The 72,089-nt window shown below is 49.6% G+C and overlaps 2 protein-coding genes and 2 long non-coding RNA genes across 8 annotated transcripts in view; 1 reads left to right on the top strand and 3 right to left on the bottom strand.

Moving 5' to 3' along the window:
* LOC133356904 (uncharacterized) overlaps positions 1-4,046 on the bottom strand; it is a 22,456-nt gene extending 18,410 nt beyond the window's left edge. For all 4 annotated transcript variants that reach the window (XM_061574583.1, XM_061574584.1, XM_061574585.1 and 1 more), the window contains exons 1-3: positions 3,955-4,046; positions 2,577-2,870; positions 450-731 (exon numbers count right to left, since the gene is read on the bottom strand). In XM_061574583.1, coding sequence (XP_061430567.1) covers positions 450-731; positions 2,577-2,870; positions 3,955-4,021 — 643 coding nt within the window. In that variant the 5' untranslated portion in view covers positions 4,022-4,046. The remainder of the gene's footprint in view (positions 1-449; positions 732-2,576; positions 2,871-3,954) is intronic.
* Positions 4,047-10,133: 6,087 nt separating this feature from the next.
* Positions 10,134-12,167, bottom strand: LOC133357127 (uncharacterized). The gene is made up of 3 exons (XR_009756930.1): positions 12,041-12,167; positions 11,158-11,296; positions 10,134-10,234 (listed from the first exon to the last, which is right to left on the bottom strand). It is a non-coding gene; the product is annotated as an uncharacterized LOC133357127 (long non-coding RNA).
* Positions 12,168-27,830: 15,663 nt separating this feature from the next.
* Positions 27,831-62,412, top strand: LOC133356935 (guanylate-binding protein 1-like). The gene is made up of 11 exons (XM_061574639.1): positions 27,831-28,534; positions 34,850-34,977; positions 38,016-38,134; positions 45,416-45,668; positions 48,138-48,315; positions 48,637-48,797; positions 48,983-49,102; positions 49,856-50,068; positions 51,878-51,980; positions 58,799-58,902; positions 59,554-62,412. Exons 1-11 carry the CDS (start codon positions 28,339-28,341, stop codon positions 59,725-59,727), a joined length of 1,749 nt encoding a protein of 582 aa, XP_061430623.1. The 5' UTR covers positions 27,831-28,338; the 3' UTR covers positions 59,728-62,412.
* LOC133356936 (uncharacterized) lies at positions 52,076-64,716 on the bottom strand. 2 transcript variants are annotated; one of them, XR_009756916.1, is made up of 3 exons: positions 64,625-64,716; positions 55,374-55,588; positions 52,076-52,292 (listed from the first exon to the last, which is right to left on the bottom strand). It is a non-coding gene; the product is annotated as an uncharacterized LOC133356936 (long non-coding RNA). The 2 variants fall into 2 exon arrangements; XR_009756915.1 differs by having other exon boundaries at positions 64,590-64,696.
* Positions 64,717-72,089: the final 7,373 nt, after the last annotated feature.

The raw sequence follows: 72,089 nt of genomic DNA, 5'->3' as shown, positions 1-72,089 counted from the left end.
TTATTTTACAAAAAAATGTTCCACGAAGCAGAATGATAAATTAATAGCTTGTTTACAATTGCAATTGCAGACAATTGAGACAAAATAACCACGACGTAACAATATTTTTGCAAGCAATATAATTATTGTGTATCTCCTACTGTATGATGGATCGTAGTATATCCATATGGTGGAAACCATGACCGTAAGAATGCACTCACAATTGTGTCAGCTGGGGCATTTGCTTGACGTTTGACATTTTTGAGTCTTGGTTCCACCAAAGGCGACTGGCTAGCACGTTTGTGTTTCACTTGTGAAGGAGTGTAACAGGGAACTTGTGGATTTACGCCTCCGCTATGTTTTTTTATATTAGTGTTGAAGTCTTAAACGTGGAGAAAAACGTTTCAGAATCATTCGTAACCTAAAGCTGTGTCCAGGTGTCGTAATGTAGCTTCATTTTCGTGCATTACCTCGGATTATGTTGACTTTCGTCTCGTAGAATTTCTGGAGATTGTTCAGCTCACACAGGTAAAGTCCTGCATCTTTCTTTTGGAGTTTGTGAATGAGAAGTGAATTGTTATAATCGATGGAGTGTTTTTTTCCACTGGTGGTGTTGACGGGGTAGAATGGTTGTCCTGGTAGAGCAAAGTGCCATTCAACGCTTCCAGTGATTCTGCTTTCAGAATTGCCTTGGCAGGGAATCGAGATTTTTGTTCCAACTTTAGCCTCAAGAATGTTGTTCGTCTTAACACCTGCAGACATACATAAGCACATATCACCAACATTGCTTTAATAATCAAACTCCGTGTGCCCCTTTGTCTCAGGCGCCCAAATGTCTGCAAAGCTCAACTCAGACACTTGGTGGGCCGGCAGCCCCTCCATCAGCCCCGCCCACTTTTCAAGAGCCACGCCTACTCACCCACTAGCCCCGCCCACACAGTGACGCTTTCTGATCTTGGCCACACCCTCTACTCCACCTACACTCACTGCTCACGTAGCCCTGCCCACTACTCACGCCGTCCCGCCCACACTCCAAATAGCCCCACCCAGTGCTCAGGTGGCAAGATGTTAACTCCCTCGCCTAGTATACAGGAGTTCGTGAGTTCGGTCCCGACCTTGATACCTGCATATTTGGAGTGTGCATGCCTCTATCCTCGTAGTGGCATGAATTTTTCTCCGGGTCCTCCGGTTTTTCCCTCCACATTTAGAATCAGTAGGCTTTAAGGGTAGTTAGCTTCTATAAATATCCGCATGATAAGCCACTTTGTTGAGCTATCATTGGTGGCCAAGTCACGTCTGAAAAAACGCAGTATACTTAAGTGGGCATTACCTAGTAAAATATAAAAATATTTTAGATAAAATAGTTGATGTTGTGACGTGTCCTACGCAAAGTCCACTTCCTGTCCTTAACAGTTTGAACTTTGATAATTGTTTTTTTACCATTTTATCTGGCAACAAAACTGACACCGTTTTTACAAGGAGTCATGTTTGCATTGACCACAATACCTGCAGTCGGAATGCAAACAAAAAACACAACTCTGATAATGTATGCACTGTCCTTGAAATTGATTGGTCCACACCCGAGACAGCTTTCGTTAGAGCCTAGTCTCACATGGTGTTGGACCAGATGACGCTGAAAGGCGCACAACTCAAGGACAATGCACTATCAGAGTATGAGAGCTCGGGGTAAGCATTTACACCATTGGAACCTCATTTGCCAGTAGCAAAATATGATAATTGGTTTTTTACCCTTTTATCTGGCAATAAAACTGACACCTTTTTTACAAGGAGTCATGTTTGCATTAACCACAATACCTGCAGTCGGAATGTGGTCAATGCAAACATGACTCCTTGTAAAAAAGGTGTCAGTTTTGTTGCCAGATAAAAGGGTAAAAAAACAATTATCATATTTTGCTACTGGCAAATGAGGATCCAATGGAGTTTGAACAATATCACGAACCTGGGTATGTTCTCTAATATATGCGTTCCGCATTATGTCTTTTAAAGTAAACTAAAGTGTTTACATCTCTCCGTGCTTTTCTGTGCACTCTTCAGCTTCTGTTCCACTTGTTTTGTTCATGACCATCTTTACAACCCACATGTCACAGCAGGTCGTATGCACTGATTCAAATCTATCTTCTGGAGTGACAACTGCGTTATTTTTTTATACTAAATATGTAAAACTAAAATTAAATATGCCAGAGCCCTTCAGTGCACAGCACATGCACAAGACGTTTGGCAGGAAACTCCCTACAAGCTATGCTGCTGATGCCAAAGGACATCACAAGCTCAGCACATCACCTCCCGTCCAGCGGCACACGTGTGGACTGACTTGAAACTTTATCTTTTTCTCTCCCAACTTTTAGTGTTTTCTGATTAATTGAGTAGTCGAACGGATAATCGGGAGAGTAATTGGCTCCTTGAACAGTCGTATATCATAGCATTACTAAGTTGTAATGATTACATCTTCTGTGTCATTGAACCAGCATCAGTTTAACAGATTAATAAAGAAAACGCGTTGAGACTTTTGTTAAATGTTGTGCCTTTTCTGAGATTGTGTCAAGTGCGCGTGTTCAATTGCATAATCCATAACTTACCTTTTATTAGTCGAATCGATGTATCCGTATACTTGTCACGGGAGCGTTGTTCCTGACATGACCATTCACATCTATGCAATATAGTTGTTTCCCACTGAGGATCTTCAATGGTCATGGAAGCGTTTTTGTTGTCAATGTATTTGGTGTAGCCTATTTCTTTTTTACGAGAATTAATCTGTTCCCAAACATTATTATAGAGTGTATACCATAGAATGTCGCTACCAGTTCCTTGGCAGTCTGTCCGACAGGGCAGCAGGAAAGTTTGATTATGCTTCGCGAGGGCGTTACCATTGCCTGGAAGGCGTGACAAAAATAAAATAAAACACACCAACATTTAACATCACGTACATGCTGGTAAGAAACACGTACAATGTTACCTTAAAGATACATTTAAAACATATAAATGATTTACATAAATTACACGATCTTTGTTACCATATCCATTTTTGTTGCTATTATCAAACTAAGGTGACACTCGGGTGAGCTGGATAGCGCACGGGACTGCTGATCCAGAGGTTGTCAGTTCTATCCAATGTCACGACGATTAGAACAATGGGCACGATTGCTAACTTCCCCCCTGCCTCTGCTTACCCCGAACTTTGATCGTTTTATTCATACTTGAGGAATCCGATGAGCTATAAAGCTCTTTTTTTACAGAAGTTCAGTAGGGGGCTATGGGGTCAGAAATTTACAACAACAGCAACAAACAATGCGAAAACACGATAGGAGTTCAAAGTGTAGGAAGGTTCAGCACAATCATTTACTTAAAGCTGTCGCTGGCAGATCGGATTTCAGATATCAGTTGGTAGCGGGCATCGGGTAGCACCTCCACTGATGGATTATTGGGCAATACCTGGCTTTCCGATGGCGCAGCCTGCCCCCAAGGCACCTTGTGATGAGTGAATGAGAGAGTTGGTTTCGTTGCAAACTGGCGAGTGTCATTGGATAACTCCTCTCAAGATGCGTTCATCGGCACAAAACAAAGTTCCCACCACTGATCATTTTCGACCGTACTTGACATTTGCCCTTTTTCAATATACATTTAATACAATAAAACATATAATTGCTATCCCGTTTGCGCTATCGGTCTTGTGTCATGAGAAGTATCCATTCGAATGTCTCGCAAGGGAGTGCCAACTGCTCTCGTTAGAGTACGATCCACAGAAAGTGAGTTCACAGAGTTACCTCTAAGTGACCTGGTTCACGTAATTGACCCGTAGTACCTTCCCCCCCACTCCTTGTATGAGTAATTGTCCTCACCTGCCAGTAACACCTATGTTTTTTAATCCTCAGCGCTGGAATTAATGGAATTAAGTGCAGGCATGGGTGACCAAGTTGAGGCCATCATCTCACGGGCAGCAGCGTTGATGTAACGTACCACTCACGACAGCAGCCCACAGAGCGACGAGACAGGCGGCACTTGGTCCAGAGCACGACGCGGCCATGCCCAGGGAGACCGCTCTCGACGGACTCTTCTCCAACTGCTCAGCCCTCACTTCCTCGTGTGCCGTTTTATTCAAAACGTCGGCCCTTCAACTTCCCCATCGTGGCGTTGCGCGGAACGTTTTTCGCTTGGGTGCTCGTGTTTTGCGGTTCCCTCCTCGACGCGTTTTCCACGTGCGGTCTGAACCTGAAGCCTACGACCGCGAGGTGCTGTGCGCTAGGGCTGGCAGAACATAGAGCGCTCATTATCTCGTCGACAGGAGCGCAGATCGTCGCAAATCCGAGAGTCGCATTAACACTCACACAAATCAGTTTTGCTCGCTGGTTTGCTGGCTGGAGGGTCACATCCAAAGCAAAATGGCCGCCTGAGGCGTGCGCTCCCAGCGGCTGGTGGGGCCGCTTGTGGTGGGCAAGAGGCGCGAGCAGAGGGAGCCGACACTGAACTCACTCACACATCATACACTGACTCACTCACACATCATACACTCACTCACACTACCACTGACTCACTCACACGTCATACACTGACTCACTCATCATACACTCACTCACACTACCACTGACTCACTCACACATCATACACTCACTCACACTACCACTGACTCACTCACACATCATACACTCACTCACACTACCACTGACTCACTCACACGTCATACACTGACTCACTCATCATACACTCACTCACACTACCACTGACTCACTCACACGTCATACACTCACTCACACTACCACTGACTCACTCACACATCATACACTCACTCACTCATCATACACTGACTCACACTACCACTGACTCACACTACCACTGACTCACTCACACGTCATACACTGACTCACTCATCATACACTCACTCACACTACCACTGACTCACTCACACGTCATACACTGACTCACTCATCATACACTCACTCACACTACCACTGACTCACTCACACGTCATACACTGACTCACTCATCATACACTCACTCACACTACCACTGACTCACTCACACGTCATACACTGACTCACTCATCATACACTCACTCACACTACCACTGACTCACTCACACGTCATACACTGACTCACTCATCATACACTCACTCACACTACCACTGACTCACTCACACGTCATACACTCACTCACACTACCACTGACTCACTCACACGTCATACACTCACTCACACTACCACTGACTCACTCACACATCATACACTCACTCACACATTATACACTGACTCACTCATCATACACTCACTCACACTACCACTGACTCACTCACACGTCATACACTCACTCACACTACCACTGACTCACTCACACATCATACACTCACTCACACATTATACACTGACTCACTCATCATACACTCACTCACACTACCACTGACTCACTCACACGTCATACACTGACTCACTCATCATACACTCACTCACACTACCACTGACTCACTCACACATCATACACTCACTCACACTACCACTGACTCACTCACACATCATACACTCACTCACACTACCACTGACTCACTCACACATCATACACTCACTCACACTACCACTGACTCACTCACACGTCATACACTCACTCACACTACCACTGACTCACTCACACATCATACACTCACTCACACTACCACTGACTCACTCACACGTCATACACTCACTCACACTACCACTGACTCACTCACACATCATACACTCACTCACACTACCACTGACTCACTCACACATCATACACTGACTCACTCATCATACACTCACTCACACTACCACTGACTCACTCACACGTCATACACTCACTCACACTACCACTGACTCACTCACACATCATACACTCACTCACACTACCACTGACTCACTCACACATCATACACTCACTCACACATTATACACTGACTCACTCATCATACACTCACTCACACTACCACTGACTCACTCACACGTCATACACTGACTCACTCATCATACACTCACTCACACTACCACTGACTCACTCACACATCATACACTCACTCACACTACCACTGACTCACTCACACATCATACACTCACTCACACTACCACTGACTCACTCACACATCATACACTCACTCACACTACCACTGACTCACTCACACGTCATACACTCACTCACACTACCACTGACTCACTCACACATCATACACTCACTCACACTACCACTGACTCACTCACACGTCATACACTCACTCACACTACCACTGACTCACTCACACATCATACACTCACTCACACTACCACTGACTCACTCACACATCATACACTGACTCACTCATCATACACTCACTCACACTACCACTGACTCACTCACACGTCATACACTCACTCACACTACCACTGACTCACTCACACATCATACACTCACTCACACTACCACTGACTCACTCACACATCATACACTGACTCACTCATCATACACTCACTCACACATTATACACTGACTCACACATCATACACTCACTCACACTACCACTGACTCACTCACACATCATACACTCACTCACACTACCACTGACTCACTCACACATCATACACTCACTCACACATCATACACTCACTCACACTACCACTGACTCACTCACACGTCATACACTCACTCACACTACCACTGACTCACTCACACATCATACACTCACTCACACTACCACTGACTCACTCACACATCATACACTGGGAGTGTCATGCTGCCAGCTATGGCTGCAATTTTGGTCGTACGTGCTATGCATATCGTTTATTGTTAAATTTTGAATGACAGTTCCTATGATTACTGTTGTTACATAGTTTTTATAGCTTTATTTTGATCATTCGAAAACATATGGTTAATCTAAATTGTCTTATGGTTGTTATTGTTGACTTGCACCACATTGGGATTTTTACACACAGCATTTAATACGTTTTTTTAATATTTGCTGGTTTATCTTCTTGGTTCTGCGCCCAGCTTATATATATGCTCCAAGCTCGTGTGCTGTTTCATTCAGACTCTGTCGCCTCGACGGACCTGGTTTTCACCTGAGGACGGCTGCTTGCGTTGTGGCCGAAACGTCGTGAGAATTATTTTATTATGTTTTATTTTTATTATTTTATTACTTCCCTTCTACGTGACTTTACCGAAAGAACCAAGAAGATGAATCCCTGCAGTCACGAAAGCTTTAAATCGAAATTTGCTGGTTTATTCCAGGATGTTTCTGTTACGTGTCGTCGCTTTAAGACGTTCTGTGTTCATATTTTGTTTGTTGCGGTTGCACCCGACTTAAGAGCCGCATGGCTCACAGGGCTATACCTAATAAATGAACTTGAACCCTGACCAATTCACCACCCACACCCAGTGCAGTGTTTGTCCGTGGCTTACTGACCACTTTCTGTATATATCCATGAACCCAACCTTTTCACGTAAAGTCGTGTTTTCTTTAGCTCGTGTACGTGGGCAACGTCTGAGTAAAGTTTCTGTTCTTTTTTAATGGAAAGAACAAAAATGTATTAACTTAATTCTCTGTGAGTGGTAGCCACCATATTTCACCGTTTTCGAATTATGCAGATTTGAACGTCACAAAATGCATATTTTTTTGTTCAAAACCGCGTTAATCAGAAAGATCTCGAAAACAATATAATATAGGCAATGGTTCTCGCTTTAATTAAACTTTCTGTTTAACGCTCTATCAAACGAAAAAACACAATGTTATATTTGAACGATTTCTGAATGACATGCACAAACATTGTTATTGGGCACTTAAAATCGAGATTTGGGGGCCTTAAAATAAAAAATTATGGATTTTCTGATTTTTTTCTGCTGTGTCCTAAAAGCTACATGTGTACCAAATTTCAGCTTTCTACCATGTATCGAAGTACCCTAGAGGTCGTTTTAGGCTTACAGATGAAGGTCTTAATTTATACAGATACAGTATTTTATCACAGTTTTACATGCAAATGTACAACATTTCTTATGAATGAGTTTAACAATGCTTTCCTTTTGTGTTTAACCAAAACGCATTTCATAGCACTGACCGAATGGACATTTAAATCCGTTACGTTATTGTGTTGCAGCTTACGAAGCTGCCGACTTCCAAACGAGTCGGGGACTGCCCGTACTGCAGCCATCGCCCCCTCCTGGCGGAATCTAGGCCCAAGCTCTTGCACGTGAGATGACTTTCCTGGTGTCTTGAATTTGCACCTCGTTAAACAAAATACGCTTTATCTTAAAATGTAAATTTGAATCTGATTTATTTATTTTATTCAATAACCTATTCGTAAATTTCCCGACGGTAATATTTTTTAGATATGAAATTTCACTTAGCATATATGAAACAAACTTAAACTAAACTATTTTTTTGTTTCTACAAGGGAATGCTCACATAGTTCAACAGCTCTTTCTATGAAGCGACCATGTGGACTTTCATAGCTGCCAAATAACTAAACGCATGTTTCTAAATATGGAAGGAAAACAGGAGGACCCGGAGCAAAATCTGTGCCAAGTGGTATCCAGAAGGTCGTGGGTTCGATCTCGACCTTGATGCCGGTATATGTGTAGTTTGATCTTGATTTGAAGCTTTCGTGACTGCAGGAATCCATACTCTTTGGTTCTTTCGGTAAAGTCACGTAGGAATAAAAAATGGATCACGACGTTTCGATCGCAACACAAGCAATCGTCATCAGGTGAGACAACTTACAGCACGAAAACTGCTGAAATGGGCGAGAAAGCTGCCGTGACGACAAGTTATATAGGTCGGAGCTGGTAAGACAGGAGGGGGAAGTAGGCGGGGCTACAAGTTGGAGGCTGCTGTGAATTCGTGTGGGTGGAAGTGGGCGGGGCTAGAAGTGGGAGGTTCCGTTGTGACGACATGAGGGCGAAGTGGGTGGGGCTACAAGTGGGAGGTTCCGTTGTGACGACATGAGGGGGAAGTGGGCGGGGCTACAAGTGGGAGGTTCCGTTGTGACGACATGAGGGAGAAGTGGGCGGGGCTACAAGTGGGAGGTTCCGTTGTGACGACATGAGGGGGAAGTGGGCGGGGCTAGGAGTGGGAGGTTCCGTTGTGAAGACAGGAGGGGAAAGTGGGCGGGGCTAGGAGTGGGAGGTTCCGTGTGACGACATGAGGGGGCACTGGGCAGGGCTAGAAGTTGGTGGGGCTGTAGTTTGCATGTTCTCTCTTTCGCCATGGTCGTGTGGGTTTTTCTCCGGGTCCGCCAGTTTTGCCGCTCCACATTTATAATAAACTTGTGGCTGCTATAAATTTCCACGTGATAAGCCACTTAATTGAGCTATCGTTTGTGGCCAGGTCGCTTCTGAAAAAGAGCTACATAGCTGAGTGGGGCCTTACCTGGTAAAATAAAACATAGTTCTTAGTTTGTCGATTTTAGCGACTCTTGATGTCCATCTGCTTGCTTATTTACACTCTATCAACGTGGTAATAGCTGCACGCGTTTAACTGTTGTCATTTAACTGGATCGGTATCTCTCTGGCACCTGGCTTTTACTCTTCTTCATTACTCCACCCGCCACCACGACTGAGAGCTTGTGGTGAAGGCTGCTGAGACTGCACTTTGACTACCAAGGAACAAAAACTCAACACACTTGTCAATTTAAATAATAAGATGACGAGTTTTATTTTTTTATTCCGGAAATAATTCCCATTGCATATCCGATTAGAGGGAAATTGCATTCAAAACGATGACATTTGTCATTAATACTACCTGGCTATTGAAAAATATATGACGCGAATGTTTTAGGTGGCTCCAGACTGCAAAATAGGATCTACAAAATTGAAAATACTACAAATGTTACTTAAGTTTATTATCGGATGATGACAATGGACAATTGCTAAAAAAAATGCGCTTCTTACAGTATGATGTTTGCCCCCAATGTATTTATAAAGCAGTGTTAGTGATGAATATGTGCTTCATTTAAATAATCAATTACTTAAACTTAAAAAGCCATAATATGACGGTAAGCAGGTTATAGTAGAACTGCTCCAGAACGTTGACTGGCTCTAGAGTCCTCGACGCTCCAGTGACCCCAGCTCCAGTGACGTCAGCTCCAGTGACCCCAGCTCCAGTGACCCCAGCTCCAGTGACGTCACCTCCAGTGACTTCACCTCCAGTCACCTCAGTTGCACAGACCACGGCTCCAGTGACCCCATTACTCAGAGCCAGCTGCAGGTCACGGGAGCCAGAGTTCAACCAACCCGGATGGAGCCATTGATGACGCAACATTCACTCGCCTGTTGAGAAGAATAAAGCAAGAGGTTCATCAGCGGGGCACCTTAAAGGTGAAGCGTTGTTGTTTGTAATCTGCAACCGTTAACTTGTATCTCATTTTAAGTTAATGACATATATCACGTTGCCATCATAGTGTGGGTAATATTATGAAAAACATTTATTTTTGCCCATTTAATAACTTATTTTATTTTCCATTTTTTTCTCAGTAGTACAATACCCTCTTGGGTTCTATGAGAAAATTTCGGATAATATACGTAAATGTCCCAACCCTAAGCCTCCCGTTTCACCTAACATTCCCCTGATAGTAATGCACATGCCTTCTGGTAATGTGGCGAGCCTTAGTGGTAATATAGCGAGCTAATGAGTTAATGCAGAATCCTCCTAACAAGTCGTGTGGAGAAGCTCGGCGAGTATTCAAGAGTTGTACTCGTGTTGTAGAGACCAGTGCAGAGGAATGCATTGGTGTTTCTGAACCCTTCGCTAAAGTCTATGCTCTCGATCTTCACCATTTCACCATGTCCACACACAGCCGTGTGTTACGGTATAGCCCGGATAACCTCCACGATCTGTTAGCTTTGGTGAGACGTTCTCCATCAGTGAACTGACGTTAAAGACTGTACAGTCTATTATTCTATAACACGGTAGTTGCGTCCGTGAAAAACGCGTTATAATATTTAATATAGAGAAAACACAGCCTGCGATAACACGTGAGATGCGTACGCAGGCTGAACAAAGACTTGGGCGCGTGGTGGGTAGCATCTAGAAAGCATCCAGCAGTATCCCGCCTTGTTGTGCAATGATATGCCGAGGCAGCCGTACCACCGCGTATTCCTACTGGCGCTGGGACGTAGTTCCGTTCACTCCATCGCGTAATGTCCGATTGGCGTTGTGAAAAACACGCGTTACAGCACGCGTAGGGAGTTACCAATGAACGTGACTTCTGCGTATTCCTCTTCAGTTTCCGTTTCCGATGGATGGATGGTCTCGTAGAGAGCGGGTGAAATTGTCAGCGACGTGTAGGTGCGGTCCGCGTTGTCTGTGGCCGAGTCTGCCCTGTTGCTCCTCTGTTGGTTAAACACACGGAGAGTTATTAAACGCACACACACATTTTGGACCGATTTAAATATTGCCAAGATGACTAAAAGGCATCGGTCTTTGCCAATTTAGCCCACCTTTGTTAATCAGATGCCAATATGTTCTTGATGTTTTCATCTTTCAAATTATTGAGCAAATGTGCACTCTCACCAATATCTGTGTAAATCAATCTCTTGCTAATTAAGGAGGGGGGGGAGTGGGGGCATATTGGGGACACTTGGTGAGCTGGCAGCAACTCGACGTCAGCCCCACGTTGATTCTACAGCGATGCTCACAGGGGACGTGGCCCCACACACATTGCCGTCGCACGAATCCTGGTTTATATTTTAATTGATGTATAATTTTAATAAAAGCTTCAGAACACAGGTACAGTTTTTTGTCCTGAAAATTGAACTATGAAAAATAAGAACAGGTTTTACCCTTTGCGGCAATAAAACAGGAAGTGTTATGATGTCTGCCATTAATAAAGTCTGCATTAACCACACACAGTACTTGTTGTGAACTTGCAAACAAACATTATCTGAAATATACGTATTGTCTTTGAAACTGCGTGACCTACACTACAGAGAGCCTTTTTTATGGCCAGAGAATGCCAAAAGAATGTTCTGGTACAAGCTGGGATGATTGACAGCCTCTGCCGCTACCTCCGTGCCACCTGCAATGCATTGAGGTGTCTACGCGTGAGTAGGGGCTTTGCGAACGGTAACACTGACCCCGATCTTCCATTGCTTCCGGGCGTAGCAGGCAGCCCCGCACGCGATCGCTGTGCACACGACCACCGAGACAGCGATGTACACCGGGGTGAGGTCCACTCCAGATGGTCCTGCAGAGAGGGACAGATCCTAACTCGAGCTGTGTGTGTCTGTGCGACTGTGAATGTCAGCACCACGGCACTTGCAAGACTGCTACTGCTAAGGCACTCGCCAACACGTGTTGCACGTACTCTTAGTTCTTTCAGTAAAATCACGTAGGTTAAAAAATGAAATTAAAATTAATAAAATAAAATAAAAATCACGACGTTTCGGAGGCAACACAAGTCTCCGTCATCAGGTGGGACCGTCAGAGCCAGATTTGCTGCCTCAAGTGAGGCAGGGATTCAAGATGCAAGCTCTTAAATACAAGTTAAGAGGGGAGGAGGGGGGGAGGAGCTTATCTGAGTGTGGTAGCCAATGGATGGAACGTATCGGGAGGGGGGGCGGGGCTAAAAGAGGGCACGAGGTGCTCGTAGGCGTCGACGTGTAAGTGTTTGTGCGTAAGTCACTGTTGTTACACATGATAACGTATTGGAAGGGGGGGGGGGCTAAAAGAGAGCACGGGGTGTAAGTGTACGTGGACATGCCTGTGCACAAGCACCTACGGCGTTGTACGTTTTGTCCCGAATAGCTCACAATTATATATTTTAAAATGTGATATTCGCGCCATTCTGGCTCAGTAATCCAGTGCGCATCTATCTGGAACAACCATTGGTGTGAAAAGTAAGTGAATATTATTTATATATTTATAATGTCGCACTCATTACAAACAAAGTATTTGTCACAAATAAACCACGACACCTCGCTGATCTCGTAGAGGAGCATAAACCATCACGGCAACTCCGGTCATCCTTGCAGCAGCAGCGGCTTTTGGCTCAGCCATCGATCAAAGACGGTGGTCACCGGATCGCACGGCGCCTTCAGATGCAGTTTTGCGTCCATCTGGAACGCTCTTCTTTCCGATATTCAGAAGCCACTGGGAGCTATGCACTTTAAATCATAATCTAGATCGACAAACTTAATTCGTTAGAACTGATTTTTGTGTTTAATTTGTTGCACATTAGGATCCTGAGATGGAATGCGCATTATACATTTGAATTATTATTATCGGGAAAGTACCGAAAATTTGGGAACACATTCATCCAACAATGGATAAAGAACGGTTGATGATGATATTCCTGTGGGTATTTCCATTCAAACACCATCGCGAATACTATTATTAAAACTAAGGTAAGCGCCTCTTCTCGGATAATTTGTTAATATATGTCGACGTCGTAAATCCAGCTTATGACAATCTGACACTCATGAGTAGGTTTGCAGTTTCAACAAATTTCACGATATGACGATTATCATGATATATGTTTCTTGTAAGTTTGTAAATGTATTTCATTGCATTTTTCATGCTTTCTGTACTTCCGGCACGGATGAAGATTTACTTCATGACGTGAACGCTCCCTAACTGCAGTTCACTAAACACAAGCCAGCCACGAGTCTTATCATGCCAACTTTCCAATCTAAAATCTTTACGACCGACCTATTTTCTATTCCGCACAAAATTAATTACATTTATTCTGAACAATATAAATTATTTTACAAAAAAACGTTCCACGAAGCGGAATTATAAATTAATAGCTTATTTGCAATTGCAATTGCAGACAAAATAACCACGACGTAACGATATTTTTGCAAGCAATATAATTATTGTGGATCTCCTAATGTAAGATGGATCGTAGTATCTCCATATGGTGGAAACCATGACTGTAACCATGTGTAGTGACTGTAAACGGTCACTGTGTGGTGCCGGGACTTGCGAAGCCACGGCCGGAAATGTTGTCATTGCGGGCAGCCCGGGTTGCGGGCTGCAGTACCAACACTAGCTGTGGTTAGGTGAGCACTGGTTAGCGTGGAGGCCCCGCGAGCAGTGTGGGGTGCCGGCTCCCAGTGAGGGAGTGAGAGTGAGCAACAGCCAGCCAGGGTTACTCTGGGGCATGACACTCTGGCTGACCTGTTGTCACGTGACCGGACGATACTGGAGGGGGGCCACCGGTGGACGGGGGCTGAGGGGCGGTCACGTGGTCTAGGAGAGCTCTCGGGAACATTCGAGAAGGGGCCCGAGAAGCCTGGAAGGTGGGCGGGGCTAAGGGTGGAGCCAACCCCAGCCCGGGAGCATCATATAACCAGAGCTCCGTGAGGAGCTCGGGGTTCTTCAAAAGTTGGTGTTCGAAGATCCACGTCGGGGAGAAGATGCCTCTAGCCACGCGGTCCGGGACCTAGCTTGTGGTCCGGACCGGGATAGCGAACCGTGTCTAGTTCTGCCGTAGCGTGGTTAGATGGGCATTCGAGACCCGAGCGTAGGTTGTGTTGTGTTCGTGTTGTTGTGTTAATAGATAGTGTTGCTCCCAAGTTTACGTCTGTGACTCAGTTGGACTCACTACACATGCAGTCACAATTGTGTCATTTGGGGAATTTGCTTGACGTTTGACACATTTAAGTCTTGGTTCCACCAAAGGCGACTGGCTAGCACGTTTGTGTGTCACTTGTGAAGGAGTGTAACAGGAAACTTGTGGATTTACACTCCGCTATGTTTTTTATATTAGTGCTGAAGTCTTAAAAGTGTAGAAAAACGTTTCAGAATCATTCATAACCTAAAGCTGTGTCCACGTGTCGTAATGTAGCTTCATTTTCGTGCATTACCTTGGATTATGTTGACTTTCGTCTCATAAAATTCCTGGGGATTGTTCAGCTCGCACAGGTAAAATCCTGCATCTCCACTCTGGAGATCGTGAATGAGAAGTGATTTCTTATTATCGATGGAGAGTTTTCTGCCACTGACGGTGTTGACGGGGTAGTATGGTTGTCCTGGTAGAGCAAAGTACCATTTAACGCTTCCATAGATTCTGCTTTCAGAATTGCCTCGGCAGGGAATCGAGATCTTTTCACCAACTTTTGCTTGGATAATGTTGTTCGTTTTAAAATCTGCAGACATACATAAGCACATATCACCAACATTGATTTAATAGTCAAACTCCGTGTGCCCTTTTGTCTCAGGCGCCCAAATGTCTGCGAAGCTCAACTCAGACACTTGATGGGCCGGCAGCCCCTCCATCAGCCCCGCCCACTTTTCAAGAGCCACGCCTACTCACCCACTAGCCCCACCCACACAGTGACGCTTTCTGATCTTGGCCACACCCTCTGATCTTGGCCACATCCTCCACCTACACTCACTGCTCACGTAGCCCTGCCCACTACTCACGCCGTCCCGCCCATACCCCGAATAGCCCCACCCAGTCATCTGGTCTCAAGTTGTATACTCACTCGCCTAGTATACAGGAGGTCGTGGGTTCGATCACGACCTTGATGCCTGCATATTTAGAGTTTGATTCCCTCTTTCCTCGTGGTGGGGTAAATTTTCTCTGGGTCCTCCAGTTTTTCTCTCCACATTTCGAATCAGCAGGCATTTAGAGTAGTTAACTTCTATAACGGGCCGCGTGATAAGCCACTTTGTTGCACTATCATTTGTGGCCAAGTCACGTCTGAAATAGCGCTAATAAAAAATATTTTAGATAAAATAGTTTAGGTCGTCACGTGTCCTATCCAAGTCAACTTACTGTCCTTAACAGTTTGAACAACATCACTAACCTGTGTATGTTCTCGAATGTATGTGTTCCCCCTTCTGTCTTTAAAAGTAAATCCAAATCACAAGTGCCTTATTTTTGAACATTTGAAATAGTAAAAAAACCCATTAAATATGCCAAAGTCCTTCATTGCAGAGGACATTCACAAGACGTTTGGCAGGAAACTCCCTACAAGCTATGCTGGTGATGCCAAAAGGCATCACACGCTTCGCCCATCACCTCCCATCCAGCGGCACACGCGTGGACAGAGGTGAGACTTTTCTGTTCCAAACTTGTAGTATTTTCTGATTAGTCGAGTATTCGAACTGATCACACTGGTCAACACACTTTTTCTGGCATGAGGTTTTTCAACGGTTTTAAGGTAATTTTGGGGTGCTGATTCCAAATATGGCATCAGTTTTTGTCTATCACATCAGGTTTTTGAGAAATCAAATATTGAATTTTCAATAAAAACTGCAGAAGAAAAATATTAAATAAATGTGGATATCTACATAAAATTATATTATAAACACACTATCCTAAAAATACAGCACCATATTTTAACACTAAAGCAGTCACTGACTCGCAACAACTTGCAATCATAAGTGACAGAGTTAATTTCGGGTAAAATCAATGAAAATGGGGTATGCCGATAGCATAAAAATGAGATGTGATAGAGCAAATCTGAGATCAGATTTGGAATCAGCACCCTGACATTAGTCTAAAACAGATGCAAAAGTCCAGGCCAGAAAAAAATGTTTTTTTTTGTGTTGACCAGTGTTATCGGTGGAGTAATCGACTCCTACAACAATCGTATATCTTAGCTTACTGAGTTGTAATGATTACAGCTTCTGTTCATTGAATTTGCATCAGTTAAAATAGATTAATAAAGAAAACGCGTTGTGACTTTTGGTAATTTCTGTGCCTTTTAGTAGATTCTGCGTCAAATTCGTGTGTTCAATTGCGTACCTTTGACGAATAGAAAATATGTTGCAGTGTACATGTCACTAGAGTGTTGATTCTGACATGACCATTCACATCTGTGCCATCTCTCTTCTTCCCAGTCATGATTTTCGACGGTCATGGAAGCGTTTTTGTTGTCAATGTATTTGGTGTTGCCAATTATGTTTTCAAGAGAATCACCAATGTCTTTATATTCACCATTAATTAATATAGTCCATCGAATATCGCTAACAGTTCCTTGGCAGTCTGTACGACAGGGTAGCAAGATAGTTTGATGTTGCTTCACGATGGCGAACTCTAGGATTGCGTTGGCATTGCCTGCAGGGCGTGACAAAAATCGACAATGACAACATTTTACATCACGCACATGCTGGTAAGAAACACGTCCAATGTTACGTTAAAAATACATTTAATAAAATAATATTAACGTTATAAAAATTGCACAATCTTTGTGAGCATATCCATATTTGTTGCTATTCTCAAACTAAGGGGGGTGCCACTCTGGTGATGTGGATAGCGCACGGGACTGCTGATCCAGAGTTGTCAGTTCTATCCCCTGTGAGTGTGAGAACAATGGGCACGTTGCTCACTTCACCCCTGCCTCTGCCCACCGCGAGATTTGATCATTCTATTCATACTTGAGGAATCTGAAGAGCTATAAAGCTCGTCTTCAAAAAAGTCCAGTAGGGGCTACGGTGTCAGAAAGTTACAACAACAACAAACAATGCGAAAACGCGATAGGAGTGCAAAGTGACGACAGGTCAGCACAAACATTTACTTTAAGCTGTCGCTGGCAGATCGGATTTCAGATATCAGTTGGTAGCGGGCATCGGGTAGCACCTCCTCTGCTGGATTATTGCACAAAATTTGGCTGTCCGGTGGCTCAGCCTGCCCCTAGGCACCTTGCGATGAGTGAATGAGAGAGTTGGTGGCGTTGCAAACTGGCGAGCGTCACGGGATAACTCTTTTCAAGATGCGTTCATCGGCAAAAAAAAGTTCCCACCACTGATCATTTTCGCCCGTACTTGACATCTGCCCGTTTTTTCAATATACATTTAATACAATAAAACATATAATTCGTATGCAGATTGCACTAACGGTATTGTGTCATGAGAAGAATCCATTTGAATGTCTCGCAGGGGAGTGCCACCTCTTCTCGTTAGAGAACGATCCACAGAAAGGGAGTTCACAGAGCCACCTCTGGGAATCCTCAAAGTGAACTGGTTGACGTATTTGACCCGTACTACCTTCCCACCCACTCCTTGAGTAATTGTCCTCACCTGCCAGTAACACCTATCTTTTTTAATTCTCAGCGCTGGAATTAATGGAATTAAGTGCAGGCATGGGTAACCGAGTTGAGGCCATTAACTCACTGGCAGTAGCGTGGATTTAGAATCCCAGGATCTCTGGGTGCAGACCAAGCGCTCTGCGAGCTGTTAACCCGTGGTCCCCGCAGATCTGTTCGTGAAAAGAAAGTGCCCAGCCAGTGGGAGTTACTCACTCACGACGACAGCCGCCCACAAAGTGATGAGACAGGCGGCACGCAGCCAAGAACACGACGCTGCCATGCCCAGGGAGACAGCTCTCGACAGCCTCACTTCCTCGTGTGCCGTTTTATGCAACAATTCGGCCCTTAAACTTCCCGATCTTGGCGTTGAGCGGAAAGTTTTTCGCTTGGTTGCTTGTCTTTTGCGGTTCCCTCCTCGACGCGTTTTCCACGTGCGGTCTGAACCTGAAGCCTACGACCGCGAGGTGCTGTGCGCTAGGGCTGGCAGAAAATAGAGAGCTCATTATCTCGTCGACGGGAGCAGAGATAGTCGCAAATCCGAGTGTCACATTAACCCCCGGACCAATTCACCACCCACACCCAGTGCAGTGTTTGTCCGTGGCTTACTGACCACTTTCTGTATATACCCATGAACCCAACCTTTTCACGTAAAGTCGTCTTTTCTTTAGCTCGTGTACGTGGGCAACGTCTAAGTAAAATATCTGTTCTTTTTTTGTTAGAATGAACAAAAATGTATTAGCTTAATTCTCCGTGAGTGGAGGCTACTATATTTCACCGTTTTCGAATTATGCAGATTTTAACATCACAAAATGCATATGTTTCGTTCAAACCCGCGTTAATCAGAAATATCTCAAAAACAATAAAATATAGACAATGGTTCTCGCTTTAATTGTACTTTCTGTTTAACGCTCTATCAAACGAAAAAAACCACAATGTTATATTTGAACGATTTCTGAATGACATGTGTAGTGGCCTTATATGACGACGGAGAAGGTTGATGGAGGCAACAATTATTTATTACAGATGTAGTGCCTGAGATACGCATCACACGCTGAAGTCGGTGTGCGCGCACGCAGCGTACAGTGGGAGCAAATAAGGACACGGGGCGCTGATTGGCTGGTCGTTGTTGTCTCAAAGGAGGTGACGTGATGTCTGAGGATGGTAGCAGGTGGCAGGAAGTAATTAAGGACGCAGGGCGCTGATTGGCCGAGAGGATGTTGTTGTCGCAGAGTCTGTAAAAACATGCCACGTGGCAGCGGGGGCTGGGGGTGAGTGGCGTCGCGGGGGATGCCCCTGATTAATTGGGAATTAATTGGCTCGGGGATAAAGACGGGTTTTCGGAGAAGACGGGAGTTCGTACCTGGGAGGAGACAGAGGATGGAAGAGTCGGAGCAGCAGAGCTAATAACAGTATAGGATAGCAGTGGAGAAGCGTAGGGTAGCAGTGAGACGACGAAGCCAGTAGGAAGCAGCTGGAGTGGGGGAAGAGAAGCTGATGTAGTTACAACAGAGTGGGATGGCGGAGCTGATAAAGAGCAGCCGAACTGTGGCGGAGAGAGTGGAGAGGAGAGTCGACGAAAGAGTGAAGGGGAGCGAGTGAGGCCGGCGGAACACGGCGAGCGAGCGGAGAGCGTGGAGGAGAACTGTGGATCGGTGTGAGCGGGAGGAACATTGAGCGATGTTGGATTGAGAAGTGTTGAGCGAAATACGCGAAATAAAGTAACGAGGAAAGACAAGAAGCTGTCGTGTCGGTTCGAGCACTACACAGGTAACTTCAATTACAGCAGAGTAGCGACCCTGACACTCGAAGAGGTAACGGCCTCTTCACCCAATTCTATCGGGGGAAGTGTTCCCCAGCGAACGCCCCACGTTAACTCCCTACTTCCCCTACTCTAGACCTCCCTCCCGAGGAGGCTAGCGAACCTGGCCCAGCTTCGGCACATGTTCCGACTACCAGCCACACGAGTCCGGCCCTTAGAAGGACATCGGCCCTCGCGGCTCTGGGGTCGCACCACTGGCTTGCTCTGCCCGGCCCTCAAAAGGGCAGCGGGTCAGAGGAGGGCCAGGGTCTAGCTAGCTGGCCTTCAGTCTTCACTGGTTCTTCGTCTTGGCTGGGTCGAACTGCCTCTCTGCTCTCCGTGTCCCACCTTATATATGATTTCCCACCGAGGGGCGGGTTTCTGTGGGATCACACAGGCCTCCCAGCCCCCTCCCCTCAGAAGGCCCTGGGCGTATATCATCACACAACCGCCCAGAACAGGTTTGTACCGCTTCCCACAGAGGGGCGAAGGGCTGTGGGATCACACGCGTCCCACAGCCCCCTCCCGCTCAGGAACCCTTGCCAGAGATGACACGATCACCCGCACCGGTAAGTATTGTAAGTCGGCCGGTTTTGCGTGTGTGTGCATCAATACCACCACCACCACATCACCCCCCCCCCTCCCCCCGTACAGCCCACAGCCATCCCGGCTGAAACACAATTTTCACAATAAAGAAACCTTTAAAAGAACCGGAATTCCGCGTGCCTCAATGACAACAACAATAACAACAACAACAACAATCACAACCCACCTGTACAAATAATCACCATGAACATATATACACTGCCGAGGGAAAAAAAATAGACCCCCCCCACCCACGTCACCGGAGTCCACGACACAACACGCCCGACACGACGCACTCTTCGTGAGGAGAAGAGGGACGTACGGACAGTCAAGCGGCCGCCGCAACGTGTGGTAGGTGTGGTAGAACCAGCCATCCCTTATGAAAAGCGGTGCGACAGCACGAGTCCGAATGGCCAATCCGTCGTACGGGGCAGGGCATGGTTGTCTGACGGGTGAGGCAGGCAGCCCCTGAGGGCACGAAGTGGGCTGCCTGGTTCCGCATTTGTCTTCGGGATCCGGTGGCTGACGCTCTTTGGAAGCCGTCACTTCCGGTGCGTCTGGAAGTGTGACAGTCAGTGGCATGTGAGGATCAGGCGGTGGCATCACATTCCCTGAGTCGGCGGACACATCACATGCTCGGCCCTTCTGACATGTAGGGGAGGTATGAGGTGCAATGAATGGTTTCAGCCGTGAGGGGTGAACATACCAACAACACTTCCCCCACTTAATTTGAACACATTGTGGGCGCACGACCTGCACAACCTCGACCGGCCCCCTCCATGGCCTCAGCAGTTTTGGAGACGTTGCCAATGGCACCTGCGGGCAGTGTAGCCAGGCCTTGTCGCCCGGCTTCCACTCGTGCGTGTGTGTCTGGTGTGCGCACAACCGCTTGTTCGCCTTCTGGCGAGAGTTTGAGTTTTGTGCTGCAGCCTCCCGTGCCTCGGCCAATTTCGAAATGTTAAATTTGACGTGATTAGCCTACTTAAATTTAGCGCGGGGCTCGGGAATCCCCAACTGGGCATCCACGGGTGGATCAACGTCCCGCCCATACATTAGGAAGAAGGGGGAAAACCCAGTTGCCGCTTGGGGAGCCATCCTATAGGTGGCAACACCCAGAATTTGTAAGTCCCAATCCACTTGAGATTTACACACCTGATGGCACAACATGGACGTAAGCGTCCTGTGGAGTCACTCCACCATCCCATGAGTTTGTGGGTGGTACGGGGAGGTACGCACCTTTTTAGTACCTAGGAGGTCGCACACCTCATGCAGCAAGGAGCTCGAGAAATTATTTCCCTGATCGATCAGCAGCCGCTCCGGTGCAGCCTTGTCCAGGACATAGCCCTGGACAAAGGCCTCGGTAATGGCTGCTGCCAACTGGTTAGCGAGTGACCAGGCCATAGGCCATCGAGTGAAATATTCCACGCCAACCAGCAAGTACTTATTACCCCTTGGTGTTGCCGGGAAGGGCCCCAGAATGTCGAGCGCAATGAGCTCGTTGATGCGTGAGACCTGAATAGATTGCAGCTGCGGACTGGCCGCTTTTGAAGGCGGCTTTTTTTGGGCACACTGCACACACCCCTTGAGGGAAATGCGAATATATATGTAATGTGAGGATATATCCGGCTCACTGACGTATCACAACTCGTCACGATGATTGGCTCTGCCGGTCCTGGTTTATAGCCAATGGGGGGAAGCCTAGGGGCGTGGCCCTGACGTAATGGAAAGGTGACAGCTGTAAGTAGAGGATTGGTTCTGCTGGCTTTGGCCACAGCCAATGGGGAGATGAGTCAGGGGCGTGGTCCCGAGAGCCTACGAGGGAGCCTGGAATATTCCATGGAGGCTAACCAGGATTGGTGGAAACGTACCACGTGACCCGGGTATTAAATAGGGGTGGAGACGAACGACACGTGGTCAGAATGGGAACGAACGGAGGAAGGGGCCACGCGTGAGCGGGGCTCCGGGTTGCCACGTGGCAGTGCAACTCTCTATCTATCCCTCTCACGCTGCCTGTCAGCAGCGTGAAGGAAAGCTGTAATGCAAGTTGAATAAAAGACCGGATTCCAGAAGTCGCCTCAACGACCTTTATTACATATAGAAGGCGTCAGGGTCGGGATGGAACTCACGTCCACCTGTATACCAGGCGAGGTAGTTAACATCTCCTAGCCACCGTGATAATGATGATGGGAGAGAGACACGAAAACTCCAAATATACAGCAGGCGTCAGGGTCGGAATGAAACCCACTACCTCCTGTATACCAGGCGAGGTAGTTAACATCTCCTAGCCACCGTGATAATTATGATGGGAGAGAGACACGAAAACTCCAAATATACAGCAGGCGTCAGGGTCGGAATGGAACCCACGACCTCCTGTATACCAGGCGAGGTAGTTAACATCTTGCCACCCAACTTGCCCCGTGATGTACACAGCGGGTCTTTGGATGGTGAAATCAGAGGAAATCACGTGGGCTTCTGCCCCGGGCCTCCCAAAACCTCTGAGCGGCGCTGACCTTAACATTGGTGGAGGAAAGTGAGATGGGTAGAGGGGCCCAGGGGAAGGGGACGCCTGGGAGGCATCAGGCCTTGACCTCGGAATACTCAGAGGAAGGAGTTATCACTCAGCTACGCACTCAGCTGGGCGACCTAAGTTCCATCCCGCGGCTATGGTGAAAAACAGCGCCGAGTGATTTGCTGCCCTCCACCGTTCCCCTTCACCAAGCCACGCTGATGGCCGCGGTGAAGTAAGGTCAAACAACCCCCACTCCCCATGACTGACACGCCGGGTTGCCTTTATCGAGCAGTGGCATTGACAACTGAAAACGATGCGAAGTTATTTTTCAAAATATGTCTGGCCTTTTATTTTCAGATGAACCGAGTTTCTTTTTCGCGTCTACGCAAACGCTCGCTCAAGAAATTGCTGACGGAAGGGGGCCTCTAACAAGCGTGCTCTAGAAAGAGAGCACCTTTCTTATAGGGTACTTGTCCTACTCTTCAGCACCAGGAAAACGTCTAGAAAAGAGGCAGGAGCACCCACACTGTACCCCACCATCACACGCAACCTGCCAGTCGACTGTGGCGATAATGCCAGTAGTGCCGCAAGACGCCTCTGCAGTGGAAAATTGGCGACTGGAGATGATAGGGGATAGTGAGAGGGTCTCAGACAGATTAAGTCCCTATTTGGCCTCTGTCTAAAACGTGCAGAGCAAACTTTTCTATTTGTTATCACCTCCGGCCGGCATTTACAACTGCAGAGGCATCTTGTGATGCCAAGTACAACGAGAATGGAGGTGGGGGGTGGGGGCACAAACCCACATTGAATTCGGTTGCCTTCTCTGAGCGAGATATTTCTTGTAGAAAAAATAACTGGAACGAATTGGGGAGCACTACGTGCAAATACTTTCGTGTTGAAGTGGTGTATTATTATTATTATTGCCATCATCATTATTACGCAACTGACAATGTCCCAGCAAGTCGATCCTGGGAGAACCAGGATAAGGGTGGCAATCCTTACCTGTTGACATTCACGTGAAGGATCGGTCCACGTGGTGGCAGCAAAGCCCATGTCGTGAGCGAGCCACAGTGGTTCTTAACCTTCACTGCAGCATTGTACCCCTTTGGTTCTCAATCACAAAACAAAGTAGGATGTCAATACATACATAGGTTTGATGAAACAAAGTTAGTTGTACTTACGTGCCCCGTGCTTACTTTGTCCTTTCGATTAATTTTTATTTATATTAACGCAATATAACCCAAAACTCATTTACTTGATACAGCAAGCGTACTGTAACAGTTCCAACTGAAGACGGAAGCTTGTGTTGCCTCCGAAATGTCGTGATTTTAATTTTATTTTTTATTTTACTTTCATTAATTTTAAAATTTTACCTACGTGACTTTACCGAAACAACCTAAGAATATGAATCCTTGCAGTCACGAAAGCTTCAAATCTAGAACCCCTTTATTATGGATGATATTGGTCGCGAAAGCCTCCTTAGCTCATCGCTTCTTCTTTCAGAAGCGACCCGGCCACAAATGATAGCTCAACTCAGTGGCCTATCGTGTGAAAATCCTACAGCAGAAAAATAATCGAAACCAGTGGCTCTTAACCTTTACCGCAGCCTTGCACCCCTTTGGTTCTCAATCGTTAAAATATATCATGCACAATGAATACATAGGGCTGGGATGAAACAAAGTAGTTGTTCTTACGTGGCCCGAGCTTAATTTTTCTTTCGATTATTTACCTTCTAAAAAAATGTGTCCATGTCTCGCACCCCCAAAAATGGCATCACGCACTCCCAGGTTAAGAACCACTGCGAGTTTAGCGCATGGCAAGTTTGTGGGACTCACGCATACAATTTTAAGTCTGTGAGCCATGCGATAGCTTGGGGAGTCACGCGACTAATACTGCTCAGTCCGCCATAGAGCCAGGCTTAGGATGCAGTTGGTTCGCGATACGGTGGCTCCATTGTCGGGTTCTGGTTGGCTGCAGTCACACTGTGTGGGTTGTAACAATAGGTTTTACCCTTTCTGCCAATAAAGCAAGAGGTCCATAATCAACGTTTTTGGGTTTAGATCGCGTTATTTCTAAATGTGTCGTAACCCTCCACTACCCGACACGGCCAATCAGTAAAACAGTGTCACGTTGACAAAAGACAAATAGTGCACTGCTTTAGCCCACCGGTGTGTTGAAGCGTGAAACCACAACATTTACAATTTTTGAGTACGACGTTTCGCTGGTAATTGCATCCAGCATCATCGGGCAATTCGCCAGAAAAGCAGGAAGTGTTATGATGTTTAATCACCAAATAGAAACCTTCTGCAAGGAATCAAGTTCTGCATTAACCACCCACGGTACATATGGTGAACATGCAAACAAAACATCCTCTGATAATTGTATAAGCATTGTCTTTTAAACTTATTGGCCTACACTAGAGAGACAGTCTTCTTTATGGAATAATCTCACCAGTCTCAGACCAGAGAAAGCCAAAAGGCGAACAGTACAAAGCAAAACAAGGTCCCATGACATGTGTTGGCTGTTTGTAATTCTCAATTTGTGTAGGGAGGAGGTGTGTGTGCGCAGCAGTGACCAGTTCCTGTTTACCCGAATCGTTTGATGGAACCACCACAGTTGTCTAGGCAGAGCAAAGCTGTGTGAGGCAGTGGCGGGGTAGTCGATGAGTCTCAGAATCAGAATCAGAAAGGGTTTAATTCGCCATGAAAGTTCGCACAGACAAGGAATTTACTTTGGCCGGAAGGTGCATACATTCAACATATAGGAATCTTATTATCTTATTATTTCCATTCTACGTGACTTTACCCGAAAGAACCAAGAAGATGAATCCCTGCAGTCACGAAAGCTTTAAATCGAAACTTAAATAAGTGGTTTATAGTCTAACTATATTAAAGGTACAAGTCTAACTAATACTACGGAGCTAAAGTATGTAAATATTGCATAAAATAAAATCTAAAATATACAATAGCTATAATATACAATATTTAATTACAAAAATGCAAATTGGGTAACATAGTGCAAATATGGCAGGGTGTCATTGTGCAGATATTGTGTTAAAGTCAGTTTGAGTGTTGAAGTCAGTTTGAGTGTTAAAGTCAGTTTGAGTGTTAAAGTCAGTTTGAGTGTTAAAGTCAGTTTGAGCGTTAAAGTCAGTTTGAGCCCCTGGCCTTGTTGATGAGGCCAGCAGCGTATGGGAAGAAACTGTGTTTGTGGCGTGAGGTTTTGGTCCTGATGGACCGCGGCCTTCTGCCGGAGGGGAGTAGCTGGAACAGAGAGTGTCCAGGGTGGGAGGAGTCGGCCACAATCTTCTTCGCTCGCCTCCGGGTCCTCGAGGTGTGCAGGTCCTCGAGGGTAGGCAGATTGCAGCCAATCACCTTCTCAGCAGTTCGAATGATACGCTGCAGTCTCCTCTTGTACGCTGCAGTCTGCTCCACGAGCCACGGTGCCAGGCGTTGATGTTAAGCAGCGCGCGGGCGCTTCTCACAGCAGCAGTTTTCACTCACAAGCAGGCCCACAAGCTGGTATCAGCGGCGTAAAGTTCCAAGTTACTTTTATTTAGTTTTTTTTTTTGCCAAGTAACAACTTGGAAACGCTGAGCACGGGTCTCTTGTCACGTTCACGTGTGAGAACATGTTAGGCGCGGTGTGTTTATTGATTTTATTTGTTTATTTAAATATAGCAAGTAAGCAGAATTGGGCCGCCGTGTGGTTTGTTTTTGCACACGCATGTCAATCAATTAATCAATTCCCTCCAGTTCAATCAATCCATAAATTTCCACCGGTTCAATCAGTTCATCAATTCCCATCAGTTCAATAAAATCATCAATTCCCATCAGTTCAATCAATTCATCAATTCCCACTGGTTCAATCAATTAATCAATTCCAACAGGTTTCATCTATTAATTAATTCCCACCGGTCCAATCAATTAATCAACTCCCACAGGTTCAATAAATTCATATATTTCCACAGGTTCAATCAATTAATCAATTCCCACAGGTTCAATCAATTAATCAATTCCCATGTTTCAATAAATTCATCAATTCCCACAGGTTCAATCAATTTATCAATTCCCTCAAGTTCTATCAATTCATCAATTCCCACGGTTCAATAAATTAATCAATTCTCACCAGTTTAATACATTAATCAATTCCCACCGGTTCATTCACATCAATAATTCCCACAGGTTCAATCAATTCAACAATTGTCACAGATTCAATCAATTCATCAATTCCCACAGGTTCAATCAATTAATCAATTCCTACCGGTTCAATCACTTCATTAATTCCCACAGGTTCAATCAATTATCAATTCCCAACTGCTCAATCAATTCCCCCTGGAGAGGATTACCTGTCCCAGCCTTTGGGAAACGCAGAAAATTGATCTTTAAAACGGTTTTCGGTTCAACCGGCTTTTGTTGAACGACCTTACACAAGACAAAGATCCCCCCGTGTAGCCTTAAGAGACTGTTGGTGCAAATGCTGTAAGCGAGCACCTATGAAGACCGGCACAAAACACGAGGGCTAGGCCCATGACCGGTTCAGATAATCGTCACTGGGTATTGGCCGTGAGCGGGACTCGACCTCGGGTCGTCGAGTTCGTAGCGCAGCGCCGCGCTAACAGCCACACCACCGCTCGTCACTAGCCAAGTCATATGCGGGTGCGCGCACACACACACAACAACAACAACACTTGCTCCGGCGTGTGTGTCTGTGCGTGTCAGGGCGGCATTCGAAATCGACACCTCGTGGTGGCATCGAGCCACCAAAAGCACATCACCGACACGAGCGACCCTCTGAGCCCACCCCACCGCTGCACAGCGAGAGACAGAAAGAGAGAGAGAGAATAAAAACGATGGCCACACATTTGTGGCCTCTGTGACCCCACATGGCACTGTGGCGACGGAGGAGTTAGTGGGGCGGGGGGCGGGGGGCGGTTTGGTGTAGCGGCCTCTGTGATGATCAACGCAAGAAAGAGGCCGTCCTTGAGGGGTGGCCAGGCAGGCGGTGTCGGGGTTACCGCGCTGCTATAATAGTGAGCGCCGTGCCACCGTCGCCACCGTCCCGCGCTCATCACCCGTGCCACGATCATCATCACCCCGTGTCACTGTCATCAACCCGTGTCACCCTCATCACCCGTACCAGGCTCATCAACCCCGTGCCACCCTCATCATCACCCCGTGCCACGCTCATCACCCGTGCTACCCTCATCACCCCGTGCCACCCTCCTCAACCGTGCCACGCTCATCAACCCCGTGCCACCCTCATCATCACCCGTGCCACCCTCATCACCTGCCGTGCCACGCTCATCACCCCGTGCCACCCTCATCACCCGTGCCACCCTCCTCAACCGCGCCACGCTCATCAACCCGTGCCACCCTCATCATCACCCGTGCCACCCTCATCACCCGCCGTGCCACCCTCATCATCACCCGTGCCACCCTCATCACCCGCCGTGCCACGCTCATCAAACCCGTGCCACCGCGTCCGTTCTGTGGGGAGCGGCATGGAGGTCGCCGAGCGAGGCCTGGAGGCGCCCCTGCCGCTGCTGCTCAGCGACTCGAGTGGCCACTTCTACGTGGTGCCCGAGACGGCACGCATCGTGGCCGCCATCGACAAGCCCGTGGTGGTCGTGGCCGTGGTGGGGAAGATCCGCACGGGCAAGTCGTTCCTCATGAACCGCCTCGCCGGGTCCAACTCAGGTGCGTGCCCTGCAGAGTCGCCACTCTCGCCATGCACACTCCCCCCCCTGCCCCTCACCTCCTGTCGTTTCCGGCATCGGAAGAACGAGAGAAAAAAAATTGTAATTTTTGTTATGTAAGAAATGCGATTTTTGTTGTTGTTGTAATTGACTTCAATTTCATACCGATTGTGCCATCATCGGTGTCGTCACGTGAGTGCCATAGAGCCCACTCGAAGCCCGCACAGGGCATGGCAGGGCGACCCTTTGTGTTCGAGATTTGGCCCGCAGAGCTACTTCTGGCGTTAATTCGCGTGATGCCTGGCTCACCCGCCATGCAGCTGAGGCCATCGTGCGTCGTGTGACAGTGGTGCAATGCGAAACTGAAAGAAAAGAAATATATACATTGCGATACAGATGTACTTCATTCTAGCGGAACAAACCCCAGATGCATGGGTTGAGACATCTCTGCCCTCAACGAATTCAACACAGGAAGCGACCACAAGCTGATGCGATGCAAGTCGCGCTTGCAACACAGCCAAAGAGAGGGCTCAACTAATTGCGGACAAAAACCAAGAAAAGTTAATCTGAATGAACGTCCGAACAATATTTGAGCCGGAAGGATATATCATTATTAATTGTTGCAGATTAACACCAGGTCCTCCCGTTTCAGTAGCAAATGACCGAAAGCTTACTGGGATCGTTGGACTCTCGCCTGCCTCTGAAAATATTTCCCTGGCGCTCGCGCAAAAATAAATCGTGCGGGATTTTTGCAATGGGATGGTGTGAGTTTGGAAGGCATTAGGCACGGAAGCGAAGCAAACCGGTACCGGTTGCGGCGTTTTTTTTTGCGTTTGCTGCTGCTGCGTTTTTGTTTCTGCAAAAGCTCTGCCGCATTTCACGGCTACATTCTCCCAGCGCATGTGAAAGAGCTGGGGGTCGGCCAAAATAGCTTTCTAAAGAGGGCCACGCCACATAAATCACGCGCGGTCGGCGCATAATTGGGAGTCGCTTGCTCCGCTTTGCCACTGTCACACGCACGTGTATGCGGACCTCTCTCGCTCGCTCGCTCCCTCCAGCCCGTCCGTCCGCTCCCCCTTCCTCCTCCTCCTCCTCTGCCCCCGAAACCCGGCACAGTAGCAGCCGCCGCCGCCACGGTCCCGGCGTGATTTACCGTGTCGCCCACAACCTCAGGCGCCGTGACCGTCCCGCGGTGCCACCTTACCGGGTTACGCTGGGGGAGGGATGTAGGGGTTGGGGGTTGCCAGGGCTCGGGTTGTCTTACGTGGGAACTGGACGACCGTTCCGCTTTCCACGCGGACGAGAGTCCAGCTTTGGTTGAACAACACCTGAAGTCGAAAGTCTGCCGGCGAAAACGCGGAATTCAAACAAAATTGTCAACTTTTATTTTGGACTCGCGTTTTCAACATCCCTCCTCCTCCACTCCTCCTCTCCTCCCGGCTGAGATGATGGTGGCAGGGTTTGACGACACACCCATGTCGACGCGATCTAGCCCGAAAAAAGCCCTCTTATGAATAATATTGCTCGCGAAAGCCTGCTGTGCGTTAAATTAACCAAATCATTCGGCATGTTTACCCGCGTGGCGCAACAAATCTGGTTTGACTTGGCTCTGTTGGGTCGTGGAGGGTTATATATAACTATTGATATAATACCCGCACCTCCTATAAGCACGGTTGGCTACGTACGGTGCGATAGAAGTTCAACATACATACATAAACTAATTACGAATCACGGAAATGATTAGCTGCACCTTTATGAGCATTGCGGCAGGCGTTAGGGCTGATTTTCTCGTTATAGCCCGAGCTGAAGCCAGTGATGGAAGTTCTACATTCCTCAGGCGTGGAAGATAATATATATCCCAAGGCCAAACCACTGTCGACTTGTTCGCAAAGTACTTATTGTATAAGCTCCACCCACTCTACCCATGTGCCTATCTGGCCTACATCGCTCATAGATTATTGGCTTCATACGACAGACATTGGATATACGCACACCCGCTGTGTGTGTGTGTGTGTCAGTGTCAGTGGGTGTGTGTCAGTGTGTATGTGTCAGTGTGTGTGTCAGTGTGTGTGTGTGTCAGTGTCAGTGTGTGTGTGTCAGTGTGTATGTGTCAGTGTGTGTGTGTCAGTGTGTATGTGTCAGTGTGTATGTGTCAGTGTGTGTGTGTCAGTGTGTGTGTGTCAGTGTGTATGTGTCAGTGTATGTGTCAGTGTGTGTGTCAGTGTCAGTGTGTGTGTGTCAGTGTGTATGTGTCAGTGTGTATGTGTCAGTGTGTGTGTGTCAGTGTGTGTGTGTCAGTGTGTATGTGTCAGTGTGTATGTGTCAGTGTGTGTGTGTGTCAGTGTGTGTGTGTATGTGTCAGTGTGTATGTGTCAGTGTGTGTGTGTGTCAGTGTGTGTGTGTACGGTTGGAAGCGGTAGTGTAGCGGTTATCGCGTTGCGCTGTGAACCCGGCGACCCGAGTTCGATTCCCGCTCACGGCCAACATCAGTGACGATTATCTGAATCGGCCCTGGGTCTCCCCTTGGTCGACTCAGCCTCAAATGAGTACCTGGTGCGATGTGTAGACATCGTCACTGGGGAAATAAAGGCGGCCGGGCGTGGTGCTGCCCACCCACCCCATCAGCACTTGCCCCAACAGTATGTTAAGGCTATACGGGGGATCTTTGTCTTTGGGACGTAACCTTAGCGCGCTGCCCTACGCGTGCCCTACGAGCCCGGCGACCATCAATAATGGCAAATAACTGAACTGGTTCCATGGGCCTTCCCAGCCTGAAGTGATGGGTAAACTGGGGAGACAAAGGCGGCCGGGGGGACGTGATACTGGCCACCCATCCCCAGAGTACGCCGTACCGGCCTTCATAGGTGTTACTCGCGAACAGCAACTTTCCCCAACCGTCTGTAAGGCTATACGAGGGGGGGGGGGAGGAGGGGTGATTGATGTTTGTTCCTGGATAGTTCCCATGGAAATCGCGTAACGTATGAATGTAGATGTTCCCGGTGTTGAACCTTACCAGCCCTCCACCACCACCACCAGCAGCAGTAGCGGCAACAGCAGGTCCACGTTCGCTCACTGCCCCACGTTGCCCCTGAGCGGTGACATCCCAGTAATAGGAGCCCCCTTCTGAGAAGTGCCGGGTGCACGTACGTGCCTGGTTTTTCGTAGAAGCGCTCGCTCTGTGCGGCACATTGTCGCATACCGGCCACGTTTAACACCCATCTTCATCACTACCACTGACTGGCTCTGTGTGTACTCACTTACACTGCTTGAAGGAAGCCAGACTGAACACTGCCCATATACTAATTTCTGCCCACAGGCTCAACATTGCCCATCGACTCAACACTGCCCCTCGACTCAACACTGCCCATAGACTCAACACTGCCCATAGACTCAACTGCCCACAGACTCAACACTGCTCACAGACTCAACACTGCCCAAATACTAATTTCTGTCCACAGACTCAACACTGCCTATAGACTCAACACTGCCGATAGACTCAACATTGCCCTTAGACTCAACATGGCCCACAGACTCAACGGTCATCCGATTATTGATATTTTTAGAACTAACGATTCTATGCTCCATTTAGATCGACGTGCGTTCATATCGGTGGTTCTTAACCTGGGGTGCACTGCTGCACCCCCTGGGGGTATGCGATGCCCTTTCTGGTGGTGCGAGACATGGCCAGATTTTTTTAGAAGGTAAATCATCGAGACACAAATGAACCTCGGGGCACGTAAGTACAACTACTTTGTTTCATCAAGCCCTATGTATTCATTGTGCATGATATATCATTTTAACGATTGAGAACCAAAGGGGTGCAAGGCTGCGGTAAAGGTTAAGAGCCACTGGTTTAGATAATTTTTCCGTTGTAGGATTTCCACACGATAGGCCACTGAGTTGAGCTATAATTTGTGGCCGGGTCGCTTCTGAAAGAAGAAGCGATACGCTAAGGAGGCTTTCGCGACCAACATCATCCATAATAGAGTTTTTTTGGGTTAGATCGCCTTAATGTAATTGTGTCGTTAAACCCGCCACCACCCGACACAGCCAATTAGTAAGGTTTGTCACGTAAACAGAACATCCCAATTCGTTACTCGTACAGCACACCGGTGTGTTGTAAATGTTGTGGATTTGCTCTCCAACACACGAGTAACGAATTGGCACGTCCTGTTTATATGACACACCTTACTAATTGGGTGTGTCGGGTGCTGGCGGGTTTAACGGCACGTGTATATTTACGCGATCTAACCCAACACGCCTATATTATGGATCAGTTGGCTTTACCTGCTAAGATAACAAAACACTGTTTAGTTTTATTTGTATATTTTTTAAACAGTGATTTGTTTACCTTTTCCTATACTTTGCACTCCTCTATTCGAATTGTTTTTGTACTGTGTTGTTGTCACCATTCTGAGCCCATGCCCCTACTGGACATCTATGAAAAATTGCTTTACAGCTCATCGAAGATTCTTCTGGTATAAATAAATATTCTGATTCCTGTACAAAGCGGCAGGTCAGGCCATCTACGAGAGGAAGCTCCTGGCGGTGATTGGGCGACGCCACGGCAATACAGTGTGTACTGTATTACAATATGTACTGTACCTGGAATACAGTGTGTACTGTACCAGGTGTTGTAGGCTCGGGTTAAGAGACAGATGGGAGATCAGACATGTATTCATGGATCTTTGCTCAGCTTTGATTGGTCATCCCCTCTGAGGGAGGCAGTAGAAAGATCCCTGGATTTGATCTCTCATGGTCTACCTCTAAACGGCATCCACTGCACAAACCATGGCAGCAGCAGATGCGGATACCTGATTATGCACATATGGAAATTAAAAACTCTCCAGTAATAGTGGTGCGACTGTGGTCATCCAGAACAAGACCGTACGACACGTAAGGGCGCAATGCTCCGATCCACAAACATGAAGAGAGAAACATCACAGCGAAGATACACTCCACTTACTCCTAACGCGGCTGTCTGGCTTGACTCACCTGAATTTGAAATTGCAGTTGTTGCTGTGCATCTACATCAGCCAATATCAATTACCGCACTGAATCGTACTTCTATGCTCCAATGTCTATGCCGCCCGCCTCCACCAACTGATAATTGACCACTGATGGGGTGAGGTGTGCACAAAATTGACCCCATGACCTGCACGGCGTGGGCAGGTCCTCACCTCGTTAATGACCATAAACCATCATCATGCGAACTCCGGTCATCCTCGCAGCAACGGCTTTTGGCTAACCATCGAAGAAAGATGCTCATCGCATAACGCGCTTTCAGATGCGCTTCTGCGACCGTCTGGAACGCTCTTCCTTCCGATATGAGGAAGCCACTTTGAGCCGTGCACTTTAAAGTCATCATCTAGATTGACAAATTAATTTCTTTACAACTGCCTTATCTGTTTAGTCTATTTCTTTTCCCCGCACCTCCGATTAGCAGAGTTGGCGACGTACGGTGAGAAAGAAGTTCAAAATACACACGTACACAACGTGCGTTCACGTGTAAGACTCGTCTTCCTGTGCGTGTGGTGATCTCTCCGCCTATATAAGTCACTCTCACCCCGCGTGTGTGCTCCTGTGTGTGTGGCAGCGGTATCATAGCACTCAGCGCGCTGCGCTACGAACCCAGCAGGTACCCGAGTTCGATTCCCGCTCACGGCCACCACCAGTGGTGACGATTATCTGAACCAGTCCTGGGCCTCCCCTAGGTCGACTCAGCCTGAATTGAGCACTTGGTGCGATGTGTAAAACATTGCCATTGGGCGTGGTGCTGGCTACTCACCCCCTGCTGCGCCTGTGCCGGCCTTCATATGTGCTACTCGCTAACAGCACTTGCCCCAACAGTCTGTTCAGGCTACACGTTCGATTCTTTGTCTTTGGGAAGTACCATTGTGGGGTCCGGTGGTGCAGTGGTCAGCGAGCTGCCGTTCGAACCAGGCGACCCGAGTTCGATTCCCTCTCACCACCAACAATAGTTGCGAATTACTGAACTGGTTCTGGGCCTCCCTTCGGTCGACTCAGCCTGAAGTGATGTGTAAACATCGCCACGGATGAGACAAAGGCGGCCGGACGTGGTGCTGACCACCCACCCCCTCATGCGCCATGCCGGCTTTCATATTGTGCTACCCGTTAACAGCACTTGCTCCAACAGTCTGTTAAAGCTACACGGCGTGGAGATATTTGTTGCCCTGTCAGCCGCACCTCCGATTGGCATGCTTGGCTAACGTACGGCGCGAAAGAAATTCAACATATGGCACGTAAATACATCTTTTTTTGGGGGGGGTGTGGGGGGGGGGGGTTGATCACGCAGGCTTCATGCTGGGCAGCACCATCAAGTCGCACACCAAAGGCATCTGGGTCTGGCCGCGTCCGCACCCGCTGGACAAGAAGAAGCACCTGCTGCTGCTGGACACAGAGGGTCTTGGCGAGGTCAACCCGGTAAGGACGGCCATTACCCCACCCCACTCCCAGCCCCGCCCCCCGCCCCCCGCCTCTTTGGCTGTACAGCTGAGTGGGCCTTACCTGGGGTAAAATAATAATGATATAAATAGTTGAGTGCGGTTTTTTTATTGTTGTAATTGCATAACGGATTTTTTTTGGGTGAGATCGCGTGAATATAAATGTGCTGTTAAACCCGCCACCATTCGACACAGCCAATTAGTAAGGTTTGTCACGGAACACAAAACGTGCCAATTCGTCATTAGTTCAGCACCCCTGTTGTGTGTTGGAGAGTAAAACCCACAACAACATTTCACAAATCGAGTAATGTGACGTTTCGCCGGTAATTACAACCAGCATCATCAGGCGACCTAACCTCAAAAACCTATTTTATGGATAATAGTGGCTGTGAAAGCCTATTACGTGTTGAACTGTACGAACGTGATCATTAGAGATTCAACTTCACCTCTTAGAAACATCGCAATTGCTCCGAGTCATAGGAGCGAGGTCACCCAAAGGTTCATGGGTGAGAGTTGGCCATCTGTGAAACTACTGGACATCTGGGGGAAAAGAGCTTTATCGCTCATAGGATTCCTCCAGTATAAATCAAGATTCTGAGTTGAGAGACTGCCTTAGAGCCATTCTTAATGCCCAAGACCGGTCTTGAGAACCCAAGGCTGGGTGAATCTGGGTTCCCAGGCGTTGTGACCGCACACAAAAATCCCATTAAATTCAAACTCTGCTCTGTTGCCTTTGTAATTTGTTGTGCTTCCCCCACATCTCCGATTAGCGCGATTGGTTATGTATGGCGCAAAAGCAGTTCATCATGCAAACTACGATACACTGTCCAGACTCAACACTGCCTATAGACTCAACACTGCCCATAGACTCAACACTGCCCATAGACTCAACACTGCACCATAGACTCAACACTGCCCATAGACTCAACACTGCCCATAGACTCAACACTGTCCATAGACTCAACACTGCCTATATACTCAACACTGTCCGTAGACTCAACACTGCCCAGACTCAACACTGCCCATAGACTCAACACTGTCCGTAGACTCAACACTGCCTATATACTCAACACTGCCCAGACTCAACACTGCCTATAGACTCAACACTGCCCAAACTCAACACTGCCTATATACTCAATACTGCCCAGACTCAACACTGCCTATAGACTCAACACTGGCCATAGACTCAACATTGCCCACAGACTCAACACTGTCCATAGACTCACCACTGCCCACAGACTCAACACTGCCCATAGACTCAACACTGCCCACAGACTCAACACTGCCCATAGACTCAACACTGCCCATAGATTCAACACTGCCCAGACTCAACACTGCCCATAGATTCAACACTGCTCTGACTCAACACTGCCCATAGACTCAACACTGCCCATAGATTCAACACTGCTCAGACTCAACACTGCCCATAGACTAATTTCTGCCCATAGACTCAACACTTCCCAGACTCAACACTGCCCACACGCTCAACACTGCGCATAGACTCAGCACAGCACTGCCCATAGACTCAACACTGCGCATAGACTCAGCACTGCTCATAGACTCATCACTGCCCATAGACTCAACACTGCCCATAGACTCATCACTGCCCATAGACTCAACACTGCCCATAGACTCAACACTGCGCATAGACTCAGCACTGCCCATAGACTCATCACTGCCCATAGACTCAACACTGCCCATAGACTCATCACTGCCCATAGACTCAACAACACTCAGCACCTCCAATAAGCACGGTTGGCTACGTACGGCGCGAAAGAAGTTCAACGTACGTACATACAGTACATACGGTGCATACGAAACTCGGTTCATTGACGTTCAACGTGGCTAAATGTCAGCGCTGAGACTTAAAAAAACGTCACTTTGATTGACACTTGACGAACAATCTTCGTGAGGGATTGAAAGGTGTGCCCCCAGCGCAAATACGTCGCTTGAAGTCGCTGCAGAAATAGCTGCGTGCGATCATGTTCGGGGTCTTCTTCCTCCTCCCTCCTCCTCCTCCTCGTACGACCGATGTCGGTGTAGAGCAACAGCTTTAGTTTTACCACGAGCTGGTTGAGCCACGTGATTGCGGCCAGAGTCGCAGGGTGGTGCATCGTCGTCACGATCATCATCGTTGTCATCATCGCTGCGATGATCCCCTCCTCCGTGTTTGCGAAGCGCGCATCGAGTCTCCCGTTACATTCCACGCTTCTGTTCCGAGTGGCCACAGTTGCATTCCAGAAATTCAAAATCAATCAATAAAAAGCCATCTAAATTCTTTAGCATGGGACCCTTTTTTTGCCAGTATCAAAGAATGAATAATAAGAATAGATGTTACCCTTTCTGGCAATGAAACAGGTGGTAATAAGTTCAAACACCAAATAGAAACCTTTTGTAAAGAATCAAGTCTGAATGAACCACACATGGTGCTTGTGGTGAACATGCAAACAAAACATATTTTGATAATACATGCACCCTTGATAATACATGCATTGTCTTTGAAACTAATTGGCCTACACCGTAGACGTCTTTATGGCCTAGTCTCACCAGTGTCAGACCACAGAACGCCAAAAGTGCCAGTGTTCTTTACATCATTTACGCAGTGCATCGCGCGCGGTTTATCCTCTGCTTACCGCAGATGTTTCCGAATGCGAGAGTGTCCTTGTCACGTGACGCGATGCCGACACGATTGGTGGGCGAGTCACAAGATAAAAAAACAGTTTTCTCGGCAGTTCGAACCGCACCGACAGCCCACGACGGGGAGTGTCCCGCCGCGCGGCTGCGGCTCAAGTTGAGAAATTCGCGCTTTTATAATTCTTAGAAGTGATGCGATGCGGTGGGTGAGGGGGAAGGGGCTCACGTCATCGCGAAGGGTGACCGCTGACAAGCGCCGCTGACGGGAATGGCAGCTGAGCGCACCGCAGATTCGGAGCGGTCGCAAGGATGCATCGGTCGGTGGTGCCGTCAAGCGTTTGCCTCGGTGTCGGTGACAGCGGCGGTGACGGCTCTATTGTGCAGGAAGGCGACACGGACAACGACCACGACACGTGGCTCTTCGTCATGAGCGTGCTGCTCAGCTCCATGCTCGTGTACAACACCACGGGGATCCTGAGCACGGACGGCTTGGAGCACCTACGGTATCCTTTACACCGAGCGCGAAGGGGGCGGCGGGGGGGGGGTGTGGAAGAGAGGTCGACGACCTTCGTCGATCAAAAATAGTGGCCACCCGGCAGGGCCTTCGGGCACCCCCGTGTGGGTGTCGGAGGGACCGGGTGCCTGGCCTCCCGCGGTGTCGCCTCGGTGTGTGTGTGTCTGTCTGTGTGCTACGTGTGGTTGTGTAGAGCGGTAGTGTAGCGGTTAGCGTGCTGCGCTACGGACCTGGCGACAAGAGTTAGATTCCCGCTCACGGCCAACATCAGTGACGATATTTGAACCGGTGCTGGGCCTCCCCTAGGTCGACTCAGCCTACTCAATTGAGTACCTGGTGCGATGTGTAAGCATCGCCACTAGGGAGACAAAGGCGGCCATGTGTGGTGTCGGCCACCCACCCCCTCGTGTGCCTTGTCGGTCTTCATAAGTGCCCGCTAACAGCACTTGCCCCAACAGTCTGTGCGGTGCATCCAGTGCGTGCGAGAGGGAAGATTCCTCTGGCACAGCAATGTGGGTGTCGGAGGGTCAGGGTGCTTGACCTCCCGCGGTGTGGCCACGGTGTGTGTGTCTGTGTGGTACTTGTGGTACGTGCGGTCCGTGCCAAAGGGAAGATTCTTCCTGATGTGGCCAAAAAAAGCTCGTGTTGGGGTCGGACGCACATGCCCAGGATAGGTGAGGGCCGGTTGTCGAGACGGGGCATTGGAGTGGTCTCCACGGGTCTGGCGATCGAGGGGAAGAGGAGACCTAAGGGCCGATGTTGTGGTACTTGTAAGGGCAGGTGTTGGAGATCGTGTGTCCGACTGTGCATAATTTTTGGGATCTGGTGGAGGGATGACGACGTTGGTAGCGAACCGTGGTGGCGGTGGTGGTGGCATCAATGGTTTTTGTCCACGGTGACATCTACTCCTAGGCCTTGTGATCACGCTTTGTCTGGTGTTTTGGGGTTAGTATGCATGTCATCATGCATGCTATTTAATTTCTGATGTTGCTGCTGTAACCCCTGTGATTGTGCATGAGGCTGAGACTCGGCTGTGACTACACATGGGGACAATGCATGGATACAGCATTGATACATATTTAATAACATAGTACAGGATTTATACGTAATGACTCAGTCCATTTTCTCACAAGGGTTAATGCAATGATAACTACTTTTTTTAAGATGCCAGTGGTTACACCTTGAATCAACTCATACCTGCCATAGGAATGTGGAATTCTCATAATTCGGGTCCACCAAGAGAGATGAGTGCTGCCCAATACTCATTTGAGCACTGGGACACTTTGACTCCAAACTGATGAGCTCTTGACCCAACCACCTCACCAACCACCCAGCCGCCCAGATACTCAACCCAGAGCCACCATACCACTCGACCACCCAGCCACCCAGCTAATGAACCAATGACCCACCCTACCACTCTACCACCCAGCCACCAATTTACTGAACCACTGAGCCTCCATACCACCCTATCAACCAACCAGCCAGCCACCCAGCCACTCAGCTACCCAACAATCCAGCTCCCCAATCACCCAGCCTCATTTCCAACCAGCCACCCAACCACCCAGCCGCTCTACCACTCAACCACCCAAACACTCAACCACCCAACCACCTAACCCTCCTACCAACCAGCCACCCAGTCACCTTGCCAACCATCCACCATAACAACTATCCACCGAGCCACTCAACCACGCAGCCACCCAAATATCCAGCCACCCAGCCCACACGACCACACAACCCACCCAATCTCACCCACCCAAACACGCAGGCGCATAGACACATTCCTCATTTACGGTCGAGTGTGGTATGTGTTTTTCAAGCACCACTATCAATCGGAAATGTTTCGGTACAAGTGCACGTGGACTGCAGATAATTTCGGTGGCTGCCCTGGGTCGAGTGGCGGTGGCGTCAAAATGAAACTTTGAGATATTACAAGGTGCGATTAATGTTTCACCTGGTAAGCCGCGCTGAGTCTCAATATTTGTTTTGCCGGAGGGTTATGTGCTCTGGTGTTTTAGCCAATTTCACAAACATGTGGTATTTTTTTTATGTGAGGTCCACACAAACAAATTTTACAGACCCACTTTGTTGTACTGCCGTCGCTTGGCCACATCGCAGCCTGTGGCGGTTGGGAGTTTCACAAATCTTAAAGTTATATTTGTTTTATCAGGTAACGCCCCACTGAGCTATATAGCTATTTTTTTTCAGAAGCCACCTGGCGACAAATGATGGTTCAACGAAGTGGATTATCGCGTGTAAATTTATAGCAGCACAACAATCTAATGGCATGTTTCTAAATGTGGAGGGAAAACCCGGAGGACCCGGAGAAAAATCCACGCGACCACGGGGAGAACGTGTAAACTCCAAATACACAGCAGGCGTTAGGATCGGGATCGAACCCATAACTTTCCGCATACCAGGCGAGGTAGTTAACATCTCGCCACCGTGGCGTCCCTACGTGATCCACCAACTCTATCCTCTAAAAGCAGGTAGACGCAAGGCACGCATTGCCACGGCAGCCTGCCGTTTAACATTTCTGCCCTGTCGTGGAATTGTTGACACGCGAATGATCAGACGCCGCAGTGTTCAGAGCGAATAACGTAGCTCTGGCTGTGGCTGTGACTTCAGCGCTTGCCGAATTTGACTCCCAGTCTTTTAGAGTCCATCAAAAAATCAACAACAAAAACGCGAATTCATTTATTTCCACCAGAGTGTGGGTCGCGCGTGGATCGGGCGCCCGTCTCCTCCACCACCGAGCGTCAAACCCGAACGTACGGCCAGATTGAGCCAGACGGCTTAATCCGCCCATACATCATTTTTTTCCCTCTCTTCCGAGGTAACAAAAAAAAAACCTCCAGCATTTGCCAACGAAAATCGGCACGCGTGCCAGAACCGCCACGCGCCTGGGCCGTGCGGGTGGGCGTTGGGTGGGGGGGGGAGGCTGGGGCTGACATCACTGCCGCACAATCTGCCAGATTTTTTTGACGACGTTCCCGACCACACACACACGCGCGCGCGCGCGCGCTCTCACGCACGAACGTGGGAACACGAGTCGGGCAGCTTAGCCAGCTCAGTATGCCGCCCCCCGTGGTCAATCCAACTTGCCAGCTCGAAAATATTGAAGGTGGAAAGTTTTGCACAACGGGTCCCTCCTCCTTTGGTGGTGTCGCGTCGATGTTTGACGAGGTGGCGCCTGGCGCTTGGTCGGCCGTGGTCAACCGTGGGGCTGTGCGCTTTCTACTTCGCCGTGACATTCGCCGAAGAAGGGGAGGTCCCGTCTGTTCCGGCGTCACGGTCCAAAATATGCCGAACTTGATCAATGGCTCGCGAATGACTTAAACTGCGAAGGCACTTAGGAACATCGCTCCCTCCACGCTACTGGCAGAGACTAATGCCCACTCGCTGGCTGGCGCTACATTCACCATATGGCAGACAGGGGCAGCTGCTACCTGGGGGGGTACCCTGTTGCAGGGCGCCTCGAGATGTTACTGATTTGGAAGAGCGGCATGAATAACATCAAGTGGTGATGATGATGATGAAAAGAGAAAAAAGAGGTAACCAAAAATGTATCAGCCCCCCCCACCCCCTGCTGTTTGGGCACGGGCTGTGCCGATGGACGCTGGACGATGTCTATGCGTCACAGTGGCGAAATGTTAACTACCTCACTTGGTATACAGGAGGTCGTGGATTCGATTTGGACCCTGTCTCCTGCTGGAGTTTTCAGTGTCTCTCAGCCAGTGGTCGCGTTGATTTGTCTCTGGGTCCTCCGGTTTTTCCCTCCACATTTGGAATCAACGTCACGCGTTTAGAGTAATTGGCTGCTGCTGTACACTTCCACACGACGATAAGCCACTTAGTTGAGCCATCACGTGCGATAGCCTGGTCACTTCTAAACAAGAGCTATATAGGCTCAGTGGGTCATACCTGAAAAAAAGAGGATATATATCAGATCTCCCCCGTCCCCTGTCAAACTTAATCCGAACGATGTCCCTAAATCCTCTGGCTGGCTCCATCAAACCGAATGCCAACAACGCGGTCAAAACCAAGCCAAGCACACACGACCCCCCCTCCTCTCCCCCCTCCCTGCCCCTGCTGGGCCGAGTGCTCGAGGTGGAACTATCCCCCCCGTCCACCGACGAGGAGAGAGGGCAAAACATCGGGAACGTATCGGCTGCACTTGCTACGGGTGTTAAGTAACGCCGCAGCTTTGCCCAGTGGCGTCTCGGGGTGGTTTGCACTTGGCCCCTCCGATGTTCAAATTCTTCCCACACTCTCCTGAGGCCCCTTAACGACCCGCGCACGCCCGGTGCAGTTGCACCGCCTGCACACTCGATAAGCCACGCCGCTGGCCGGTGCTGCCATGCCCTCGTCTGTTTTGCGATGCACCGCTGCATAGCACTGGCGGCTACGCTCGGTGCGAAAGCAGTTCAACGAAAGCGCCTACGCACGGAAGCATCCGGAAGCAGATTTGTCTCCTGTGCTTCGCCGTCCGTTCCGTCCTCAATGTTTGGTGGTGGACAGCAGCAGCATCATGTTCGAGTCACTTTTACCGTAACTTAAGTGTCGGGATCAATGGGAAAAATTCAGTGTTCAAGCTTGAGTAGGACGAATAGAGCCAGGTACTCATCGTCTCTGTGTGTGTTCCACCAACCCGTGCTCGCTCACGTCTCGTCTGCGCCGTGCGTCTTTTCGCGATGGTGTTGAGTGGGGGGAGCGGGTGCGTGGCGGGTAGCTGAGTGAGCGAGTGTGTGCGTGTATGCATCTGGGGTGCGGTGGCGCAGTGGTTAGCGCACTGTGTTTCGAACCTGGTTCGATTCCCGCTCACGGTCGACACCGTTCCTGGGCCTCCCCTAGGTCGACTCAGTCTCAAATGAGTAACTGGTGTGTACAAAAAATTGTCACCCATTGGGGAAACAAAGGCGGTCGGGCGTGCTCCTTGCCACCCACCCCCTTCGCGTGCCGTGCCGGCCTTCCTAGGCCGCTACTCGCTAACGGCACTTGCCCCAACAGTCTGCTAAGGCTATACGGGGGGGGGGGACCTTTGTCTTTGTGTGTGCGTTACATTATCCCCAAAGAGAGTGCTGTCTCCCGGGGCGGGTGGTGCAAGCTGTGCCTCGTGGTTGACAGGTCACCGTCCCCCCCAGGTGCACGCTGTCCCTGCCGCCCCACCCCGAGGACATCATCATCCATCATCATAGCGTGTCCCGACTCCGCGTGACTGCAGTTGCAGACCAATGAATGTTGGCAAGACGGACCGGTGATCTTCTCTGATGTGACATCTGGGATTCAAACATTCCGACTCCTGGGGGGTGGATGAATCCTATGCTATATAGATCCGCATAAAATATTTCCACGGATTATAGATTCGTGTTTTTTTTATCTCTATCACATGTTATGGGGCTCCATATTTCTACCCCACCTACACATGTCCAAGTACATACGGATACACGCACGCGTGCATTTAGGTTGCAACCCAACGTAGATAAAAAATTAAAATTAATAAAAGTAAAATAAAAATAAAAGAACCGTCACAACACGATAGCTGTATCAAATAAGATAAACCCAAAGTCAAGTCACGTGACTCTCACAGGGAGCAAGTGCATCAACCCCATGGCGAAGGAACGCCACTCCAGAAGGTGACATCGCAGAGCTGACGTGTTGAGGTCGCCTTCCGCCCGTTGCCCCGAAGCCACACTCGGTGGTGCTGCTCATTCTCGCTCACGCAGCCATGGAGGCGTCCGTCGCGTGACACACGCAGGGTTCATACCCGGCACGGAACTCGTATAAGATCGAGTCGCGTGACACATCGCGATATAATTGACTAATCGGCCCTCGTGGCCATTGGCTTTGAGTCTCCCGTTGGAGCTCAACAACGCTACAAGGTCTTCTCGGGACACCGCGAGCAGCCACGCCGTCGAGACCCCTTGACATTTTAAAATTACGGCCCCTTCTCCGCAAGCTTCGGGTGTCCGGATTTTTCGCATCCATGAAGGGGGTGGGGGCGAAGGGGGGCGGAGGGTGGCGGAGGGAGGAGGGGGGCGGGCTCGTGACCCCTACGGTCAATTATCATCACGAGCATTCCGTCAGGCGCACCGCGGGCCACAATGACCCATGTGGCGCGGTCTCGTCACCAGCTAAGCTACGTGTGGATTTTACAACCCCCACCCCCCCCTCTTTTATCTTGTGTCCGCCGTTGAGTTATGGCCTCCTAAATACGGGTGTTTGGCAAGAGGACAGCGACCTTCATATAAACAAAACAAGAAGCAACATGCCCAGGGGAAGAGCTCACCGCCAGAGGAGAGAGGGCTGCCAGTCTGGGTGCCAGGAGTCGCGTGTGTTTGTCGTGTCTATATGGGGAACGGCAGTGTGATGGGGCAGCGGTAGTGTAGTGGTCTTTATCGCAAAGCCATCATCGTTCTCCGCTGAGGACAGCGCGGAGTTAATATTAAATTGGGCACAAATCGAAACGAACGGACACATACAGCCCCGTAGCTCGTGGCTCGTAGCAATGCATCCCTGCTGTGTCCTGGGATGTTCCACGAGGTGTGTGCTGTGCTACGAACCCGGCGAACCGAGTTCCAATTCTCGCTCACGGCCAACGCCAGTGACTATTATTTGAACCGGTCCTGGGTCTGACCCTAGGCTTGTAAACATCGCCACCGGGGAGACAAAGGCTGCCATGCGTGGTGTTGGCCACCCACCCATAGATGCGCGCTAGCAGCACTTGTTTGTATGTCCGCACGTGTGAATCGCCCATCACCAAGAGGGGAAATCACAACGGTCGCGTTTTGTCAAGATGTAGATCTGACCTTTGACTGTGATTTGACCTGGCGTCATGTGCTGATGTTTAACGTTACGGAGATAATCTAAAAATATACTCTTACAACCCATGGTGAGCTAGCAGCCCCTCCGTTAGCTCCGCCCACTCAGGTAACCCCACCCACTGCTCAGGTAACCCTGCCCACTAACGAGGTAGCCCCGCTCACTACTCAGGTAGCCCCGTACACGACCAAGATATCCCCGCCCACTCCTCAGGTAGCTCCACCCTCTGCCTCCGCATAACGTGAGTTTGACACGATGCCAGAAAACGTTGAGGCGGTGACAACATCGTGATGTTTCCAAATGCTTCGGACCACCAGGGAGAAACTTTCGTTGGAACCACCGCGACGTTTGGTATCTTGTCCGTGTCGATGATGGATGATGATGTGATTTTTTTTAATGCGGCCGTTTCCCTTAACCAGCGTGGGCCACCACCACCACCACGACGACGCAGATTCGTGCTCAACCTCACGGACCACCTGCGCACGGACACGCGGCAGAACGCCCACGAGCCTGGCTCGGACTTCGGCAGCTACTTCCCCTCGCTGGTGCTCTGCCTGCGAGACTTCACCATGAAGCTGGAGGTGAACGGCGAGGCGTGCACCTCGGACGACTACATGGAGCACTTCCTGAAGATGCGCGTCGACCCTCAGGAGGACGGCCATGAGGTCAACGCGCAGAGGCAGCTTCTGTGCCAGTACTTCAAGGTGGGTGTCGGTAAAAAAAAAAGAACCTGGCCAGGACTAACTAACTATCCACTTCACTTTTTTTTTTTCAGAAGCGACCTGGCTTTCACAAATGATGGTGCAACAATGTGGCCTATCATCGTCGTGTGGAAATAGAGAAAGCAGCCAATTACTGTAAACGCGTGATGTTGATTCCAAATGTGGAGGGGCCATGCAAACACCAAATATACAGCAGCAGGCGTCCGAGTCGGGATCGAACCCACGACCTCCTGCATACCTGGCGAGGTAGTTAACATCCCGCCACCGTGGGCGGTGCGGGCCTTCCCTGCGCCAGCCCTGCCCACTTTGTACGTGACCACGCCCACTGAAACACGAGCCCCGTCCACAGAGCGAGCGGCCTCCTCACTCTGATGTTTGGCCCTAACTCCTGGTCACAAACCCCATCTAATCCTCAATTAATCCCACCCACCGCACAGGTAGTCCTACACTTTTCCAGTACACGATCATGGGTCGAGCATGAGGCCAGAAAATGCTAAACTGCAGACAATATCCACATGCTCGCAAATTAATCACAACAACAATTAGTAGATAAATACTGAGACCACGGGTTCGTATCTGGGTTTCAGCTGGTCGTGCTTAAACCGTGTTCTCGAGTGTAGGCGAGCTAACGATCTCAGCCATGCCCATGGGACAATGACGGTGAGACCTTTCACAAATCCGACCGCTCAGTTATTTGTATTGACCTGAGAGCGACGCCGGATGATTCCGTGAATTCACCTCCAAATTTTTGGGCGGCCGCCGAACTCATCGCTACCTTCGTCCCTTCACCGTCGCCAGCGTAGTACGCTAACCACAGCCATGCCACGCGACCCACCGCCGATGAGGCCCTGTTACCATGGGGTGGGGGGGTGTACACCAGAGGTCGCAACCGGGTACCCGATACCCGTACCCTATCCGATACCCGGCTACCCGTACCCGGCCGGGTACGGGTACTCGTTTGCGACCCTGGTGTGGCCGGGTACGGGTACGGGTAGACCGTGAGTCACTGGTGAGTAACTGTTTGTCACTCATTTCCCATCGTCTTGTCTCTTCTCACAATTCAAGTTCCTAGAATCAACCCACCCGCGCCTGCAACATGGCTTCATCCCAGAGGTCGCAAACGGGTACCCGATACTCGTACCCTACCCGTACCCAGCCGGGTACGGGTAGGGTACGGGTACGGCCGGATACGGGTACGGGTACCCGTTTGCGACCATGGTGCGGCCGGGTACGGGTACGGGTAAGGAATCAAAACCCGTCTGCGACCTCTGATGTACACTGCCTTTTTTATGGGCGGCTCATTGTTAATTTAGACGTCCAAATTAAAAGTGTCGCCCGCCATAAATTATTGTAAACACGTCGCTGCTGTCAGCGCTACCAAGAGCAGCCAGGGTCTGGGCTCTCCCTCTCCCCCACCCATCGCCCCGTCGCACTCAGCTAACGGGTGGTGGTTTCTTTCCAAGGCTTTTTGCCACCGGTTGGGCCCATCCGGCGCCTCTGGCCGTTTGTCGTAGGGGGCTTTAACCTGCTCGTTGGCTGTGTAATTGAGCTAAAAGGTGTTTTTGGGGGGGGGGGAGGGGGTGGAGATGGGGGTGGAGGGGGGGGCTCGCGTGGTGTCCTCTGGCGGGCAAGCACGCTCAGGCAAGCAGCTCAAATTGGGGGCTCGAGAGGTGGCGTAACAAGAAAAAGTCAAACACTTGACGCGGACGACTGCGTTGCACGTGCTCAATTTAGCACGCGGTTGGCCACTGTAAGAAGTTCAGCGTATGCGTGTCGTGGTGTTTTGTTTTAGTCGACCGAAATAGCTTACGATATGAATTGCCGGGATTAGCGACACGTGTCGTATATGTGTAACGACAAAAAAAAAACCTTGTAATTATTACCACGATGATGGATTGTTCCCCTTGGATTTAAAGCAGTTGGGTTGATCCGGTGTGTGCAGGGCGAGAATTGTTGGCGAATGCGAGAAGTGATATCCTAACCCATTTTATAGCTCGAGTCGGTCTGGGTCAGAGTTGTAGCCCTGGCTAGGGCTAGAAGCAAAATCATTAATTGCTTTATCCTCATATTTATCTGTACCTCTAGTCCAGTTTAGCCAAGCATTTGGATATATCTCGAGCCCAGTTTAGATTCGTGTTTGTCTAAATCGCTAGCCCGGTTTAGCTGCGAATTTGACTAAATATCTGTCCCGGTTTATAGTCACGTTTGGCTATAACTCTTGCCCGGTTTAGACTTGTGTTTGGCTCCATCTCTAACCCGGTTTAGACTCATGTTTGGCTCTATTTGGATGTATCTCTTTCTCGGTTTAGCAGAGAATTTGGCTAAATCTCTGCCCCAATTTAGCCTCATGCGGCAACTGGCACCGCATCCCAACACCACCCCGAGGCTTATGAAATCACCTGCCATTCCCCTCCCCCGCCCCTCCCACCCCGCCCTCCCACTCTCGCACAGGAGCGCAAGTGCTTCATGTTCCCCAAGCCCACGGACCTGCGGAGCCTCCTCAACCTGCAGAAGCTTCCGGATGACAAGCTGGATGAGCTGTTCATGGAGACGGCCAACTCCTTCACGGGGTACACCATCGGCACGGCGCGCCTCAAGCAAATCAAAGGCGCCGTCTTCTCCGGCCTGGGTGAGCGTTATGTCGCTGATTCGGCAGCTTGGGTTTTGTCGAATTTTCGGGGGTTCTGCCTCCTCGTGCCATGTGTCTTGTTTCCCTTTTCCATACCTCACATCCCGTGTCTCGTCTCCCATCTCCCATCTCCCGTGTCTCATCTCCCATCTCCCATGCCCCATACCACATCATCTCCCATGCCCCATCTCCTCTGTCTCATCTCCCATCTCCCGTGTCTCATCTCCCATCTCCCATGCCCCATACCACATCATCTCCCATGTCCCATCTCCTGTGTCCACATATCCCATCTCCCGTGCACCCGGCCCCGCGTGCGCTCAGCGCTGGTGCGGCTCGTGGAGGAGTACGTGGCTGCTGAGCGCCGCCGCGCCGTGCCGTGCATCGAGAGTGCCTTGCGCGCCGTTCTCACCACCACCAACCGTGAGGCCAAGCAGGCCGCCATGACGCTCTACGCTGCCAGGATGGCCCAAGCCAACCTCGAGGTGCGTGCTTGGGGCTTAGAACCCCCCCCCCCCCCACAATGCCACTTCCTCCGCCCTGCTCGCCAGTGTGGAAGAGTAGGACAACACGAACTCCCTCCTGGAGGAGCTCTCCTTGTAGCACGCGAAGGAGGCAGCGACTCGAGGGAGTAATCGCAGGGCTGCGCCTCTTGCCTTGTCTCCTGCAGCTGCCGCTGCCCTTGCAGCTCATCAACGGGTACCACCAGCAGGCGGTGGAGCCTGCGGTGTGGCTCTACCACGAGCTCACCATGCTGGACCGTGACCACCTGCAGGAGAAGGAGCTGCTGGTGAGACGTGCTTCGTCCCCTTTCATCCACCGTTCATCCGCTCATTCATCCGCTCGTTCTTCGCTCATCCATCTGTTCATTCGTCTGTGCCTTTGTTCGTCCGTTCACATGTCCATCAATTCATTCAATCAAGTCTTTGTTTTCCCTTTGGTTGAGCCAGACAGTGTTGCCACCGGTTCTGGCTTTTTCAGGATCGTCCCCTTGTTGAGGAGGCAGCTTCTGCCCTCTGGAAATCTCTAACTCTTCCCGGGACATTACGAGTCCCGGGTTTTGTCGGTTATGTAATAATGCACAGCCAAAGTTCCCCGCTCTTTCCACACGGCACGCCACACCTGAGCTACATCACCACTTCCTCATTCCCTTCGTTCACCATCCACGGCAGTGTCCACCTCCCTGCCACCCTCCCCCACTCTCCTCCCTACCTACCTACTTCGCATCCCTATTTTACTTCCCTCCTCTCCCTACCTTTCCCTTCCTCTCCTACCTCTCTCCTCCCCTACTTCTCTCCTTCCCTTGCTACCTCCCTCCACCCCTCCCTTCCTAACTCTATCCTCTCCCTTCCCACCTCCATCCCCTCCCTCCCTCCATCACCTCCCTACCCTCCCTACCTCTTTCCTTCCCTTGCTACCTCCCTCCACCCCTCCCGTTCCTCACTCCCTCCCTCTCCTCCTACCTTCCTTCTCTCTCCTCCCTTTACCTCCCCCCTATCCTCCATAACCCTCCATCCCCTCACCCCCCCCCCCACCCCATCAGGTGGAGCTGACGAGGGAATATGCGAAGCTGATCACGCGGAACAGCGAGGTGTCGTGGCAGCGCTGTGAGCGCCGGCTGCTGCAGCTCTACCAGCCCATCAGGGAGAAGGTGGACCGGCAGGAGCTGCACAAGCCTGGTGGCTACCGCAAGTTCCGTGCCCTCATCGACAAGGTGCACGATGACTACTATGAGGCGCAGACGCGCGAAGAGGAGGTGAGGACCCCGTGAAGACAGTTGCGTTTCTGTCACCGCCGCTCGTCCACCTGCGGCAAGGCCTCTAACGGAGGCTCCTTCTGGCTGCAAGGCCTCTAGCGGAGATCTCGTCCGGTGGCAAGGAATCTAGCAATGGTCCCATCTGATGGCAAGGCCTCTAGCAGAGGTCCCATCTGATGGCAAGGCCTCTGGTGGAGGTCTCTTCTGGTGGCAAGGCCTCTAGCGGAGGTCTCTTCTGGCAGCAAGGCCTCTAGCAGTGGTCTATTCTGGCGACAAAGGCCTCTAACGGAGGTCTATTCTGGCCGCAACGACTCTAGCGGAGGTCTTTTCTGGCCAAAAGGCCTCTAGCGGAAGTCTATTCTGGCTGCGAAGCCTCTAGCAATGGCCTCTCCTGGCGGCAAAGTCTCTAGCTGAGGTGTCTTCTGGCCACAAGGCCTCTAGCGGAGGTCAATTCTGGCCGCAAGGCCTCTAGCGGTGGCCTCTTCTGAATGCAAGGCCTCTAGTGGAGGCCTCTGTTGTCGGCCCCTTTCACCAAACAGTGGTGCGAGCGAGCCAGCAATGGCAGGGCTGCACCTTTACCACCTGTGGAGGCGAGGGGGCGCCTTCACAGTGGAGCCAGACGTGTGTCCCCAAAAGAGGGACATGGGCGGTGGTTGATTTTAAGAAACCTGCACCATCGTTTAATTTCAACTGCCACGCCAGGAGATGGGATCAAACCAGCGAACCTCTCGATCACGATTCCAGTGTGCCCATAACTACTGCACAGCGGCACGACTGCGAGGCCTGTAACAATAATAACATTTAATGAGGGGGGGTCCCATCTGGCCAGATCTCCTGAGTGCCTGAGCGATACAGGTGGGGCGGGCCAATGGTCACGTGAACACGCTGCCTCACGTGAACACACCGAGTCACGTGTGCATGCTGCATCACATGAATACGCCGCCATAGGTGGACCGTAGGTGCGTCACGTGAACACGCCTCAACGTGAACATGCCACGTCATGTGAACACACCACCATAGGAGAGCCGCAGGTGCATCACGGGGACACGCCACGACGTGAACACTTCACATGAACTCACCACGCCACGTGAACACGCCGCTATAGGTAAACCGCTGCTGCGTCACGTGAACACACCGCCACCATAGGCGAACTACTGTTACGTCACGTGAACATGCCGCACCATAGATGAACCGCAGGAGCCGTCGACGGCTCGCAGAGGAAAAGTTTGCAGTTCGCTCAATTTAGTTTATTTTTAAATCCTTTATATTAAGTTCACTTGCTTGCTTGCGCGCTTACGACCGTGCAAATCTTTCGGTCGTTTTTTAACCCACTTCCCGTGATCCAATCGAGCTGACATTTTGCACACAGACTCGTTGTGCGTGACAATTTATTTTCGTTAATTTTTTTTTCCATAACTTTACACTTTTTAGGAAATTATTTTTTAATTATATTTAATTACCAATTGCTTAATGGTGGCAGGCAATCATCTGAGCCATAGGTGGCAGCCATCTCAAGCCAGAGGACGAGAGGACTCTAGCCACCACGCATATAAAGGATTTATAGTGAAAAACTTTGTTTTTACGGGTTAATTTTTTGCCAATTACTCTCTCGCAATCGCAGCGTGAACTGAATCACTAAAACTTCACTTGGCGACACCGTCGCCGTTAAATGGGGGGGAATAAAAACATTTGAATTGGGTTCTCAAATGCTCAAATGGGATGTGGAGGCCGTCGTTCATTAAAGCAACGCCTCTGCGTTTTATTTTTCGATGCATTGTGTTCGTTTAATGTTTTTTTTTTAATTCACAGCAGGAAAATGTCTACAAGCTGTTCATGGACCGCAGAGACATGGACGGGAAAGTCATTCTCAGGGCCGACAGGAACGTCACCGATGCGGAGAAAAACGAGATCGGTGAGAGTTCGTCTTTCTTCCTTTTTGTTTTACAATTTTTGCCGACAACAACAACAACAAAAACAAGGAACAAAGGCAGGTGCTCGAGGAAGCGTTGAAAGCGCGACGTGTGACATGGGTCCAACGGGAGGGGGGGGGGGGGCGGCGAGGTGGGTGCTGGGGCCGTGGCTTGAGATGGCTCCTGCAAAGGGACACCCAACTTGTCCGCCGTCCAGCCCGGCAGGGATATGCTCCAGCGCGGATCGGATTGCCGCACTGGTGGAACTCGCACACGCACATACTCACACACGCACATGCTCACACACGCACATACTAACACACGCACATGCTCACACACGCGCTCGCACACACGGACACACGAGCACACACATACGCACACATGCGCACATGCTCACACGCACGACACACACGCGCTCACACGCGCGCACACGTGCACACACATGATCACACGCAAAAAGACAGATCCCCGTGTAGCCTTAACAGATTGTGGGGCAAGTGATGTTTGCGAGCACCTGTGAAGGCCGGAATGGCACACGAGGGGGTGGGTGGCCAACACCATGCCCCACCACACGCACATACTCACAAACACGCGCACATGCAGATGCAGCAACAATAACAGCCGTCATTTGGCACTAAGCCGCCAGGCACTTTATGTGCGTGCTGTGTTACTCAAAGTGCAATGTCCAAAGATCCCCCATGTAGCCTTAGCAGACTATAGGGGCAAGTGCTGTTAGCGAGCACCTATGAAGGCCGGCACGGTGCCCAAGGGGGTGGTGTGGCCGCCTTTGTCTCCCTCGTGGCAATGTTTTACAAATCACACCAGGTACTCATTTGAGGCCGAGTCGACTTAGGGGAGGCCCCAGGACCGGTTTCGTGTGAAGGAGATAATGCCGATCCCCATGATCTCAGCAGTGCCAGCCCAGCCACCTCTGAAACTAGGAGTGTATTTTGTGAGACGTGGCTGCGATGGGCAAGGGGCAAGAAGCTCGTGGCTGGGAGCGTCTGGGTGCCACATGGGCTTAGGTCTTCGGGCGTGAGAGAGTCGAGGAGGGGTGTGGGGGGGGTCACGTGACTCGCTGACTCGGGGTGGCCTTAACACTGAGCCAGAGACTCCGAGTCAGCATGGCTTAGAAGCTCAGGGGATCGAATCCCGCTCACAACCGACCCTAGGCTAACTCGGGTTCACAAGTGTAGCGAGATTTTAATAGCCTCGTCCACGTAACCAATTAATCCATCGTATTAGGTTTTTTTTATTTACTATCTTTGGCCGATTCCATCACTGAGAATTAAAAATGTAGCTTTTTTTCTTTATTTAAATCTGGTGCTCTCGGGGTGGGGGGAGGGGGTGTGGGGGGCGGCCCTGGGCAGCTGTCTCGTGTCTTGATGGCAATGATCGCCTGGGTTAATCTTAGCACGGAGCGGCGTAAGTGAATCCCGACCGTGGTTACGCTCGCTCATACCTGGCCACGTGCCCCTGTCATCCAGCCCCACCTCCCCCCCCCCCTGCAAATTCACCACCACCCTCCCACTTTCTCTCTCTCTATCTTATTGACATTTTCAAATTATAATTTTCGTCCTCTCAATGCAAAGTCGGCCCATAATTGTCACCGTGGTCGATAACATGAGTGTACCGCTTTATTGCGTTAGTCACAACGAGAAAGACTCGCACCTCTCCCCCCCCACCCACCCACCATAGGAATGTAGAATTCCCACCACTGGCTGCAGGGCTAAAAGTGGAATATGAGCAACTGCCTCGTCTACGCTCATTTGAGCAAGAGATCGCTTTCACTTTGTAATTAATCCTAATCCGTGCTGTAGGCGCCACGTAATGACACGAACAATCCATTTGGATCGCGCAAACCAGAGGAACCCCGCGTGTTCTGGAGCGAACTGGTGAAGATGATATCAGAGAGCCACCTCTGAGATCCATTCCAGGTTCAAAACACCGCTGGGCCACACAGCGCACAGGAGAGTAATGTTAAATCGCGTGAAACTCAAACTGACGTTTAAAGTCTCGACAGCTGGAAGTTAGAACAAGTTAAGTGTAAACCCAGATTTTACGTGGTGCTTTTAATTCTAGATTTGAAGCTTTCGTGACTGCAAGGATTCATACTCTTAGTTCTTTCGGTAAAGTCACGTAGGTAAAAAATGAAATTAAAATTAATAAAAATAAAATAATAAAAATCACGACGTTTCGGAGGCAACACAAGTCTCTGTCATCAGGTGGGACCGTCATCAGGTGGGACCGTCACAGCCAGATTTGCTGCATCACTTGATGCAGCAAATCTGGCTGTGACGGTCCCACCTGATGACGGAGACTTGTGTTGCCTCCGAAACGTCGTGATTTTTATTATTTTATTTTTATTCATTCTAATTTCATTTTTTACCTACGTGACTTTACCGAAAGAACTAAGAGTATGTGATGCTTTTACTTATTTCATTTTCAATGTGAATTCATTGCTGACCGGGCTGAGATCATCAACTCACCGCACACTTGAGACGCACGCCAGTTCAGTCACATGCAGTGGCTGGATTCTGATCCCAGGATCTCAGCTGTGTCGGCTCAGCGTCTCTCATCCACCTGGGCCACCTTCCCCAATTCAGAATCATAATATTTATTTATTCCGGAGGAATCCGAAGAGCTACAAAGCTCGTTTTTTTCTCATCTGCGCCCACGTCCTCTCCTTGCTCATGCGAGATTCGTCTTCATTGGCTGCGAACCATAATGGGAGCGATGGGCATTCCACATTTCTATGCCGGGAGCCAGAGAGGTTTTCGGCGCTTCCCACGATGCCAGGCGCATTTTGTTGGGAGGGATTGTTGTTTGCCGAGTCAAAAAACCCCATCCAACGATTTGAGCTTGTAGGTAAAGAGGCAAAAAGTGCAGCCTCGCAATCGCCTCTCTAAACCCACCCTGGTCTGCGAACTGAATACTCCAGACACGCAGCGCAAAACCGGCCGCACGCGAAAATGAAATTCGTCTTTGAATATAAAAGGTCGCTTTCATTCTTATCTCTTAAGCCCCTCTCCGCCGGAACATGATTGATGTAACGGGCGGTGACATTGAACAAAGTGGGGGGGGGGGAGGCGGTGTTTGACTTCAGCGACTGAACTGGCAGAGGACAATGTCGCTCACGGCCTGATGATGGTAGCCAGAGATTTAATTTGTTTATTTTTTGCCTGGTCTGTCTGTACGCCTCTCGCTATGGCTGTGCCGACTTATCAACGTGCTTACTCCGGTCTACCAGCGGCCAAGAGGGTAAGAAACATGTTGACGTGCAGCCCTGAAATTCCCGCCACATCTGTCGGCAAGGCCCCTCTGTAGGGAATGTTTGGCCTACTCTTCCACGTGGTGCCTAGACGTCTCGGAGGAATAGTTGCGAGAGTACTCACGGTTCACCCCACGACGATGACCTTGCCGATAGACTCATAGCGCCGTTTTAATTCGCGCTGCTGCGGACGGAGGAGAGGCCGATGGAGATTTAAGAACGCCGCGCGCGGTTGTTTCAGCTGCCACGCGGGGACGTCCAGTGCGGAACTGGCGACCTCTGCGCTAAGCATCACCAACCACGGCAAACCGGGAGGAATATTCAGCGAGGAATAAAGCCCTGGACGAGAGAGGGAGGGGCAAAAATGAAATAAGTTGGGGGGAAAATGGACTGCTCAGCGGAATGTGTTTCCAATTACTACGATTACAAGGGTGGAATCTGTTCTAACTGTGGGGTCATTTCTTTTAAATATCTCGGGTGAATCTTACCTCTCCGAAGCTAATGAGCAAATCTTTGGACGAGCCCTTGGACCAATCTTAAATGGATCCACGGCTCGTGAGCAAGTACCACAGACTAATTTGTAAAGAAGGGCCCCCTGGCCATGACATTTAATTACCCATCGCCCATCGAAAATACCCACAGGCATAAAAATACGAAAGATGCCCACGGATATAACTCCCGCCCCCCCCCCCCCCCACATTTCTTTAAAAAAGTGCTGTTTAATGTATTGTATCACAGAAAAGGGGAATTGTAGTGGTAATAACAATGCATTTTATTTTTAATCAACGCAGGAAATCCTCGTTGAGTCCCAGGACTCTGCTGAGGGGAGTTCAGCTGTGAGCCGTTTGGGCCATTAGGAAATCCATAATCGATTGTTTTCGTTTTTTCGTGGTTAGATCGCGCAAATATAAATGTCGTCGTTAAACACGCCCACCACCAGAACCCGACGAAGCCGATTAGTTAAGGTTCGTCACGGAAAGATAACGTGCCAAATTCGTTACTCGTTCAGCACCAACCGTTGTGTGTGTTTGTGTGTTGGAGAGTAAACCCACAACATTCACAATTCGAGTACCGGGACGTTTTGCCAGTAACTACGACCGGCATCATCAGGCGACAGCCAGAGTTGGAGAAAACCTCACGCACGCCGAGGGAGGAGGGCACGCTCATGACGCGCGTGCAGATTCGTTTAAATTTTTTTGTGGCTCACGGAAGCGATTGTGAGCGTAAACACGCAGCGGGCCTTTTGCGAGTCCGTGGCTGGATCGAGTGCCCTCTCCATATTCCACCGCGCTGGTCAGCGTGACGTTGGGAAGCAGTAGATGTGGGAGAATAGCCTATAACTAATTTGTTTTGTTTTTATTTTACCAGGTAAGACCCACTAGGCTATAGAGCTCTTTTTCAGATGCGACCTGGCAATCATCAATGATAGCTCAACAAAGTGGCTTATCACGTGAACATTTTTATAGCGGCCAAATACTCTAAACGCGCGACGTTGATTCTAAATGTGAAGGGGAAAAACTGGAGTGCCCAGAGGAAAAATCCAGGCGGCCGCGGGAAGAGAGTGAGACACAAACTCCAAATATGCAACGGGCTTCAGGGTCGGGGTCGAACCCACCAAATCCTGCATACCAGGGGAGGTAGGTAGCATCTCGCCACCGCGGCGCCCGCAGAACAGTACTGTACATCAATATATACAGTGCACTTCCGTCTGCGGCCTACAGCGTGACCCTACAGTGTGACCCTACAGTGTGACCCTACAGTGTGGACCCTACAGTGTGACCCTACAGTGTGACCCTACAGCGTGACCCTACAGCGTGACCCTACAGTGTGACCCTACAGCGTGACCCTACAGTGTGACCCTACAGTGTGACCCTACAGTGTGACCCTACAGTGTGACCCTACAGCGTGACCCTACAGTGTGACCCTACAGCGTGACCCTACAGTGTGACCCTACAGTGTGACCCTACAGCGTGACCCTACAGTGTGACCCTACAGTGTGACCCTACAGCGTGACCCTACAGCGTGACCCTACAGCGTGACCCTACAGTGTGACCCTACAGTGTGACCCTACAGCGTGACCCTACAGTGTGACCCTACAGTGTGACCCTACAGCGTGACCCTACAGCGTGACCCTACAGCGTGACCCTACAGTGTGACCCTACAGTGTGACCCTACAGCGTGACCCTACAGGTGACCCTACAGTGTGACCCTACAGTGTGGACCCTACAGCGTGACCCTACAGCGTGACCCTACAGTGTGACCCTACAGTGTGACCCTACAGCGTGACCCTACAGTGTGACCCTACAGCGTGACCCTACAGCGTGACCCTACAGTGTGACCCTACAGTGTGACCCTACAGTGTGACCCTACAGTGTGACCCTACAGTGTGACCCTACAGTGTGACCCTACAGTGTGACCCTACAGTGTGACCCTACAGTGTGACCCTACAGTGTGACCCTACAGTGTGACCCTACAGTGTGACCCTACAGCGTGACCCTACAGTGTGACCCTACAGTGTGACCCTACAGTGTGACCCTACAGTGTGACCCTACAGCGTGACCCTACAGCGTGACCCTACAGTGTGACCCTACAGTGTGACCCTACAGCGTGACCCTACAGTGTGACCCTACAGTGTGACCCTACAGTGTGACCCTACAGTGTGACCCTACAGTGTGACCCTACAGTGTGACCCTACAGTGTGACCCTACAGTGTGACCCTACAGTGTGACCCTACAGTGTGACCCTACAGTGTGACCCTACAGTGTGACCCTACAGTGTGACCCCTACAGTGTGACCCTACAGCGTGACCCTACAGTGTGGACCCTACAGCTGTGACCCTACAGTGTGACCCTACAGTGTGACCCTACAGTGTGACCCTACAGCGTGACCCTACAGTGTGACCCTACAGCGTGACCTACAGTGTGACCCTACAGTGTGACCCTACAGCGTGACCCTACAGTGTGACCCTACAGCGTGACCCTACAGTGTGACCCTACAGTGTGACCCTACAGTGTGACCCTACAGTGTGACCCTACAGCGTGACCCTACAGCGTGACCCTACAGTGTGACCCTACAGCGTGACCCTACAGTGTGACCCTACAGTGTGACCCTACAGCGTGACCCTACAGTGTGACCCTACAGTGTGACCCTACAGTGCGACCCTACAGCGTGACCCTACAGCGTGACCCTACAGCGTGACCCTACAGTGTGACCCTACAGTGTGACCCTACAGTGTGACCCTACAGTGTGACCCTACAGTGTGACCCTACAGCATGGCCCTACAGTGTGACCCTACAGTGTGACCCTACAGTGTGACCCTACAGTGTGACCCTACAGTGTGACCCTACAGTGTGACCCTACAGCGTGACCCTACAGTGGTCTATAACTCCACACGGTGTTCACCCATCCAAAGCGCTATCCAGTTTCGCTCCCTTGCTTAACTTCCGAGGATCCGTCGAGACCGGCCGCATTGCTGGTCTCAGGCCACTGTGCCGACTCTGTCGCATGCGGCTCTCTGCGATTGTTGTCGTTTGCGTTTTGGTTTGGCAGTGAGCGACGAGCGGAGCAAGCGCCAGGAGCGGGATCAGAGGGCGACTGCGGAGCGGGACATTCAGAATGAGATCAAGATGCAGGCCATCAAGAACGAAACCCAGGTGCCTCCTTCGTCCTGCCACCCCCCCTCACCCCCCCCCCACCCATACACACACACAGCAACCACCCTTATCGATGTACTGCTGGATGGAGGCCGCTCCGAGCCACCGCCATCTCTCTCATGATCCCCGTGACACCCTGTGGCCCACTGCGTGGCACTACAGTGGTCCTATAACACCGCACGCCGGTCGCCCATCCAAAACACGACCCGGTTCCACTCACTGCTCAGCTTCGGAGATCCGTCGAGATCGGCCGCATGGTCAGGATCGAAATCACAACCTCTTTGCATACCAGGCAAGGGAGATAACGTCTCACCATCGCCCCCAAGCGCGCCGTTTCCGCGAACAACAACAATAATTATAATTGTTTTTTTACCCTTCTATTTGGCAACAAAACTGACACCTTTTTTACAAGGAGTCATGTTTGCATAGACCACAATACCTGCAGTCATAATACAAACAAAAAACATAACTCTGACTGCAGGTATTGTGGTCTATGCAAACATGACTCCTTGTAAAAAAGGTGTCAGTTTTGTTGCCAGATAGAAGCGTAAAAAAACAATGATCATATTTTTTACTGGCAAATGAGGTTCCAATGGTGTAAACAACAATAATAACAACAATGAACGTCCGCGCGCGTGGCGAGTCCCGCAGGTGGCCGAGGAGGCGTTCGTGACGAAGAGCCACGACGTCGAGCAGCTGATAGCGCAGGATCTGGAGGAGGAGCGCCAGCAGCACAGCCGCATGCTCAGAAAGTTCATCCACGAGCTGGAGCCGCTGCTGGAGGAGGCCCTCAACATGTTCCTGCTGCTGCTGCTGTCGCCCTGATGGGGCGGCGGGTCGGGGGGTGTGGCCACGCCGCGGCGGGGTGGGGTGACGGCGGCGGTGGTGATGGCACGGCCTGGGGAAATGAGCAGCTGCAAGGCCTGGGCCTGACACGTCCACACTATTCAACGCATTGCGTCCGTTAACTTTTTTTTTAACTTCACGTTGCGCGCAAAATTATTGTAGTCATTTTTTTGTTAGTGGTTACGACGACGCCCGTCGTAGTAGTAGGTCGGTTCTTGGCGCCACCGGAATTCGATTCCATCTCCCGATGGCGCCGGGATTAGAAACGACGGGGTAGGGGGGTGGGGTCAGCGAGTTCCTTATACACATGCCCTCTCCTCCGCCCACCCCAGCGGTGTGAATGAGCACGCTAAGGTTGGTCGGTCGATCAGCAGGTGCGGCGGGTTAAAGCGTGGGTAACTGCCACCTCTGGCCAGCATGGCAGAGTATGCCAAGTGCCCCCTCTGGGCCACGCAGTAGAGGGCACCGCTATCCCGCCTACTCTGCCACATAAGAGCAACGTTCGCGACATGACGGTCGAACCGATATATTATCAGAGTATGTTTTGTGTTTGCATTTTGACCACAAACATTGTGGTTCCTTGTAAAAGGTTTCAGTTTGGCGTTTTAACATCTCAACACCTGTTTTGTTACCAGAAAAAAAGGGGAAAGCCATATTATCACGACAGATTTAATCATACGAGATGAAATTCAGACAAATTAAGTGCGGCATCCGATTTTAAAGTGATGGCGTTTTTTTTGTCACGTAATTTTTATTTTTAAATTAAGGGTTCCAGTCATTGACGGTCGGGCTGAGACCAATCCCCTCGATTGCCACCCTTTCGAGAACCCAGTTTGAAACACGTGTTCGGCCGAAAAACACAGCCACCCTAACCGCCAAGGCCCTCTCCATGGTGGCGCCAACCCGGCACCCTCTCTGACCTCTGACCTCCGAGCCAAGCACGGGGAGAGGGGAAGGGGGGGTAATCGGGCATCGTGTTATCATCATTATAATTATTTTGGCTCGTGAAACATCGTACCGGATGCACGGGTGTTTTTTGTGTGTGTGCTGTTCTTGTTGTTGCGTGTTGTGGCGCAATAGTTATTTGACGGCGTGTATCATATTTATTCCTGCGGTGTGCCGTGTCCGCTTTGAATCCCGGCTGCTGCAGCTGCTGCTGCACCCCGTGACCGAATGTTGGGTTGGAGATGAGGAACGAGGCGGCGTTGTTGGGAGACCACGGAATGATCGCGCGGGTGTTTTTGTTTGAGTTGTTGCGACGATGTGAAGGGCAATCAACCGATAACGGGAAGCGAAGGAGTTCGCCAGCATCATAGCCGTCGTAGTAGTAATAATTATTATTGGGTTAGCATTTATAGGACGATGCTTTGTGCCACCACGGTGGCGAGATGGTAGATACCTCGCCCGGCACACGGGAGGTCGTGGGTTCGATCCCTTCCTGGACGCCGATATATTTAGAGTTTGCGCATCTCTCTCTCCGCCCGTGGTCTCGTGGATTTTTCTTCTGGTCCTTCAGGTTTATCCCTCCACATTTATAATCAGCAGGCGTTTAGCGTATTTTTGGCTGATATACATTTCCACGTGATAAGCCATTTCGTTGAGCTATCATTTGTGATAGCAGGCTTACCTGGTAAAATAACAAAAAAAATAGTGGAGTCAGCATCTCAAAGCAGCGCCTTCTATCACATCTCAATTGAATAATTCAAAGGGCACCCCCCCCCACACCTTGGCAGCTGTCCCTGTGCAGCACAATGTGACTCAGCATCTGGCCCTGCCAAGTAGCCATTAGTCGTGCCAGTACGGCGTCGATTGCTCCTGCTGCTGCTGTTGCTACAGCCGTGTGTATTCCCCCCGCTGGGCAAATTAGCGGAGTAATTTTTCCCAACTTGGTACGAGTGAACTCGGAGGGCAGGGAAAATGATGATGCTAATGAATCATGTGAAGCTGCGCAACGCTGTGCCGTCACGCGGTGTTCAGAGAGAGAGGGCGACTCAGAAAGAGAGAGAGAGGACGACTCGGTGAGAAAGGATGATTCAGAGAGGACTACTCGGAGAGAGAGGGCGACTCGGAGAGAGAGAGACAGAACCACTCAGAGAGAGAGGGCGACTCAGAAAGAGAGAGAGAGAGGACGATAGGTGAGAAAGGATGATTCAGAGAGGACGACTCAGAGAGAGAGGGCGACTCAGAAAGAGAGAGAGAGAAAGAACGACTCAGAGAGAGAGAGCGACTCAGAAAGAGAGAGAGAGGACGATAGGTGAGAAAGGATGATTCAGAGAGGACGACTCAGAGAGAGAGGACGACACAGAGAGAGAGGACGACTCGGAAAGGATGACCCAGAGAGAGGGGACGACTCAGAGAGAGAGGACGACTCGGAGGCGCCAGGAGGAGGAACCCAAGATGAGCGAGAAGGCAGCAGCAACAGCAGTCACGCGGTGATGAACGAGGAGCCGGCTCTACCAACACTTGCCCAAGCTCTGCGGTCCTCTATATATTAAAATGTTTTCAGCCAACGAATGAGTGCGTTTACATTTGATGGTCATGGTTACACGCTTTGTTATCTTGCCAATCAATTAAGAAAACGTACCCCAGTGGTGCACTCGCTGCGTTCTTAACGCCGGCGACGGAGTATCGAATTCCTGCCCCTTGGCTCGCACAAGTCCCAAGTGACATAATGCCCGTGGCGCGACAACTTTAGTTGGTTGTCTTTGTCAGGTGGCGAGATGTTAACTACCTCGCCTGGTATACAGGAGGTCGTGGGTTCGATCCCGACCCTGACGCCTGCTGCTGTATATTTGGAGGTTGCGTGTCTCTCTTCCTCCCCTTGGATTTTTTTTCCGGACTCTCCGGGTTTTTCTCCCTCCATCACGCGTTCAGAATATTTGGCTGCTGTAAATTCCCACGCGATAAGCCGCTTGGTTGAGCTATAATTTGTGATAGCCAGCTCGCTTCTGAAAAAGAGCTACATTGTAGCTCAGTGGGGTCTTTTCCTGGTAAAATAAGACATAGTTTAGTTTGTTTAGGTGGTGGATGGTTATGTTTTAAAAAATACACGCCTTCCACACGACTGTCTAACCCAAAAAACCGTCTCACCCAAAAGAAATCAAGTATGAGTCACGATATCTGTGTTCTAAATTCGACGATTAACGACAGCAGGACTGACTCGTGCCTGAGATCAGCAGGCGCGTTCAAAAGCCAAGTCGAACAAAAAAAAGGTAATGCCCGCAGAGCAATGATGGCATGCCATGACGTCATGCTACGACGCAATTACGCAATCCCCCACCACCATGTGGTTTGTCTCGAATGGTCGCACCCTCGAGGCTATTACTTTTCACGGCCTCCTCTTGCCCTAAACCACATCACCGTTACGCTCACGGTCTCGAACATTTAATGCTGTAGGGGGCGCGCTCCGTCTTCGCAAAAATGTTGAAAACAAATCACACGATGGTTTCCAGGGGGGGGGGGGACCCCCCTCCAACTCGTAGCTATTGCCACCAGAAGGGTGGGTGTGTGGTTGGGCAAGGCACCAGCAGGCCAATGCAAGTGTAGTATCAACGATTCAGAGACAGAGGCTCTAGGAGGCACTTTCTTCATGAACAACTTTCACGGTCACGTCCGCACACTCTCCACAGCAGCATGTACACAACACCAGCCGTCTAACACTGACGGCGCTGACTGAGATAGCCAACTACTCTCCTTTCCAGCACAACATCTAGCGGAGACGTTTAGCGACGACGGCGACAGCGACGACGAGCCGAGTCCACTCCCAGAACCGGCAGCCCCGAGCCCCCCGCTCTCGGCTCCTTTTATGCTCCCAGCGCGGCCTGGCTCCGCCCTGACCACGCCTCCCTTCTCGAACCCGCTAGCAGGTTCCAGGGGCCTCCAGATGGGGTCCTCCGTGACCCTTGACCTAGTTCCTCCCCTCTGCCAACACACCTCACCGGCGTGTGTATTATCTGTCCACCACAGTTGCCGCTGTTGTCCACCAGCCGGCACTATGACACGACACAAGTTAAATTTCGATGTAAAGCTTCTTCCGTGACTGCAGGAATTCATATTCTTGGTTCTTTCGGTAAAGTCACAGTAGAAGGGAAATAATAAAATAATAATAAAAATAGAAAACAATACAATTTTCACGACGTTTCGACTGCAACACAAGCAATCGTCATCGGGTGTGAAATCCACGGCAAGAACATTTGAAAAAAGTGGAGGTTTTTATCTTAACGTCAGCACCACGGGCAGCGATTTGGCAGTTGGTCAGATGGACGAGTCCATCTATGTTCGGAAAAGAGGAGGGGAGAGAGGAAGAGCATGGAATGCGGTCTGAAAGTCACCGTAAGTGATGCTACTTCGCGGATTCTTTATCTGGGTGAGAGTCCTCTCGAGGGCTGTGCGAGAGGTTTAACGCTCAGCTGTTCAGTGCAGCGAATATAACACAGTGGTTGAGATCCAACCTAGAGATAACGTTTGTAAATGAAAATAAATTCGCACGTATAATTTCATCCAATCTGTTATTCTACGTGTAAGTCACTTAATTCAACAAAGTAATACGATGAAGGTGGAATATTTGGATAATATGAAGAAGATGAAAAAGTAATCTTCTACAGCCCTTTGTCAATCCACTGCTGGATGAAGGCCTTGCTCACACTGTGTCACTCGTAGAGGGGTTGTTTTGACCATACTTCACCACGCTGGTCCTTGCTGCTTCGTGAAGGAAGTGGGACGGCGAAACCAAAAATAACCCACGCACGGATATCACACGCGCACTGTTATCACCCCCACAGTGATATCAACCACACATTGATATCACTCCCACTAGGAAATCACTCCCACAATGATATCACCTCCAATATGACACCACCCCCACAATGGTAATCACTCGCATGTTGATGAGTCGATGCCAATCGGGTCGCTTGGGGGTTGCTGACCGCCGCGCCGCCGCTCCACGCCCAGAAGCGCAGTGACCGCGAGTGCCTTGCAGGCGTCAAGTGATCAGCGGCGTTCACGCGACGGTTGGCACGCACGCGCACGCGCACGCACGCGCACGCACGCGCACGCACGCGTCCCTTAACAATTCACAGCCTGCCCACGAACGGCAGGCGAGCGCGCCGCGCGTGCACGCTGTGCCTGTTCACACGCCCAGCAGGTGTCGACATCAACACGCACGCGACCTCGACTGAACCCCCGGGCTACTCGTTCCCTTCGCCACTTCACTCACTCACTCGTACGCATGCCTATTCGTTAATTAAACCATTCGTTCACGTGAATATTCATTAGTTCAACCATTCATTCACGCGCCTATTCGTTAATTAAACCATTCGTTCACATGAATATTCATTAATTAAACCATTCATTCACGCGCCTATTCATTATTTCAACCATTCATTCACGCGCCTATTCATTAATTCAGCCATTCATTCACATGCCTATTCATTCATTCAACCATCCCTTCACGTGCCTATCTATTAATTTACTCAGGAATTCACATGTCCACAAATTCACTCGCTCAAGCGCCCATTCATTCGCATGCCTTTCAATTATTTCACCCATTCACATGCCTACTCGTTCACTCACTCGCACGCCCACCAATGCATTCACTCAATCACATGCCTATCCATTCATTCATGCAATCACATATACAGCCAACCATTCATCGTGTCCATCCATTCCCTCGCAGACTCACGCGTCCACGCGTTCATTCACTCTTCCACACGTCTATCCATAACACGTATGAACGTATCCATTTGCTCACGCGTTCTTCCATCCGAACATTCAACTTCCTCGCCTATTCAAACGTTATCTCCTTTATTCAGCAATTCAACTCCCATTCATGCATTCGCTCACAAGACAAAGACCCCCCATATAGCGAGGGGATGGGTGGCCAGCACCACGCCCGACCGCACCAGGTACTAATTTGGGACTGAGTCGACCTAGGGGAGGCCTAGGACCGGTTCAGATAATAATTAATCACTGGGGGTTGGCCGTGAGCGAAAATCGAAATCGGGTCGCCGGGTTCGTAGCGCAGCGTAGCGCTAACCGTTACACTACCGCTCCGGTATCATCCATTCACCCATTCACACACACACACTTTTCATTAACTCATTCACATACCTACGCAGTCATTCGCCCACTCACTCACTCACTCACCCATATGCCTATATCTCTGAATTCACTCACTCGTTATCACGACAATGCATCCATTGACACACATTCTCGTTGGAAGAAGAAGAAGAAGAAGAAAAAAAACTAATTTTAATTTAATGTCTACGCCGAGGGACGCGCACGTGTGAAGGCGGCAAGCAGCTGTCGGCTTATCTCGTGGTTAACATTCTCCGCAACGAACCGAGTGATTGTGTTGCGTTATGCGCGGTACGTCGCGCCATTCAAAGCCTACGTCAGAGAGTTATCATTTGTGTGTGTGTGTGTTGAGTTTGTTGTCCATTCGGCTCCGTGCCGTGCGAAAGAATTTCGACATACGTACGTGAATCATTTGCACAAATGGATGATAATAATAACATATTTATGTGAACATAGCCGCTCTATAGGATCCCGCTAGATTGGAATTGTTGCTATTATGGGAGACCTTTTTTGTTGTTGCTAGAATCAAAATATGATGAATAAGAATAGGTTTACCCTTTCTGGCAATTGGACAGGAGGTGTTAAAATGTTCAAACATCAAATAGATTCATTTTCCATGGCATCAAGTCGACATTAAGCATACAAGGCGGTTGTGGTGAACATGCAAACAGACACGCTCTGGTAATATATGCGTTAAAGTCACGTAGAAGGGAAATGATAAAATGATAAAAATAAAACATAATAAAATAATTATCACGACGTTTCGGCCACAACGCAAGCAGCCGTCCTCAGGTGAAGATCAGGTCTGTCGGAAAGACAGAGTCTGCTGCTTGCGTTGTGGCCGAAACGTCGTGAGAATTATTTTATTATGTTTTATTTTTATTATTTATTATTTCCCTTCTCCGTGACTTTACCGAAAGAACCAAGAAGATGAATCCCTGCAGTCACGAAAGCATTAAATCGAAATTTAATATCCGCGTTGTCTTCGAAACTGATTGACCAACCCCAGGTGTTTTGCTATTATCAGAGCATGTGTTGTTTTAAATTTGAAGCTTTCGTGACTGCAAGGATTCATACTCTTTGTTTTTTTCGGTAAAGTCACGTAGGTAAAAAAATTAAATAAATTAAATGAAAATAACTAAATTAAATCACGACGTTTCGGGCGCAACACAAGCGTCCGTCATCAGGTGGGAAAGCATGTCCTACTGCTGTCTGTTTATATTCTTTCAAATCTTTGACGCTGAATATCTTCGGATCTACGAGGCCAAGCGAGCTGAAATTGTGTACACAGGCTCGTAGTTGTCTCGCGTGACAATTAAAGATTTAATTTAAAAAACCGATCCAGGTCTCGCCGATTCTGAACCACTTTGCGTATTTTTTTTTTGTGTGCTACAAATGTGAGTGCTCTATTTTAAATAGATTAGAATTTTCCATACAATAATGAACAATTGTTATTGTCCGGATTGAGATCTTAGAACGAATGTTTATATATGCAAATTGTTTTTTGAACAAGATTAACAATAAAAAAAATAGATACAAAAAACAATGCACACACTTCTATTTGCACTTAAAAGTTTGAAAATATATTATTTTGACCCCAGCATTAATCAAATGTTAATGTGCTCAATAAAAGTTGGTGGCTTGCATCAAGAAAATGAAACATCGAAAGGAAGCCATCCACTTTTATTGAGCACATCAATAATTGATTGATTCTGGTGGAGATCAAAATAATTAATTTTCAAACATTTGAGTGCAAACAATAGTGTGTGTCCATTGAAAAGCCTGTTTCGTACCTGTTTGTTTTCGCACTTGTTGTCTTGGATGAACCGTCCATGGCCCCTGGCTCGCCTGGAGAAGGAGATAACAGCAAAAATATTGAACTCCACCCTGTTGCATCCATATGGGATAGCGTGTTCCCCCCTCACTCGCACGCGTTAGTTTTGACCGGGTGCCACGGTTTCCTCCCAAATGCAAGCACTCAGTAATTGGCCGACAACGCCTTCATATACATTCAGATGTATGCGTGATACATTGACGTGTATGCGTGATACATTGATGTGTGTGTGATACAATGGCAGTTGGTCAGATGGACGAGTCCATCTATGTTCGGAAAAGAGGAGGGGAGAGAGGAAGAGCATGGAATGCGGTCTGAAAGTCACCGTAAGTGATGCTACTTCGCGGATTCTTTATCTGGGTGAGAGCCCTCTCGAGGGCTGTGCGAGAGGTTTAACGCTCAGCTGTTCAGTGCAGCGAATATAACACAGTGGTTGAGATCCAACCTAGAGATAACGTTTGTAAATGAAAATAAATGCGCACGTATAATTTCATCCAATCTGTTATTCTACGTGTAAGTCACTTAATTCAACAATGTAATACGATGAATGCGGTTTCTGTCCCTTGAGACCACGGCTCAGTGCAGCTCGTCGATTCACATCGTCAAGGCGGCCAAATCAACCAGTTGTTGTCGTCAATTCTGGGGGCGGTGACACGACGGGGGAGGGTGTGGGGGGGTAGACCGCCACCCCACAGAGGAAGCGAGTCGCGCGTGTTTTGGCGGCTTCTGCTTTCCCACGGCCGCCCTGGTTAACACTACTACTGATACGGGTGAATTGTCGCCGTGCGTTCGTGTGCAATTCGTACATTGACCCGAAACCACAACAAAACACTTTTACGCACCGAGCCCACTTCACTCGGAGTGGGGCATTAAAGACCCCGTGACGCCATTCGCAAGAGAATCAGAATATGTAGCTATACTGGAGAAATCCGATTAGCTGTAAAGCTCCAGTTGGTGTCCCGGTCCAAATATACTCAACATTGCCCATAGACTTAACACTGCACAATAGACTCAACACTGCCCTATAGATTCAACACTGCCCTATAGACTCAACACTGCCCATAGACTCAACACTGTCCATGGACTCAACACTGCCCATAGACTCAATATTGTCCATAGACGCAGCACTGCCCATAGACTCAACACTGTCCATAGACTCAACACTGCACCATAGCCTCAACACTGCTCCGTAGACCCAACACTAACCATAGACTCAACACTGCCCATAGACTCAACACTGCTCAGACTCAACACTACCCATGGACTCAACACTGCCCATAGACTCAATATTGTCCATAGACGCAGCACTGCCCAGAGACTCAACACTGCTCAGACTCAACACTACCCATAGACTCAACACTGCCCATAGACTCAACACTGCCCATAGACTCAACACTACCCATGGACTCAACACTGCCCATAGACTCAACACTGCCCATAGACTCAACACTGCCCATGGACTCAACACTGCCCATAGACTCAACACTTGCCATAGACTCAACACTGCTCATAGACTCAACACTGCCCATAGACTCAACACTACCCATAGACTCAACACTGCCCATGGACTCAACACTGCCCATAGACTCAACACTGCCCATAGACTCAACACTGCCCATAGACTCAACACTGCCCATAGACTCAACACTGCCCATAGACTCAACACTGCCCATGGACTCAACACTGCCCATGGACTCAACACTGCACATAGACTCAACACTGCCCATAGACTCAACACTGCCCATAGACTCAACACTGCCCATGGACTCAACACTGCCCATGGACTCAACACTGCCCATAGACTCAACACTGCCCATAGACTCAACACTGACCATAGACTCAACACTGCCCATAGACTCAACACTGCCCATAGATTCAACACTGCTACCCATAGACTCAACACTGCCCATAGATCTTCTTGGTTCTTTCGGTAAAGTCACGTAGAAGGGAAGTAATAAAATAATAAAAATAAAACATAATAAAACAATTCTCACGACGTTTCGGCCACAACGCAAGCAGCCGTCCTCAGGTGAAAACCAGGTCCGTCGAGGCGACGACACTGCCCATATACCTCTTTTATAGCATCAGCTCTGCTCTATTGGCCATTCTCTTCCCTCCCCTCGCCCCTTCCCTACCCTTTCGTGATCACCGCATCATCGTGCGCTTTCAGATGCGCTTCTGCGGCCGTCTGGAACGCTCTTTCTTCCGATTTTAGGAAGCCATTGAGAGCTATGCACTTTTAAATAATCTCGATTGAAAACGTGTTTCTTTAGAACTGATTTGTGCCTTTTATTGTTGCCCTTCCCCCGCCGCACCCCCGATTAGCACCGTTGGCTACGTCCGGTGCGAAAGAAGTTCAACGTACACACATACACACACGCACATACACTCGTTCCTCAATCAATGAACGACCCTGGCACACTCCACCATTCCATTCCGCCATCGTTTTGCAATCTGCGTCAAAGCGCCCTGATTGAAGGGCCCCCCCCTCTCTCTCTCTCTCGATATATAAATATAAATTCGATTTGAGTTCAAAGGCAACCTCGTTCTCGACCGAATGCATTGTTCGGTCGCTTACATCACCGGCTGCTCAATCCCTGGGTCGCCACAGCCACGGAGCTTTCCCCGCGCCTTACTGCAGCACCAAAGGGCTCCTCCGCACGTGGTCATCACCATGGACCCGCCACGAGCTACGTTCAGTGGCGATTTGCCCGCGCGCAGTCGAGTCCAGTGCCGTTTCAAGTTTCAAGTTTCATTTATTTGGTATAGCCCTGTAAGCCATGCGGCTCTTGAGTCGGGTGCAACTGCAACAAACAAAATATGAACAGAGAACATCTTAAAGCGACGACGCGCAACAGAAACATCCTGGATAAAACCAGCAACAACAGCAACAACAACACTTCTAGATTTTAAGCTTTCGTGACTGCAAGGATTCATATTCTTAGGTTTTTTCGGTAAAGTCACGAACGTAAAAAATAAAAATTTATGAAAGTAAAGTAAAATAAAAATAAAATAAAAAAATCACGACGTTTCGGAGGCAACACACACCTGAAGACGGAAGCTTGTGTTGCCTCCGAAACGTCGTGATTTTTTTATTTTATTTTTATTTTATTTTACTTTTATCAATTTTAATGTAAATTTTTTACCTACGTGACTTTACCAGAAAAAAACCTAAGAACAACAACAATGCCGCTCCGGGCAAAACCGGCGCCAGCAGAGTGCGTCCGTGCGGATTACATCGATTAAGGGATTATGATTGCGCACGGTTTAATGGGGCTAACTTGTATGGGGGGCAGTGGGGGAGGAGGAGGGCTGTGGTGGTGGTGTATGCGGCTAACACAAGGTGTTACTAACAATGGGGTCGTTAAGTCAGTTCGGGGGGCGCGGGGATTATTTGACGCGCGGTGGTTCAGGCGACGACCCGAATCTAGTTGGACGCGTGGCTCGCCGTGGTATTGCCTGGCAGGGGTGCGGAGGGGTGGGAGGGGGTTGACTCGGCTCATCGTCCCTCCGGGGATCGATAAAATTAGTAGCACTTTGTGGGAAGTCAACAGTGGTAACGTGATTAGGTGGATTACTGAATTAGGGCACCGTTTTACTTCTGCCCTCTCATCTCACTCTTCTCTCCCCTCCACGCACTCTCCTGCCTCTCCCCTCTCATCTCACTCCACTCTCCTCCACACACTCCCCTGCCTCTCCCCTCTCATCTCACTCCACTCCCCTCCACACACTCCCCTGCCTCTCCCCTCTCATCTCACTCCACTCCCCTCCACACACTCCCCTGCCTCTCCCCTCTCAATCTCACTCTACTCCCCTTAACGCACTCTCCTGCCTCTCACATCTCATCGCACTCTACTCCCCTCCACGCACTCTCCTACCTCTCCCCTCTCATCTCACTCTACTCCCCTCCACGCACTCTTCTGCCTCTCCCCTTTCATCTCCCTCTACTTTCCCCTCCATTCACTCTCCTACCTCTCCCCTCTCATCTCACTCTACTCCCCCTTCCACGCACTCTCCTACCTCTCATCTCACTCTACCCCACTCTACTCCCCTCCACGCACTCTCCTACCTCTCCCCTCTCATCTCACTCTACTCTCCCCTCCAGCGGACCCGTGTCGCCGCGATGCGCCCATCCGCCGTCACGATATGCGCCACGATAGATAATAGCGCATGGCACACGTGCCTCGCACACGTTCGCTTGGCGTCTTCACGCCATTCAATGACTTTGCCCGCACGACAGGCCGCGCCACTGACGACGAAGCTCCAGACCCTCCCGGCCTCTCATTTCCGACCCGCGGGTCTCCCCTTGAACAGATGACCCCTCCCACTTTGATTGCCTCTCACCTGCCTGTAATTACTGGGAACGCGGCGTGATTAATTGATGGAGGTGAAGTGGAATGAGCGGTCCTCGATCGCAATCATCGCGGCGGTG

This window comes from Lethenteron reissneri, chromosome 56, assembly GCF_015708825.2.
Source record: "Lethenteron reissneri isolate LAM-NWPU_2019-01 chromosome 56, ASM1570882v1, whole genome shotgun sequence".
Classification (NCBI taxonomy): Eukaryota; Metazoa; Chordata; class Hyperoartia; order Petromyzontiformes; family Petromyzontidae; genus Lethenteron; species Lethenteron reissneri.
The sequence above is the reverse complement of the archived record's forward strand: the minus strand, read 5'-3'. Positions and strand labels throughout refer to the sequence as shown.

Excerpts from the sequence above, each read along its gene's own strand:
- LOC133356935 (XM_061574639.1), top strand. The coding sequence starts at position 28,339 with ATGGAGGTCGCCGAGCGAGGCCTGGAGGCGCCCCTGCCGCTGCTGCTC. Across the intron at positions 34,978-38,015 it reads GTCTTGGCGAGGTCAACCCG|GAAGGCGACACGGACAACGA; the intron begins GTAAGGACGGCC and ends TCTATTGTGCAG. Across the intron at positions 51,981-58,798 it reads TGCGGAGAAAAACGAGATCG|TGAGCGACGAGCGGAGCAAG; the intron begins GTGAGAGTTCGT and ends TTGGTTTGGCAG.